The 65,560-nt window shown below is 55.9% G+C and overlaps 1 protein-coding gene across 3 annotated transcripts; it reads left to right on the plus strand.

The window, feature by feature from the left end:
- The first annotated feature begins 9,399 nt into the window (after nucleotides 1-9,399).
- On the plus strand, nucleotides 9,400-45,922 carry FLT4 (fms related receptor tyrosine kinase 4). Of its 3 annotated transcripts, XM_077138188.1 has the most exons (31): nucleotides 9,400-9,488; nucleotides 22,701-22,797; nucleotides 23,281-23,525; nucleotides 26,600-26,712; nucleotides 26,791-26,953; nucleotides 27,025-27,164; nucleotides 27,251-27,419; nucleotides 27,503-27,620; nucleotides 29,591-29,745; nucleotides 29,839-30,001; nucleotides 30,866-30,989; nucleotides 31,745-31,853; nucleotides 32,547-32,909; nucleotides 33,171-33,317; nucleotides 33,411-33,542; nucleotides 33,654-33,760; nucleotides 33,978-34,113; nucleotides 34,494-34,598; nucleotides 34,812-34,925; nucleotides 35,048-35,136; nucleotides 35,250-35,403; nucleotides 35,902-35,996; nucleotides 36,113-36,235; nucleotides 36,764-36,875; nucleotides 37,706-37,805; nucleotides 38,017-38,122; nucleotides 38,486-38,613; nucleotides 39,879-39,999; nucleotides 40,835-40,920; nucleotides 44,199-44,295; nucleotides 44,740-45,921. In XM_077138188.1, the coding sequence occupies exons 1-31, from the start codon at nucleotides 9,431-9,433 to the stop codon at nucleotides 44,842-44,844; spliced, it is 4,074 nt and encodes a 1,357-aa protein (XP_076994303.1). In that variant the 5' UTR covers nucleotides 9,400-9,430; the 3' UTR covers nucleotides 44,845-45,921. The 3 variants fall into 3 exon arrangements, with proteins under 3 accessions (XP_076994303.1, XP_076994301.1, XP_076994302.1); XM_077138186.1 differs by lacking the exon at nucleotides 9,400-9,488 and having other exon boundaries at nucleotides 22,538-22,797; XM_077138187.1 differs by lacking the exon at nucleotides 9,400-9,488 and having other exon boundaries at nucleotides 22,538-22,797; nucleotides 44,199-45,922.
- Nucleotides 45,923-65,560: the final 19,638 nt, after the last annotated feature.

The raw sequence follows: 65,560 nt of genomic DNA on the forward strand, positions 1-65,560 counted from the left end.
GTCTAGTTTAGTAGCATATAGTTGCTCATAGTATCCTCTCATAACCTCCTTTGTTTCTGAAAGATCAATAATTATGTCCTCTCTCCCATTTCTGATTTTATTTGCATCCTCTCTCCTTTTTCTTTGTCAACCTAGTTAAGGGTCCATTGATTGTATTGATTTTCTCAAAGAACCAACTTCTGATTTCATTGATTCTCTCTATTTTTTTCATGTCCTCAATTTCATTTATATCTGCTCTACTCTTCATTATCTCTTTCCTTCTGTTTACTTTGGAGTTAGTTTGCTGTTCTTTCTCTAGTTCTTCCAGGTGAAGAGTTAATTTCTCTATTTTTGCTCATTCTTTTTAAATACAGGTATTTAGGACAATAAATTTAACTCTCTGCACCACCTTTGCTGAAGCCCATAAGTTTTGATATGTTGTGTTTTCAATTTCATTTGCCTTGAGTTATTTTCTGATTTCTCCTGTAATATCTTACTCGACATACTAGTTGTTTAAGAGTGTATTGTTTAGCCTCCATATATTTGTGAATTTTCTGACTTTCTACTTGCTATTGATTTCCAACTTAATTCCATTATGATCTGAGAAAGTGTTTTGTATAATTTCAATATTTTTAAATTTACTGAGACCTGCTTTGTGACCCAACATGTGATCTATCTTGGAAAATGATTCATGAGCATTTGAGAAAAATATGTATCCTGCTGATACCAGGTGTAAATTTCTCTAAATGTTAAGTCTGGCCCACATGATGTTATTCAAGATCTATTTTCTTATTGATCCTCTGTCTAGATGTTTTATCCATTTATGAGAGCAGTGTACTATAATCTCTATTATTGTAGAGTTGTATTCTTCTCCTTCCAGTGTTGTCAAGTGTTTGCCTCATGTATTTAAGAGCAGTGTGACTTTGTGCATAAATATTTATAATTGTTATTTCTTCTTGATGAACTGTTCCTTTTATTAACAAATAATGTTCTTCTTTTTCTCTTTTAATTGTTTTTCACATGGAGTCTAATTTGTCTGATGTTATTGTAGCTCTTTTCTGGTTGTTGTTTGCATGAAAGATCTTTTTACAGCCTTTCACTTTCAATCTGGTTTTTCCCTTAGGTCTACAGTGAGCCTCTTGTAGACAACATATAGATGGATCTTGTTTTTAAATTCTTTCTGCCAGTCTGTGTCTTTTGATTAGAGAATTTAATCTATTAACATTTAATATTATTGCTGTAAAGGCAGTACTTTCTTCTACCATTTTGTTTTTTTGAATTTTATATTGCATATCTTATTTTTTTTCTATTTTTACCCTTACTAGTAGTCTTCATTTTTACACTTCAGACCTCTGACCTGTCTTTTCCTATCTGCCTGTAGTATTCCTTTCAGTATTTCTTATCCAGCCCATCTCTTAGTCACAAACTCTCTCGGTGTCTGTTTGAGACTATTTCAAACTCTCCCTCATTTAGAAGGACAGTTTGGTGGGTATGGAATTCTTGATTGACAGTTTTTCTCTTCCAGCATCTCAAATATATCATATCACTGCTTCTTATCACCATGGTTTCTGCTGAGAAATCCACATGATTTCTGCTTCACTTGTCTGTGATGGCTCACTTTTCACTCACTGTTTTTAGAATTCTCTTTGTCTTTGAAATTTGACAATTTGATTAGTAAGTGTCTTGGAGTCAGTCTATGCAGATTGATTCTGTTTGGGATATGATGCACTTCTTGGGTCTGTACTTTTATGTCTTTCATAAGAAATGAGAAATTTTCAGTGATTAATTCCTCCATTATTCTTTCTGCCCCTTTTCCCTTCTCTTCTCCTTCAGGGACACCAATTACATGTATATTTGTGCACTTCATGTTATCATTTAGTTCCCTTGCACCTTATTCATATTTTTCCATTTATTCCCTGTATATTTTTTTTTTTTTTTTTTGCTATCTATTATTTTGTGCATAGGCTTTCAAATATCCTGCCCTCTTCTAGTTCACTAATCCTTTCTTCTGCCTGTTCAAATCTGCTGTTGTAAGTCACCATTGTGTTTTTCATCTCTTTATTGTGCCTTTCATGCCTGTAAGCTCTGCCATTTGTTTTTTCAAGTTTTTGAGTTCTTCTTCATGGTTGCTCAGTGTCTTCTTTTTATCCTTCATCTGTTTTGCCATATCTTCCCTCAACTTGATTTGATTTTTGACTTGATTTAGCATGTTTGAACATTATTTGTTTCAATTCCTGTGTCTCATTTGAAGTGTTAGTTTGTTCTTTTCGCCTGGTCATACTTTCATTTTTCCTAGTATGACTCATAATTTTTTGTTAGTGTCTTGGCATCTGATTTCCTTGATTAGTTTATCCTGGAGTTCATTTTCCCTCTTTTACCTAGAGTTTTCTTTTACTTGTTGGTTGACTTTGTTCTCTCTCTCTCTCTCTCTCTCTCTCTCTCTCTTTGTGTGTATGTGTGTGTTCATTTCATCTAGAGGACTTATTCTAGATCTCTAGCATAACTTCCTTTTAACTGTTCCGAATTTTTCAGCTCTTGTTTTCCTGGTTCTTATCCTGCCTAAATGCTACCTTTTTTTTAGGATGTTCTCCCCAAATATCATCAACCCCAGTCAGATTTCCCAGCAGGACAGGCCTAGTTCTCTGGAGCAGGGTGTAATAATATTAAGTTTCCCTAGAGATGAAACTGGCAGGTTGTTGGCGGTTCCTGCAAAGCCTCTAAACTCTGATTTTCCTGTCCTTCTTAGCAGTTGGTGTTTGTCACATTGCAACTCTTCACCAGCATAAGACGGTGTGGTGCCTTTAACTCTGAGCTGACCCTACAGCTGTCAGGGGGTGTGGGTGAGACAAAAGCTAAGGTAGAAGGGGGCATAGGGTTCAGCCTCTGGGGTCTGAATTCTTTGATTGAGGGCCATCTGAGCTGGGTGCCACCCCCCCTTCCTGAGGAAGATAAGCTCTTTAGGGAATTATTTTCTTCACTTGACTTGTTACTTTGACTCTCAGACCCATCTAAACTCCACCCTTGCCTGGGTCAATTCTGATAATTGAAAATGCCTGAGGCTTTCTCTAATGAGCTACTGAAAATAATTTTTTTTTATCCCTCTTCAGAGCCGATTCACAGCCCCCAAGATTAACCTGCCAAGAGCCGGAATTAATACCTGGCTCCATGTGTCTTAAGATACAGCTCTTTTCCAGTATTCTGAGCTCAGCTGATTCCAAAAGTCTCTGTTTTTTGTTTGCCTTTTTTTTTTTTTCTGTCAGCCCCACTTCCCGTCTGCCTAGAGAAACCTCAGGAGAAATCTTTGTATTCAGCAGACCAAATTTCTTCATTAAAACTGTAGTAGGAGCTTGCCTGGGCTTCCCTCCTTGCTCTTGGAAGATGTCTGTTCTTTTCCCCACAGGGAAGTATTTCCAATGGAACCTGCAGTCCCAGTGCGGGAGGGCCACCAGCCTCTGGTTTTTGGAGAATTTACTGCAGTTCTGTGGTGTGATCTTGACACTTCCACCCGTTCCAGACTGGGGTGCAATATTATCAGGTCACGGATGTCCCCCAAACAGTTTTTCCAGACTGTTCCTGTCTATTTACTAGCTGCTGTAGAGGATGAACTAAATTCCACACCTCACTATGTCACCATCGGGCCTACAAAGTCCCCTGTGAAGAATGAGTTGGAAAGGCTTCCACTTCCAGATATGAAGTTTTTACAGAACTAAGGTAATTAGTACAGGGTTGTCAGTACACAACTAGACAACTAAGTCCATGGTACACAACACCAAGCCCATAAACATGACCCATGAGTGTAGACTTTAACTTATAACCAAGGTGGATCTCAGAAACAGCATGGAAAGAACAGGTTTTTCATAAAATGGTCACAGGACAATTAGACACTTATATGGGGAGCAATATAGGAAACCTGACCCCACCTATTTCACACTATCTACAAAAAGCAATTTCAGGAGCTTACAGACCTACATGTGAAAGCAAAATGATAAAAATTTGGTCATTAAAAAAAAGAAAGGATCTTCATGATATTAAGATAGGGAAAGATTTATCTAAAAGGATACAAATACTACTAACCATAAGAAAAATAATTCAAAAGGTGCCACATTAAAATTAAGATGCTCTGTTCCCCCAAAAAGATATCATAAAGACAATTATTTTAGTTTGTTAATGCTGCTTTAGTTTGTTAATATATCAGAAATGGAATGGCATTTAAAAAGGGAATTTATTGAGCTACAAGTTTACAGTTCTAAGGCCATAAAAATGCCCAAACTAAGGCATCCAGAGAAAGCTACCTTGACTCAGGGAAGGCAGATGTCTGGCACATGGGAAGGCACATGGTGGCGTCTGCTGGTCCTTGTTCCCAGTTCCGTTGTTTCCAGCTTCTGATGCCAGTGGCTTCCTCTCTAAGCATCTGTGGGCCTCAATCAGCTCCTCAGGATACAGCTCTGGGTTCTGGCTTGTCAGCATCTCATGGGAAGGCACATGGTGACGTTTGCTGGGCTCTGCATCTCCAAACGTCCATGTCCAGGCGTCTGCTCTCTCTGTCGGCTCTCCAAGCACCTCCACACGTCTGTGTCTCTGATGGCTCTGAAGCAACTGTGTTTTCTCCAAAATGTCTCCCCTTTTAAAGGACTCCAGTAAACTAATCAAGACCCATCTTCAATGGTGAAGTCACATCTCCATCTAATCAAAAGGCCACACCCACAATTGGTTTTCTGTCCTATCTCCATGGAATCTAATCAGAGGGTCACATCCAAAATTGAGTAGGTCAATCTCCATGGAAACAATCAATATCAAAGTTTCCTATACTACAATATTGAACCAGGATTAAATGATATGGCTTTTCTGGGGTACATAACACTTTCAACCAGCACAAGAATAAAAAGTAAGCCACCAAATGTGAAAATGGATTTGTAACACATGGTGACCAAGTGTATTTTCCAAAGACGGTCTCAACAGTGTCTCCCATCCCACAAGCTCTTTTGCCATGTGACCCTGTCCTTCCTTATCAGTAGATGGGAATTGTGTCTCCTGGCCAGGTTGGTGACTACTTCTTTGATGAGAAGTATAGTAAAAGCGATAATATGTGACTTTCAAGGCCAATAGCTTTCACCTGGGTCTCATGAAATGCCCTCTCTGGAGAAGACAGTTGCTATTTAAGAGGTTTAACTACACTGAGATTGTCTTGCTGGATAGACAACTAACAAGTTTGTTGGTTGACAACCCCGGCTAAACACCCCAAAGTCACCAGCATCAATTGTCAGTCATCCAATTAAGTCAAGCCTTCAGATAGCTTCCAGCTGCCAATAACTGCATCAAGCCAATCCCTTATCCAAAATCATGAACAAATGAAATAGGTAATGTTTTGCACCACCACATTTTGAAGTCCTGTGTTATACAGCAATAATAACCAGAACTGACAAAGGGCTCGTGTCCAGAATATATAAAGAGCTCCTGCAAATCAATAAGAAAAGGACATTGTAAATCTTGACAAACAAATAAGAAAAGGACAAAGAGTTGGTGGAAATAAAAGAACAAAAGACTTGAAATCCAAATGGCAATTTTAAGAATGGGCTCAACCTCAGTGATAATTAGGGAAAAACTAATTTTAAAAAACGATGAAATAAATGCCTGTGTTAGTTTGCAAACTGTCAGAATCCAATATACCAGAACTGAAATGGCTTTTATAAATGGAATTTAATAAGTTACAAATTTAACAGTTCTGAGCCTATAAAATGGTCCATACTAAGGCATCCAGGGAAAGATGCATTAATTCAAAGAAGGCCAATGGGTCAGGAGCACTCCTATCAGCTGGGAATCACGTGGCTGGCATCTGCTGTTCTCTTGCTCCTGGGCTCTGTTTCTTTCAGCCTCTGTTCCTGTGGGGTTCCTCACTTTGGTTTCCAGGGCTGGCCTCCATCTCTTGGCTTCCCTTGGCTCTCTCCAGGTTCGGGCTTGCTTAACATCTCATGGTGATGTCAGCTCTGGGCTCTGTAGGCTCTGAGGCTCCTGTCATTTCTGACTCTCTCCAAAATGTTTCCCCTTTTAAAGGACTCCAGTTAACTAGTCAAGACCCACCTTGAATGGGCAGAGTCACATCTCCATCTAATCAAAAGGTCACACGAATAATTGGGTGCATCACATCTCCATGGAGATAATCTAATGAAAAGTTTCCAATCTATAGTACTGAATCAAGATTAAAAGAAGCAGATGCTCCCACAAAATTGGACCCGGATTAAAACAAGGTTTTTCTAGGGTACATAATATTTTCAAACCAGCACAATGCCACTGCTGGAAACTGGAGTGCTACATTTAAAAAACCAAAATTTGACACTATTAAGTGTTGGTTAGATGTGAATCACGAGAAGTATCTACACAGGTGAGGGAGTGCAGAATGGCACGGATGACTTGAAAAGTAGTTGGTGCCGGCTAACAAAGTTGAAGATGCACAAATAATGACTTAGCAATTTCACTCCTAGATTCAGACATAAAGAACAGGGCACATGTGCACTAAACAACACCCACAAGAGGGTTCCTAGAGGCAGAAGTTGGAAACTGGTAATAACCCACGCTTCCATCAGCAGTAGGTGGATGCATAAATTGTGGTGTGTCATAGAATGGAATAGTATGAAGCAATGAAAATGAACAAAGTGTGGCTCATCAGAGCAACACAGAAGAATCTCTCAAATGGCAGTGAACAAAATGCTTTGACTCCATTTAAATACGGTAAAAAATAAGCAAAAATCTATATTTGTTGATAAAACTATGAAGAAAAGAAAGAAAGTGATAAAGCCAGGGTAATGGAAGCCTTTGTGGCTGGGGAGGAGTTTGAGATAGGAAAGACAGGGATGTCTAAGTACTAGTGCTATCAGGAGCCCCTGACCTGGGTGCAGAAAGAGACACGTTCACTTTAAAATTCCCATTTATCTTTTATATTTTCCATATGTGTGTTACATTTCAGAAGGAAAATCTGTCATTTAAAAAAAATTTTAACCAAAGAAAAATTGGAAGAAAATCAATAAATTATATGACTGGGAAAAAAATCTAACTTCACTCACTTTTTTTTTTTGTTTACCTGGTGTTCTAGTTTGCTAGCTGTTGGAATGCAATATACCAACACTGGAACAATTTTTAAAAAGGGGAATTTAGTAAGTTGCAAGGTTCATAGTTCTAAAGCTAAGAAAATGTCCCAATTAAGGCAAGTCTATAGAAATGTATAACCTAAGGCATCCAAGGAAAGATACCTTGGTTCAAGAAGGCTGATGATGTTCAGGGTTCCTCTCTCAACTGGAAAGGCACATGGTGAACACGGCAAACTCTGCTAGCTTTCTCTCCTGGCTTCCTGCCTCATGAAGCTCCCCAGGAGGCATTTTCCTTCTTCATCTCCAAAGGTCGCTGGCTGGTGGATTCTCTGCTTCTCGTGGCTATGTGGTTCTGAAGTATTTCAGTTCTCCAAAATACTTCCTCTTTTAAAGGATTCCAGTAAACTAATCAAGACCCACATAGAATGGGTGGAGACACATCTCCATCTAATCAAGTTTAATACCCACAGTTGATTGAGTCAAATCTCCGTGGAGATAACTAATCAAGTTTCCAACCTTGAATAAGGCTGGATTAGAAGAAACTGTTGCTCGCACAACATTGATTAGGATTAACACATGTCTTTCCTAGGGTGCATAAATCCTTTCAAACCGGCACACCTGGCTTCTCCAAGATTATTAAATAATCTAGTCCATCCCCACTGATGTGTGATCCCAGCTTAATAATATACTCAATTCTTCCTCGGTCATCATCAAAAATCCAGTTTTGGGTTTCAGCAAGAATGAATGGAATTCAAGGAAGGGTGTGAGAAAACTACAGATGAAGTAGAATTAAAAGCAGGGCAGGTCCTGGTGCCTGCCCATGTGGGAAAAAAAAGGGGGGGGGGGGGGAGAAGTGGAGATGGTCACTGTCCTGAGATGTATTCTGAAATAGGGAAATTCTAGAGACAGAGTTTGTGCTGGTTTGAAAATATTGTGTACCCCAGAAAAGCAATGTCCTTTAATCAACATTGCAGGGTGGAAACCTTTGATTAGATTGCTTCCAGGGAGACTAACCCCACTCAGTGGTGGGTGCGGCCTTCTGATTAGATAGAGATATGACTCCACCCATTCAAGATGGGTCTTGATTAGTTTACCGGAGTCCTTTAAAAGGGAGGCATTTTGGAGAAAACACAGCTGCTTCAGAGCTGACAGAGATGCAGACATTTGGAGGTGCTTGGAGAGCCGACAGAGAGAGCAGACGCCTAGACACGGACGTCTGGAGATGCAGAGCCCAGCAGACGTCGTCATGTGCCTTCCCATGAGATGCTGACAAGCCAGAACCCAGAGCTGTGTCCTGAGGAGCTGATTGAGGCCCACAGATGCTTAGAGAGGAAGCCACTGGCATCAGAAGCTGGAAGCAACGGAACCAGGAACAAGGACCAGCAGTAATGTCTCCCAATATGACAGACATCAGCCTTCCTCAAGTCAAGGAATCTGTGCTGGTTTGAAAGGATTTATGTACCCTAGAAAAGCCGTGTTTTAACACTCATCAATCTTGCAGGAGGAACGATTTCTTCTAATCCCTATTCTGTACTATAGGTTGGAAACTTGATTAGGTTATCTCCATGGAGATGTGACTCAATTGTGGGTATTAAACTTGATTAGATGGAGATGTGTCACCACTCATTCTACATCAGTCTTGATTAATTTACTGGAATCCTATAAAAGAAGTATTTTGGAGAAAGCTTGGAAATGCCACAGAACCACGAATCAGGGAGTCCTTTTTGAGAGTGACGAGAAAACAGCAGAGCGGAGCAGAGCCACTAGACTAAGAGAGCCCACCAACCAGCAGCCTTGAGAGATGAGGAGAACGACCAGAGAGAAAAAACATTTGGAGCACAGCTAAAGGAGAGGCCAAGCCTGCAGAGTGAGGGCGAGTTGTACTGGGTGCCCGCTGGAGGCACCCAGAACGTAGGAAGAGAAGTTAACAGATCGTTTTCTTAGAGGTCGATTTATCGCTTTTTGGCTTACGCTAAACTGTAGTAAGCGCGGACTGACGGAAATCGAGAAATGAGAGAAAACCGGGAGAGAAAAACGCAGTTGCATCTGTGCCTGCCCGCGAGGCTCCGCTCTCTGGGCAAGGGGTGCGCGCCACCAGTCTCCTCGGCCCGGAGCGGCGAGGGGCAGCAGGGGCCTCGGTAGGGCCGCCGGCCCAGCCTCCACGCGGGCTTGGCGAAGCCGGCGCTCGTCCTTCCCCAGGCTGCACGTCCAGACAGGTGGCCGGGAGGGGCGGAGAGAGGGGCGAGGGGCGGCCACAGCGCCCTTGGCCCCGCCCCCCGCCGCGCCCCGCCCCGCCTCCGCCCGCGCGCTCTCACTGCAAGCCCCGAGCGGCCGCCGCGCAGGTCGGTCCCGCGCCACAGCGGCCGGAGATGCAGCGGGGCGCCGCGCTGTGCCTGCGCCTGGGGCTCTGCCTCGGACTCCTCGACGGTGAGCGCCGCAGGGGGAGATAAGCGACGGCCGGGAGCCCGGGGCACCCGGCAGAAGGGCCGGGATGAGGAAAGGGCGGGCAGCGACCGCAGCCCCGGAGACGGACGGGACGGTCGCGCTGCGCAGCAGCGCAGGGACAGCCCTTGGGTCCCCCGAACTTGCTCCATGTCTGTGGCTCAGCAACCTGGGTAGGCCGTGCCCGTCGCGCCGCATGGTCAGCCGAGATACTTCCTTCCCTTCCTCGCTGCTCCGCGGAGTCCCTGCGCGGTACCGCGAGCACCGGAGACCGTTCCCCGAGCGCAGGCGGCCGCCGGGTCCCGATCTGGGTGCAGCGCGTCCGATCGTGCTGCAGGGCGGTCCTTGGAGGTCCCCAAAGGGCGCTCCGGGAGGGTTGGCCTTCCCCAGGTCAGGGGCTGCTCCAAGCGGGTGCAGGGGGCGCGGGGGGCGCAGGTGCGTAGTGAGACTTGAAGCGCATCCTGACCCGGCTACTCCTGTCGGGAGCCAGGGAGAGGCGGTCAGCGCCGCCGAAGAGGGGCAAGCCAGGGCTCCCCAGATTGGAGGGTCAGGAGGCTCAGAGGCCGGGCTAAAGGGCCTGGACGCAGGCGTGGGTGGCACGAAGGGGTCTGAAGCGCGGGGACGGCAGGCTTGCGTTGGGAGCAGCCAGGCGGAGGCGAAAAAGAAGAACGGGGTGCGGGAGTCAGAGTGTGCGAGAGCCTGATGGGTGGAGATGCAGAGTGTCGACCGGGGGAGCAGGACTCCGCATAGGGTCTTTCGTAAGGTCCCCAGAGACCAGTCATCAGGGAGGCAGGTCTGTTGCATAACAGAGCCCCTGCTCTCTGCTGGCCACCTGGGCCTTCTCGGGTACAACATCCTGGAGGACAGGGAAGGGAGGGGAGGTGGGGCCGCCCAGGCTGGGGGTGGGGGAGGAGGGTATCTGACTCTGATTCCTCCCTCCTCTGCACCCAGCTCAGGTCCAGCTCTCACAGGTGCTCAGTCTGTGTTTGTTGAGTGACTGAATGAGTGAGTGGGGGGGGGGGTGACAGGGGTAAATGGGGCAGTGGTTGGACTGCAGAGGTGAGGAGTGGAAGACCTTGCCTGGAGAAGGTGCCAAGAGGCAGTTGCATCTGAGCCCTGGCAGCTCGGAAGAGAAAATTTGGGACCCTGGAGGGAGGAGGCTGGGGCCTCCAGGGAGACAGGGAAAACCCGGAGAAGCCAGTGTCCTGGTGCCGCTGGGGAGGACAGTCAGACAGCTGAAAGTACCAGGCACGTCAGGTGCCTGAGGGAGTCCCATAAGGATTGGTGCACGTCAGCCTAATTGGAATCCACAGGATTTGATTCAGGGCAGTACCAGAGCTGATGGTGGAGGAGGGAAAGGGGGCAAGACTGGGCACCGTGTGAGGGTGCTAATTCTCCCCAAAGCTGGTTGTGAAGGGGAGGAGAAAGGGTGTTAGCTGGAGGGGACCACGAGGAGAAGAGGACCAGGCTGGGGCAGGCGTGGCTGCGGGGAGGTGCCCGAGGAGACCTTCCCGAACCCTGCCCTTGCCCCACTCACTTGCTGGGCTGAGGGGACCCCGAGGAACTCCCAGACTGGTGTCTGAACATCGAGGTGCAGTGGAGGGGTGGGGCAGCTGGCTGGGAAGTTGTTACTGGTTGTAGACCCCGACTCTTCTCCAGCTCTGCTCTGAAATTCTGTGCTGTGTAGCCCTCCCGTCCCCTCTCTGTGTCTTAGCTTCCCCATTCCCACGACAGGCTGGCAAACACAGAGGGGCCTGTGTGGCTTGGGGTGGGGCTTTGTGGTGAGGGGTCCCGAGTCCAGTCCACAAAGTTGGAGGCTGCAGAGGCCCACCGTGGTATCCAGGAACACGTGAGATGGAAGCTGCAGGCTGGGATGGGTGGGGGGAGAGTGGCACGAGAGGTAACGGGCCAGCAGCATTCCAGGCAGGGGGTTTCTGAGCAAGGGCCACCTGGTCAGATCCCCGAAGCCATGCCCAGGGGGCGAGCCAGGGCAGTCCTAGAGGGGATTGCAAGTGCATGCACCCAAGGAGATGCCAGCTGGGGAAGCTGCAAATAACAGGATGGACTGGACAGGAGAGAGGAGGACTAGGGGGTACTGGCCTCTGCCTAAGTGACAAAGTGGATCATAAGATTGTTTGCCCAGCGGGGGCCTGGGAGGAGATGGGGATGTGGGGGAAGGTTAGGAGCCCTCTCAGAAAGCACTGGAGACCACCGGAGGTGTGGGGGCTGAGCTTGTGGCAGGTGCAGGGGTCCCACAGAACTTCCTGGGAAAGCAGGGGACACCAAGGGTCCCAACTACCCATGCATCCAGGCACCAGGAAAAATGAAGTGGGGTATCAGCCTTACGGGGAAGTTCTTCTCTGTGTCTAGCTTACAGCCCTCCTGCTGTCATTTCCCCCCTCCAGAGCCTAGCCAACTCCCTACAGCCCTCTGAGATGCCCCTGGGATTGTGGGGCAGCCAGAGAGAGGGGTGCAGAGAGCTTCTCGCACCCTCTGAGCGAGTCGCAGCTGACGTGTCCCCAGCTGGTGCCAGGGATTCCTGAGTTTCGATCCTTTTCAGACGCTGGCTTCCTCTGAGATCTCCGTTTTCCTGTCACGCTGAGGGGAAAAGTCTGGGAGCAGGAAGGTGCCGGCACTTGGGGCTGGGGGAGACTGGGGGTGCTGACTGGGCCGCCCCGAATCCCTGCCCCACGCTGGGCTGGGTGTGGGGTCCCCCGCGGGCTGGCGTGGGGTGGGGGGCAGAGGAGCCCCGCCACGTGGCCAGCGAGGTCAGCAGGGGTTCATGGGAAAGGACTTGTCGGCCACGGGAGAGGACATCCTGGCTGCGTTTCCCTCTTCCTGCGCAGGAGCCAGCCGCCCCGATTTAGCAGCGCTGGGGGCCGCCCCCAACCCAGCTGGGCGGCCTGATAACAGGCAGGCAGGGCCGAGCCCTGACCCCAGGGGCCCGGGATGCCTGGCACAGCTGGCTGCAGCTGCAACTGCACCCTGAGGTGGTCGGGCATCTCCAAGGTGGGCAGCCCTCTTCGCACCCCACCCCACCCCACCCCCTCCTCCCACCAGGTCCTGAGGCAGCCAAGCCCGGAGCCGTCCAGTCCCCACTCAAACTCACCCCCACTCTGCTTCCAGTATGTCCCCAAATGTGCCTTCACTCTGACCTGGGGGGGCCGGGGGGCAGTTCTTTACAAGTAGATCTGAGCCTTCAGTTTTGCCCCCCAAAGGCAAAATGGTTGCTTGGGCTGACAGTGCAATTGCTTCCCGCTGGGGTTCAGGGTGCCCTAAGCCTTACGCCCCCCAGCCTGCTCCCACCGTGGCTGTGGACGGCAGGGGGGGCTGCTGCTCCAGCAGAGGGGCTCCGGGGTGGCTCCGCTCTCCAGGAGCACAGAACCCAGGTTTCTGGGACATTCAGACGAGACGTGGGACTAGAGGAAAGTCTTTCCCAAACCACGGTCCTCAAGACTGTACTCTAAATTCTGCCAAATGAAGATTCATTTGTTGTGCCGCACGCCTGCGCACGAGCGTGTGCACACACACTCAGAGGGCCCAGTGGTTAATCCAACTGCTCCACGCCAGGGTGTGTGGGCGCCTTACCCCTGTGAGATGGACCTCGTTCCCTAGTTAGAGATTCAGAGACTTTGGGGAACGGATAGGGGTCTGCGGCTCCGTCCCTTGGCATGAGGCGGTCAGCGGGGAGTGGGCACAGCAAGGGGCAGGCCACGCTCTCCAGTGAAAGCTGTATGGAGGTGGGGAGGTGGGGCCCTGAATTTCTGGCTGCCTCTCGGACGTTTTTACCTTGACCTTTCAAAAGTAGCGTATCCCAAGCAGACGCTTCGTCTACCCCCCAGGGCTGCTGCCTGCCTGATGCGTCTCAGTGCCCAGTACCTCCCTCTGGCCAGCTGCTGCGGGGCCTCTCCACCCCGCCCCCAGGCCGGTGTCCCTGTCGGTGCATTAAGTGCTGTCCTTTCTGTCGCCTGGACTGACCACAGGCCAGACACGAGCCGAGTCGCACAGTGAAGCGACACAGCAGCCCCTGGTCTTTGCGTTACGGAGTTCTCAAACGCGATAAACCCCCGACTATACAGCAGGAAAGTCCAGAGAGCCCCCGGAAACGGGGAGCTTCAGCTTGCAAAGCTGGGGAAGCGGCCCCAGAGCTGATGCGTCAGAACCAGGGAAGAGATTTGCCAGCAGTGGAGGGAGGAGTGTCCCAGACAGATGGCGTGGGAGGGGCGGCCAGGAGGGCTGCAGGTCAGGAGTGGATGGGGGATGCGCCCAAGGCTGACGGCAGAGCTTAGAGGGTCAGCCGAGGAGCTCAGGTCCCACCCACAATTGTGGGGGCCAGGGAAGCAGAGGATGGTTTTCAGCAGGAGAGGGACTTGTGCAGCTCCTCTGACCCCAGCTGAGGAGGCACCGCAGAGGCCAGTGCTGGGTGAGCGGCTGCAGGGTCAGCGGGGGTGGAGAGGACAGCGAAATGGGTCTGGCCAGAAGACACTCATGTTCAGGTTCAGGAGGACGCCGAGGAGAGAGGCCCGGGGCCTGGCACGGAAGGGGGTCGTGACCTGGTGGCTGTGCGGGGGGTGAGTGTGCATTAGGACCACGAGGCGACCGCGAGCCTGGGCGGAGGCAGCGCGGGTTCCTGGGGTCACGGAAGAAAGGTGATGAGATCAGCTGAAAGCTCTTGATGTCCTCAGCTGTGAAACTGCAGACGATGCAGATGTGAAGGACAGACGGGAGCCTCTGCATCCCTGCCCCCAGCGATAGTCTCTCACGAGTGGCCTCTGGCAGGTGACGGGCCTCTGGGGCCCAGCGTCCTTCTCTGTTCACTGGGGATGGTGCCCTTCCTCGGGGCATCCGAGGAGCCAGTCTTCATGCAGGGCGCGGTGCAGAGTGCTAAACACGCGTCCGCAGTTGTTGTTATAACAGGATGCATCGGGTCGCAGAGCTGCCAGGCAAAGCGTATGCTGTGTGCTTCGTTGCCCCGCGAGCGCCTGTTTCCCCACATCCTTGCCAATACTGAGGGTTATCTGTCCTTCCAGTACTCGCTCATCTGGGGCCCTGCGGCTCCGGCTTGTCCTCCCCTAAAGTGGGTGTGGCCTGGGACAGGCCAGGTTTGAGGGCTGGGGACGCCCGGCAGAGAGACATCACGGGAGGAGCGTCCACGGGCCCATGAGCACTGTCAGCGAGAGGCGGGAGGGCCGGTACCCAGAGCTTGAGACTGTTCGTCCCACGCTAAACTCCACCTCTTCAGTCCCCCTCCGGCCTTTGCACATGTGACCTGCAATACCTTTCTCTTGGGTCGATTCCCAGCCAACTCCTACTCCGTCTACAAAGCCCATTCCAGCCCACATGTACCTACACCAAGCTCTTTAAGCCCCAGGCAGGGACACAGCGCAGGGTTACAGTGAGATTCAGCAGCTGTGCAACGACACGCAAATCACTCGTCACAGCAGGACCACTGCAGAGTGCCCAGCGGTGGTCAGCCTGAGGTGACAGCTCTTGCAGTGCTTCTTTCTTTGTTTGTGTTTAGTATTTTTACTGAGATACGTCACACACCGTACAGTCCACTGTGGGGGTTCTTAGTGTGGTTTTGTTTTATTTGTGGCATGGACTTCCCAGTAATCCCGAGGACCACCTTCATTTCACAAGTGGGGAAACCGGGGCTCAGATAGAGGCAGTGGCTCACCTGACGCCACGCTACAGACACGGCAGAGGGTGTAAGAGGCGGGCAGAGGCGGGCAGAAGCAGCAGAGGTGGCAGAGGGTGTCCGAGGCGACAGAGGCAGGCAGCCAGGGTCAGGGCGCTGAGCCTTGCAGGGCAGAAGCTCCTCTGCCAGTGCATGGTCAGCTGCTCCTACCCGGCCATCTCAGTCCTGCCAGGTGGAGGGGCAGGGCACTTCCCGCAGCCTCTTCCCACACACTCTGCCGGTGCAGAGGCGGCTTTGTGGGTGCCGGCCGGTGGGGGTGGCAGGATAGTCCTGTCTTCTCCCCTCCAGGTCTGTGCTCAGGGCCGGGCCCGGCTTGGGAGGGAAAATGACAAGAAAGCAGGGATCGAGCCCATGCAGTTGTCCAGCCAGTGGACAGAGTCCCCGCACCTGGCATCCCCTGGTCCTTGGCCCTGGGCTGCAGCCCCAAGCCTGTTCCCGGGTACCACTGCAAGGGGGCATGTGGGTCGAGCTGACTGGATGGTCACGCTGCCTGCTGTCCTCCAGGGCAGCCCCAGGGAGAGGACAGGAGCCGGACCAGGGCCCATGAGGGGCCACCCCCCGGCTCGCAGGACGGCCTGGGCACGGAGTGATGGGCCGCCGAGAGTCCCTGGGACCGTGGGCAGGGTCAGGGCAGGCTTCGTGGACCTGCACACGAGCTGCGGCCCTGGGGAACCAAGGAAGGAGAGGAGGTTCTGACCTGGGGAGGGTGGGTGCCCGCTGTGCCTGAGCCCAGGGACCGCACAGCTCTTTGCCAGGCCAGAACGCCCCTCTGGGCTGAGGAAGGGCTTGGAGGGGGCACCTGGCAGCCAGGGATGGGGCTGCCGCTGGCGGGAGAAGGGAGAGGAGAGGACCTGGGTGGAGTGTGGCAGCCACACGGATGCTCCAGTGCCTGGAGCTGGCCCCCGCGGGGCTGACCCCTGACTCCTTCATGCTGATCCCTCCCTCTGCATGCGCCGCTCCCCAGCCAGGCTGGCCACTATGCTTCCCCTGTAGTCATTGGAAATGCAGCCCCAAAAAAGCCCCGGCTAACACCCACCTCTGCACAGCAGGGAAGGCTGGGCTGGGTGCTCATGCAGGAGCAGGACCCTCTGCCTAGAGAGGGGCAGAGGGCACAGGGCAGGGAGCACAAAGCAGGGGCACAGAGCAGGGCCACAGGGCAGACAGGGGCACAGGGCAGGGGGCACAGGGCGGGCAGGGGGCACAGGGCGGGCAGGGGCACAGGGCAGGGGGCACAGGGCGGGCAGGGGGCACAGGGCGGGCAGGGGCACAGGGCGGGCAGGGGCACAGGGTGGGCAGGTGTGGGGCTGAGGGAGACCATGGCTTCTTGGAAAGCGTGTCCTAGTGCCACGGTGGGTCATCTGTGGGACAAAAGCGAGACTCGCTCGTTTGCAGCGGTTCTCCCTCTTATGCTTCCTTGGGCTTTCCCTCAGTTTCTCCAGAATGTTCTGTCCTGACAAACATTGTCGGCGACTGAAAGGACGTAGCCTGCCCCTAAAACCCCAGGGTGCGAGGCAGGCTGCAGCTGGGGCCAACAGGGCCTGCATGGGGTGCCCCTCCCAGGGGGGCAGGGGATGCTGAGGCTTCGCTGGGCTGAGGGGTGCAGAGGGCAGGAGCCCCCTGACCCTGGCCTTGGCAGGCACCCTGCTGCGGGGGGCAGAGGAGGCAGTGCCTGCGGGCACCTGCCCAGTGCCAGGCTCACCCTCTACTGCCCTCCCCAAGGGGGGCTGGCACCGCCCCACAGTGGCCGCAGGATCCCACAGTTGGCCGAGGCTGGAGCGCCTGGCCCTGCTGACAGCACAGAGAAGAGGAGGTGTGCGTCCTGACCCTGCTGACCCCAGCCCGGCACCTGCCCCCACTGCCCCGCTGTAGGTTTGGGGGCCAGGGCTGAGCCGGCAGCGGGAAGGAAGAAGTCAGTTCCCGGGCCAGGAACAGGAAGGCAGGGGGAGTGTGGCAGAGGCCAGGGTGACAGTGCTTCCTGCTGCGGGAAGGGAAGGACAGGCAGAGAGACAAACAGCCAGGCAGGAAAGGATGCGTCTTCTTCGGGCACGTGGGAGCTCGGGCAGGGGGAGCCACAGGCCTGACTCTGCTCCAGCTGCCCAAGCCTGGGGACACTCAGCCGCAGGGAGTCTGTTCTTTAAAATCGGAAACATCTCCTCCAAAGAGCAATGGAGTCTGACACAACTGCACCCCCAAGGAAGACTTGGGGTCCCCTTAACCATCCACCCATCATCCATTCATACATCCACCTTCCCTTCCTGTAACCTGGTGGTGCATACATCCACCCTCGTAATTGTCTCCCTGTCCATGTGTCTGTCCATCATCCCTCCATCCTTCTGTCCATCCCTCTGCCTATCCTTCATCCATCTTTCCATCCATCCTTCCATCTACCCTTCCTATTTCCATCCATCCATCCATCCACCCACCCATCCATCCCTACCTCCATCCATCCTTCAACCATCCTTTCATCCAGCCAGGCTTTCATCTGTCCATCCATCCATCCATCCTTCCATCCATCTCTCATCCATCCTTTGTCCATCTTTCCATCCATCCATCCATCCATCCATCCCTCCATCTGTTTATTCATTCAAAAGCATGCATTGAGCATTTCCTCTGTGGCAGGTGCTGTGCTAGGTGTGGGGTGGGGTAGAAAAGGCGACTGTCGTGGTTGCTGCCCCACTGAAAGTTTCTGTCAAATGGAAGAATTGGGAAAATAAATATTAAACAAATAAGTGAATATTTATTTGTGAGTAAGCTAATTACAAATTGTGATATGTGGGATGAAATAGCAACCAGGAGTGAGAGATGGAGCCTGTAGGGGTTAGGGTTTGCAGGGGCGAGGAAAGCACGTCTGAGAGGAAGCCTGAAGGTGAGACGCAGCCGTGCGGGGCACGAGAGGAGGCGCACGGGAGGAGAGGGACGTGCACAGCCCTGGGGTAGGAAGGAGCGTGGCATGCTGGCGGAGTCTGGAGCTCATGGCAAGGGGAGCACGTGGACACCAGCTGACAGTGGAACAAGAGCACGTGGAGAGGTGGTCAGGGGCCGGGGGTGAGGCTAGAGTCTCCTGGAGAGGCAGGCTGGGGTCACTGCTAAGACTGAGGCACCAGAGCGATAAGGCTCCATTTGTGTCCTTAAACTGCCACGCTGACCACTGTACAGAGAAGGACCAGAGGACAGCAGAGTGGACCCCAAAGACCGCTTTGGGGCACGTGCAGTAGTCCAGGCCCACTGGCAGGAGGGAAGGGGCTGGCCGCAGGATGCATCCAGGCCCCACGGGTCTGGGTGGGGAGGGAGAGGCAGGCACCCACAGCGACGCCCGTTTGGGAGGCAGGAGGTGTGAGGGGAGGAGCCGTTTGGCAGGGTTGGGCGTTGGGCGCTCAGCACTGGAAATGCGGAACTCAAGGTGTCCACGTAGCGTCCGAGTCCGGTGGACAGTTGGATACTTAAGGATGGAGTTGAGAGAAGTGGCGTGTGCTGGACATAGAGACTGGGAAGGTGCCCACATGCTGGGGAATGAGGTCAGGGCGCCGAGGAGAGCAGCAGCCTTTAGGGTTGGGTGGAGGTGGGGGGCGATGGGAGAGTGCGGCCCCAGAAGCCAGCGAGATGGACGGACAGCTCAGCCCTCTGCCCTCGAGAGGCCCGGGCAGCAGAGGTAGAGGGCGCCCAGTGCGTCCAGGAAGGTTAAGGTCAGGGGAGCCTTGGCCACTCCTCTGTGAGGGGTGTGTGAGGCTGCAGCCCGAGGCAGAGGGGTGACTGTGAGAAGGGGGCGGGGAGCAGAGGCAGCCCCTCGACACACTCTGCTCTGAAGGGGTTAGGAAAGAGGGGCATGGCTAGAAGGAACGGGGGCCCAGGAATCGTTTTAAGAGGGGAGAGGATTCCGTAGAGCGAGAGCTTGGCGATCCAGAGAGAAAGGAATTATCTTCAGGAGTCAGGCTCAGGGGAGTGGGTTCCGGGCATGATGGGAGCCTGGTCTCGGGAGCAGGAACGGAGGGGCACAGGGCTTCCCGCAGCCCAGGCCGGTGTGGTGCGCTCTGGACAGGGGAGGATTAGGTGTCTCCATCGGTCGGCTTCCTCCACGCCGAGGGAAGGCAGGGGACACACCTGACCATTTAAGACCTGCAAACATGAAAAGAAAGGGAGAGCAGACTACGTAGGGCTCTAACTTTAATTCTGCCACGTTCCGCTGCTCAGGGGGTGGGGGCTGCAGCATGGAGGGGCCTTAAGGGCCAGGGTGCAGGTGAGTCACCACTGTGGATGCTGAAGTCATGGAGAATGGCATGGGCTGGGCGGAGCGGGGCAGTGAGCCAGGAGCTGTGGTCAGCAGAGAATGAGGGGAAATGAGGAGGTGAGCTGCCGATGACAGCTTTGGCAGGGAGAGGTGCCCAGTCACAGAGCAGGAGCCTCAAAGAGGGTTGCTACCAGGAGGGGAATTAGCTACGAGATGGCCAGCCCACCTCCCTCCTGCGGCAGGCAGCATGGGAGAGCATAAGCCACCCAGGGACCGTGGTGTCCTCAGAGGGTCAGGTTTAAGTTAGGAGGCGGAGGGAACATTCAGGGCAGTGAGGCATACAGTGAAGCTCCCTGGTCCCAGAGGGCAAGTGGAAACTTAGAGAGGGCAGCAGCACTAGGCTAAGTCAGGGGAGGTAGCGACAAAGGAGAGGCATGCACAAAAGGTCAGATGGTTGGGAAGCACAACGGATGGTCACCCCATGTCAGCACAGTCATCCAGTTGTTTCCATTGTGGTGGCCTCCATGAAAGAAGCTCTTTCTGGCTCCACCCATCCATCCACCCTCCATCCGTCCTCCATCCCTCACCCTCCATCCGCCCATTCATCTATCCACTCACCCACTCTCCAACCCAGCCAGCCAGCCAGCTGTCCACCCATCCGCCCGTCCACCCACCCATCCATCCATCTGTCCATCTGGTTATCCACCATTCATCTACCCTTCATCATTCCAGCCACCCCTGTGTCCATCCCCTGAATCCTTTTTGTGCATCTCTTCTGTCCTGGGCTTAGAAAGGTGAATAAAATACAGTCTGTTCCTGTGAACAGAAAACCACAGCTCAGTCTGGTGAATGTTCAGGCAGCTGGAGCCAGAGGAGACTGAAGCCAACACTGAGTGACGATGAGTGCTCCATCGAGGAAGGACATGCAAACAGACCTTAAAAGGGGAATTAGGAGGCCAGGGAAGGGGACACGAACGTGCAGTGAAAGGAGGAACAAAGGCAAACACTCAAGATAAGAAATGGCCCGGCACTGTAGGGCAGCGGTGCAAGGGCTGTGCCCTTGGAGGTGTGTCAGGAGTTGGAGCTGGAGGAGGGGAAGGATGGGCGTGCGCTGCTGGCGAACTTGAACTTCATCTTGCAGGCAAAAACCGGCCACCTAAGGAGGCTGAGCGCCGTCCCCACAGCTGGCTATGGCCAGGTGTGTGTCTTGGAGGTGTGCACACCAGGGAAGGGGCACCGCGGGCTCCTGGGACCCAGTGCAGCGCGGCTCACACCGCAGAGGCTTCCTTCCCCGCAGTGGCACAGCCCTGCCCCTCTGGTCGCACAGCCCCGGCACACCTCTGCCCCCTCCTCTCCGGCATCCCTCCCAGTCTCAGGTCCGCCTGCACACAGCGCCCCACGGGCCCCTGTCTCGACCTCCGATGGGGTCCGTCTTCCCCCAAACACGCCCCAGCCTTTCCGTGGACGCACCATCTTCTCAGGCGCCCGCACGTGCCCAGCTGTGGACCGGGCATGGCCCTGTTTGGCTTCCACCACTTGGAAAAATCCTACTGTTCTTCAAAGCCAAACTCAAGGGGCCCTCCCAGGGGTCCCTTCCCGGGCCCTCAGCCCCGCGTGGAGGAGAGCCTGCCCTCCCCTCCCAGCCCCTGGAGCAGCCTGTCTCCCAGCACAGGTCGCTCTTCCCAGCAGACCAGGCGTGGTGCCGAAACAAGGTCTGGGGCGCGTCGTGGCTGCCCTGGGGTGGGGCTGCCTGGGGTAGAGCCAAATGCAGTGGGGGGCCCAGGGCTCTACCCCAGCCCCTTTAGCTGCCAGGCCAGCGCCTTGGGCCCACTGGGGTAGGGGGGCAGCAGAGCCAGCATCCACAGCCTGTGGGCCGGGAAGGGGCCGGTGGGGTGGGGGTGTGGGAGCGGCTGGGCCCCGCCCGGAGGCGAGGGCCTGGGGGAGGGCAGGACGCGGCCCTCCCTTCCTGTTGTCTCAGGATGGTCTGCAGGATGCATCTGCAGAGGCCCAGGCCTCCCAGGGCTGCCCCCACCCCTGGGGTCCCAGCACATTCACGCGCAGCCTCAGGCGCCCCCCCAAGGGCGTGTGCAGGCAGGCACTGGGCGTCAGCGAGGCACACACACACTCACATGCACGCAGCTGGTCACACTAAGCACACACAAATACAGACAGACACACGCAGACCCTGCCTGTTGACGCTACCACACACACATGTACACACAAAACCTCACACACACCTGCAGGTAATGAGCATACTTACACTAGTGTGTCAAAAAGAAACACCAACACACATGCTTGCACAGCCACACACACTACTCAGAGATACCTGCCACACTCAGCAAGACAAAAACACACGCAAAATCCCATGGACACAAAGCACAGTCCACACTCACAGGTACAAACACACAAACACGCAGACGCACACCACAGACGGCCCACCCGGGCCTTCAACTCCACATGTGGATCTAGAAAACCTGGCCAGCTGAGAGGCACTGGCCAGGCCTTGGCTGGTGTCTGCGTGACCGTGGTGTCGAGACAATCTGGTGTGTGGGGTGCCCCTTGGAGCTGCCTCCTTGGGGTCCCCCCTGGGACTGTGGCCGCGGCTGGGCTCTGCACCGGGCGGGCAGGTAGGCTGCAAGTGTGGCCTCGGGGGACCAGGGCCAGCCAGAGGCAGGGAGAGTCCTTGGAGGCCGCGGAAGCAGGGGGCTGGGAGCGGGCGGGTGGATTCAGGGACTAATGGGACACAGAGTCCACAGGTCCCGGGGCAGGCTGGGGAGACCGAGGCTTAGGGGCAGTGGGCTCTGGGACCACGGTGGTGGGGCCAGGGGCCAGCCTGTGGCTCTGGGTGATGCCAGGGCACCCCCTGCACTGGGGCAGGCATGGGGGCAGCACAGGGACAGCACGGGGATAGGTACGGGGACAGCATGGGGACAGCACAGGGGACAGGTACGGGGACAGGTATGGGGACAGCACAGGGGATAGGTACGGGGACAGCATGGGGACAGCACAGGGGACAGGTACGGGGACAGCATGGGGACAGCACAGGGGACAGGTACGGGGACAGGTACAGGGACAGCATGGAGGACAGGTATGGAGAAAGGTATGGGGACAGGTACAGGGACAGCACGGAGGACAGGTATGGAGAAAGGTATGGGGACAACACGGGACAGGTACGGAAACAGGTATGGGGACAGGTACAGGGACAGCACGGAGGACAGGTACGGGGGCAGCACGGGGGCAGGCACAGCCCAGGGACAGTCTGTCCCCACTGCAGGCCTGGTGAGCGGCTACTCCATGACCCCCCCGACCCTGAACCTCACAGAGGAGGTGCACGTCCTCAACGCCAGCGACAGCCTGGCCATCTCCTGCAGGTACCGCTGCACTGGGCACTGAGAGGTGGGGGCGGGCGGCAGGGCACACCCAGGGGGCAGAGGAGCCCGGGGCTCAGGGACACCCCCCCGCCCCGCTCATGCAGCACCTGGCCGCAGGCCCACCGCTGTGCCTCGCATTGCACACTGCACCTGTCCCCGGGCCACGCTGCCCCGACGACGTCACCTGCAGCCACCCCAGGGCCACTGCGCACTGACCCGGGCCACCCTATGGGCCCCGGCCACCCCATACTCAACGCCCCACAATGAACCCAGGTCACCCAGACCCACTCCTGGGTCACCCCACACGGACCGAGGGCCCTGGCCCTACCGCCCGCACCCCGGAGCCCCAGTGTACCCCGAGCCCCCCGCCTGACCCCAATGTGCCCTGAGCCCCCTGGCAGCCTCCTGTGGACTCGGAGGCGGGGGGGGGGGGGGGCCTTGGTGCTTCTCAGGCAGCCCTGGGTCTCCTCTGTGTTCCTCCAGGGGCCAGCACCCCCTCGAATGGGCCTGGCCTGGGGCTCAGGGGGCACCAGCCACAGGGGAGAAAGGGAGTGAAGACGCGGGGGCCGTGCGGGACTGCCCCGGCACAGACACGAGGCCCTACTGCAAGGAGCTGCTTCTGCGTGACGCACGGGCCAATGACACCGGCCGCTACCTCTGCGCCTACAAGTACATCCGCGCCCGCATCGAGGGCACCACAGCCGCCAGCGCCTACGTGTTTGTGAGAGGTGAGCCCCAGGCTGGCGGGGTCCCCCTATGGCTGGTAGGGACCCCCAGGTTCGCAGGGTCCCCCAGGGCTGGTGGGGTCTCCCAGCCTCCTACCAAAGTACCGCCCACTGGGGACTGGCCACCACTAGTCCTCTTCCCGTAAGTCCCGGGAGGGGCAGGAAGTCCCCCTCTGTCCCGGCGACGCGTCTGTTCTCACTGTTGAAGAGTGTGTGCACGGGAACGCGGGTCTTCATTTAATCCTCACCGTGCGTGTGCTGGGCAGGCCGTGCGGGCTTCCTCTGCTCACCCAGGGAACAGGGACTTGAATTCATACACCGACTTCACAGCATGCAGCCCTTACACCCAGTTACATCCTGTCTGCATGTGGCTTCTGTAGACAGGACCCGAATTTAAAAATCAACAGTTTGTATTCAGACTGCATTAAAAATTTATTAGCTTGTGGGCACAAATAGGTGCTAGTCTTGTTTCTGTATTTTTCTCAAATTAAAATGCTCTTATCCGTAGGTAGTGGAGAACCTTAGCCTACCTATGGGCATGCCTAAGAGTTACTTCTGGAGGTCTCTGTTGTTGCTCAGATGTGGCCTCACTCTCTCTAAGCACAACTCTGCAAGTGAAATCATTGCCCTCCCCCTACGTGGGACATGACCTCCAGGGGTGAAAGTCTCCCTGGTGACGTGGGAGATGACTCCCAGGGATGAATCCAGACCTGGCACTGTGGGATCAACAATTCTATCCCAACCAAAAGGGGGAAAAGAAGTATAACTAATAAAGTTATCAGTGGCAGAGAGAGTTCAAATAGAGTCAAGAGGCTACTCTGGAGGTTGCTCTTACCCAAGTTTCAGGTAGACCTTGCTACCTATCATAACCTGCCAACCCCCAACCAGGACCATTCCAGCCAATCCTAAAGAACACCTAGGGCAATATGTAAGATTCCACGAGGATCCCATGCACTAGAGTAACTTTCCAGAAACCTTCAACCTTCAGATGGATCCCTGGACCCAGTAAGTCCTGAAACCCAGAGGGCCCAGCCTCTCCAGAATGTCAGATGATCGTTCCATCTCCCTACCCCATATTAGTGACAGACCCTTCCAACATGAAAAAGTTAGAATGACCATAGCCCAAACACTACTAAAGAGAGGGATAGAAAAGCAAAGGTCATAGTGGAGTTATACAGTGAAGATAGGATTTAAGAAATGAAAATGAATGCTGAATTATTAAATTGATATCTCTTTTAGTTTCCAGTATCTTAGAGCAGTTAGAAGTAAAAACCTAAGATTGTGGAATTGTAGCCTATATCAAACTCTGAAATTATGTTCTACAACTAATTGTGGTGCTGTGCTTTGAAATTTATTGCTTTTTTGTGTGTAGGTTATTTTTCACAAAAAAGAAAGTCAATTGCGGTGCTAAAAAAATATTTCAGCTTCCAGCCTCCTATATTCTGGAGCAGCCAGAAGGAAAAATCTGAGATGATGGTATGGTAGCCCATGACAAACTCTGGGAGCTGTCCTGTAACTACTTGTTGAAGAGTGCTTTGAAAACTATTGCTTTTTTCTTTCTTTGCTTTGTATATGTGTTATATTATACAATACAAAAGTTAAAGAAAATGAAAAAAAAATGATTGAAATGGTAAATTTTGTTACATGTATTTTACCATGATAAAAAATGTTTTTAAAACTTTTTTTAAAATGCTCTTATCTTTTCTCATGTTATAAAAATGGTGTAGGTTTTAGTACAGAAATTCAATAATATGTAACAAAGTCCAAAAAAGAAATAAAAAATAATCACTGAAATCCCATCACCTAGATTGGTCTAACTTTTAAAAAAAAGTTTTTTATTGTAAAATGCAACATATATACAAAGCAAAGAGAAAAAAGCAATAGTTTTCAAAGTGCACTTCAGCAAGCAACCACAGAGCAGGTCCCAGAGTTTGTCGTGGGTGACCGTTCCACCATCCCGGTTTTCCCTCTAGCTGCTGCAGAGCACTGGAGGCTGGAAGGAGTATTAACACTGGTTCAGCAGCCACACCCGCCGGTTAAATCCCATTTTCTCTGTCGTCCCTCCTCCTTCCCCTTCGCTCCTTCTTGCAGGCTGCAGGATCCCGGGGCAATGCCCGTTCTGACGTTTTCATGTTGGGAAGGGGTGTCCGCACTAAAGGGTCGGGGGACGTGACTGATCATCCTGGAGAGGCTGGACCCCTGGGCTTCTGGATTCATCTGACCTGGGAGCCCTCTGGGAATCATAGGTTCCAGGAAGGCAAACTTTTTAATATTGTGAAAGTGAAGGAGTGTTGCCCTCTATTACCTGAGGTTTTGTTTGTATCCATCATGCCTTTACCTCATTAGCAAACAAAGCTCTAGGTGACGTTCATCTCTGACCTGATTTCATGTCTGTGCTGTGGTTATTTGGATGCTAATAATCTTCCGTGAAAAGGCATAATGTAAAATAGCATCCTCACGCTATTGATACTGGTACATGTGCAGAGGCCATGAATTCTGGTGATGAATTCACCAGATGAACAATTCTTTTTTCTACGCACTCGAAATATTTGCTTATGTTTTCAAAGGAAGGTGTAGTGCAGTTCATGCTTGGGGTTTGGAGCCTGCAGGGCTGAGTGCACTGCTTTCTGGTCGCGTGACCCTGTGCATGTTCCTCCGGTACTTTGAGCCCGGTTTTCTCGCTGTGGCGCCGTCAGCTCTGTAAGTGCTAGGGCAGCGGCTGCCCAGTGGCCGCAGTCATGGGCTTGATGGTGGACGCAGCTCGGCTCCACGGAGGGGCAGATCTGACCTTCAGCACTCCTGGGGAATATGACTGCATTTCAGCTGCCTCAGAGTCATTCCACCTGCAAAGACCCTATTTCCAGATACGGTCAGCTTCCCAGGAACGAGGGGCAAGGCCTGTCTTTTCGGGGAGACTCGATTCAACCCAGCGCAGCCGCCCCGTTCCCCGGGGACTGCCAGGGTACCCCGGCCCACTTGAGCCTGCAGGATGTCTGTCACCTGCTCCAGGAAGGCTGGTAGGGGCTGCGCCCCCAGGCCCCGCGCACAGCCCCCCCAGCCCCGCCCTCTTCCCGCAGACCTGGAGCAGCCTTTCATCAACCCGCCCGACACGCTCCTGGTCACCCGCAAAGACTACATGTGGGTGCCGTGCCTGGTGTCCACCCCCGGCCTCAACGTGACGCTGCGCTCGGTACAGCCCCCCTCCCCCCGCCCCGGGCAGGGCAGCGCGGCTCCGGGCTGCGGTCCTGACGGCGTCCGTGTCCCCCAGCAAAGCGCGACGCTGCGGCCCGACGGGGAGGAGGTGCTGTGGGACGAGCGGCGCGGGATGCGCGTGCCGGTGCCCCTGCTGCGGGACGCCCTGTACCTGCAGTGCGCGGCCACCGTGCGCGGCCGGAACTTCCTCTCCAACCCCTTCCTCGTGCACATCACAGGTAGGGCCGCCCGGCCTGGGGTCGCGGGGGCCCGGGGGCTGGGCGCGAGCGTCACCGTGCTGTGCCGGCAGGCAACGAGCTCTACGACATCCAGCTCTTCCCCAAGAAGTCGCTGGAGCTGCTGGTCGGGGAGAAGCTGGTCCTCAACTGCACCGTGTGGGCCGAGTTCAACGCCGGCGTCACCTTCGACTGGGACTATCCCGGGAAGCAGGTGAGTCGCCGGTCCCGCCCCGCACGCCACCCGCCCCGGCGCAGCGCCGTCGGCCCCTCCGCTGACGCTGGCCTCCCCGGGGGCAGGCGGAGCGCGGCAGGTGGGTGCCCGAGCGGCGCTCCCAGCAGACCCACACGGAGCTTTCCAGCATCCTCAGCGTCCACAACGTCAGCCTGCTCGACCTGGGCCCCTACGTGTGCGAGGCCAGCAACGGCGCGCAGCGCTTCCGGGAGAGCACCCAGGTGGTGGTGCACGGTAGGCCGGCAGGGGGCTCTGGCTGCTGGGGCCCGGACCCCAGAAAGCTTGGCCCGGCCTCACCGGGTCTCTCCTGCCGGCAGAAAAGCCCTTCATCAGCGTCGAGTGGCTCAAGGGCCCTGTCCTGGAGGCGACAGCGGGGGACGAGCTAGTGAAGCTGCCCGTGAAGCTGGCCGCCTACCCACCGCCGGAGTTCCAATGGTGAGGGTCTCCCTCGATGCCCTGGGCCCCGGGGGACGCTGGGGGGCCTCAGGGCTCAGTGCAGGAAAGGGGGATTCACTGGTTGCCTCTTAACTGTGACAAGCTCCAAGCCGCGGCTCCGGTGGTGTGTGGCTGGTGAGCAAAGCTGGAGAATTTAGTAGCCCTGACGGTGTCCACTGAGTGTCCACAGGGGCCTCTGCCTTCCCATCCAGACACCCAAGACGTCACGGGGTGCAATCAGTGTTAGGGTGCCCAGCCCGGGCCAGCTCTGAGCAGAGGGCTTCCTGGGGACCGAAGACTGCCGGCCGGGTGCGCGGGGGACCCCCAGCCCAGGAAGGCCCAGCCCTCCCCCCACCCCACCCACATCCCATGGCGGGCACGGAAGGCCACACTTTAACATGAGCTCCGCTGTACAGACAAGGAGACACAAGCAGAGAACAGGGATGGCTTTCCTGCCTGAGTCCCCGTCTCCAGGGACTGGCCCTCTGCCCTGTCTCAGCCGTCAGCCGAGGTCCCTCCCGCCAAGCAGGGCAACCGTTCCGGAAAGGCTGCAGCTGGACTTGGGCGGGGGTGGGGCAGGCATTCTCCACCTGGGGGATGGGCCCTCCCCATGAGGCCGCAGGCTCCGGGACCCCTGGAGGAGACCCCACAGAGCTCCGAGAGCAGGCCCAAGGCTGGCTGTAGCCCCACAGCCTCCTGCTGCAGCTGGGAGCCGGGCTCCTCTACCTGCCGGCAGCACGGCCTCCCAGGTGCAGCTCCCGGCACATCTGGGCCCTTCCCCACCCACAAAGCCAGTACAGCTGACTCAGCATGGGGCTGGCAGCCTCCGGCACAGCACATCCATTCATTCATTCATTTGCACACATGATGGTCAATGAACCCGTGCTGCCTGCTGGGGCCTCGCTACTGAGAAGGCAGTCCTTGCTCTTGGGGGGCTCACAGCTCAGAGATGCACGCCCGACGGGCATGTGCGTAAGAAACTCACATGTCCCAGGTGAGAACAACAGGGCGGGCTGGCTGCTGTGGGGTCTGGGACAGCCATGAGCTGGGTTTTAAGCAGGGACCTGAATGAAGGAGAGCGGGAGGCAGGCAGATATCCAGAAGAAAGCATGCTCCCTGCCAGAGGGACAGCGCCTGCAGAGGCCGGAGGGGAGTCAGCAGGGAAGCAGGGGGCTGGATGGCAGAGCCAGAGCCCAGGGAGGGAGGCAGAGAGGTAGCTGTTGCAGGCCCTGGGAAGGGCTCCAGACCCTGCTCCGTGGGGACGGGCCACAGCTGCTGCCCTGGCACACGCTCTCAGAGGCTGGGAGGAAGAAGGCAGGGCCCACGGAGGGCACTGCAGTTGGTCCCCAAGGCTGAGGCTCAGAGCCCAGGCAAGCCAGCAGGACCCGCTGGGAAGTCGTCATGGCCACGACAGGGCAGAGAGGGCCCAGCAGCTACACCTGGCAGAATGCCATTGTCTCGGTTTGCTAAAGCTGCTGGAGTGCAATAGACCAGAAATGGGCTGGCTTTTACAGTGGGGGTTATGAGGTTACAAATTTACAGTTCTAAGGCCGTGAAAATGTCCAAAGTAAGGCATCAGAAGGAAGGTACCTTCTCTGGGAAAGGTAGCTGGCACCCCGGGCTGCTCTGCCACGTGGGAAGGCACGTGGCCATGTCTGCTGGTGCTTTTCTCCTGGGTTCTGGTTTCCGCAGCTCTCCCCAGACGTTTGGGTGTTTCTCTCGATATTCTCCGGCTTCACTTGCCTGTTTTCCTCTCGTAACGGACCCCAGTGAAGGGTTAAGGCCTACCTTGTATGGGCTGAAAACCAGCGAACCCAGCGGCCCCACCGCAGTGGGCCTGCCCCACAGGGCTGGGTTGAAAGAGCGTGGCTTTTCTGGGGTGCGTCCCAGCTCCAAACTCGCACCGCAGTACCTGGGCCGCAGCAGGGGGTGGCAGCCACTGGGCCACCTGAACTCCCTTCCTGGGCCAGGTACAAGGACGCAAAGGCGGTGCCCGGGCGCCACAGCCCTCATGCCCTGGTGGTCAAGGAGGTGACGGAGGCCAGTGCAGGCATCTACACGCTGGCACTGTGGAACTCGGCCGCCGGCCTGAGACACAACATCAGCCTGGAGCTGGTGGTGAACGGTACGCGTGGGCGGGGGGTGGCGGGGCGGGGAGAGCGCGGGGGCACGACGGTGGCTGGGGGGGGCCGCTGACCAGACCCCTGCTGTGCCCCAGTGCCCCCCCACATCCATGAGAAGGAGGCTTCCTCACCCAGCATCTACTCCCGCCACAGTCGCCAGACCCTCACCTGCACGGCCCACGGGGTGCCCCCACCCGTCAGCATCCAGTGGCACTGGAGGCCCTGGACCCCCTGCAAGGCGCTGGCCCAGCGCAGCCTGTGAGTGCAGCCCCCATCCTTCCCAGAGCCCGCCCCAGACGCCCCGAGCCCAGGCCCTGTTCCCCACTACAGGCCGGACCCTCCTTTGAGCCTGGCAGGCCTGGGCTGGGCACTGGAGCTGGGTCCAACCTCTGCCCGGCCGCCTTGGGGGAGGCCCTGGGATGACCAGGCCAGGTGGTTCTAGGAAGCCCCGCGAGCTCACCCCCGTAACTGGGGAGGACACTGGGATCAGAGAGGGGGTGCGTCTGTCACGGCCCATAGCTGCCCCGCGTTCACCTGCATGGAGGGGGCACAGCAAGCCGCAGTGCTGGCCTGAGGGCACTAGGGAGCCAGTGAGGGTTTCTGAGCAAGGGAGTGCTTATGGGACAGGGGTTGGGGGGAGCGGGACACAAACCCACAGGGGCCGGGGCGTTCCTGGTCAGCAGGGGTGCTGTGAGTCCAAGCTCCCAAGGGACAGGCCTCTCTCTGGCCCACGTGGCTGGCACCACCAGAACGGTCAGGGGGGCGGGTGTTGGACGGGCAAACCCGAGGCGGGCACTGTGGGGGGCCCAGCAGGAGGGAGCCACAGTGGCAGGATGGGGTGCGGGGTGAGGGGGTATGATGGGCTGGACGGGGGCCACAGAGCCCAGCGCCCTGGGCTGCCGTGTGGGCATCATGTGCCCGTCCTGTTGGGGTCGGATGTGTCCACAGGCCGCACGAGGTGGGCAAGGAGGTACAAGATGTCCAGAGCCACAGCTGCACCCCGCACCCTGTCCCCGCCATGCCCCAGGGTTCGCCCCGGGCCTGGCCCACCCCCACGTGTCTTGCGCCCACCCGCGGCTCTCCTGACGCGGCCCTGACCGCCTCTGCCATCCTCGTCCCCAGCCGGCGGCAGCAGCGGGACCGCATGCCCCAGTGCGGGGACTGGAGGGCAGCAACCACGTGGGACGGGCCGAACCCCATCGAGAGCCTGGACACGTCCACGGAGCTGGTGGAGGGCAAGAACAGGGTAGGGCTGCGCTGGCCTGGCCGGGGCTGGCCTCTCCTGGCTCCGACTTGCCTGCGGCGCGTTCCGGGGGTGGCAGCTGAGGGCTGGGGACCTTTCTGCGGGGCCCCTGGGCCTCCGCCCACTCCCCAGACCAGAGGCCGAGACCAGGCAGCTGGGCCAGCCCTGGGCCCCGGGGCCGAACAAAGGCACCCACTTCCTACGGTCACTTCCTGTTTTCCCCGCACACCTCCAGAGCCGCTTCCTGCTTAGGCCTGGCCAGGAAGTGCCCGGCTGGGGAGGGCGGCTGTCCTCGGTGGGTAGGCAGGGCCCAGGGCCCTCTGTCTTCCCCATGGCCCCAGGCTTCCCATTCCCAAGAGGCCAATGTCCTCTGGGTGCCTGGACCAGCCTCTGCCCTGGCCACTATGCTGGGCAGGTGCCCTGGGCAGCCCTTGTGTAGCCCATATGGTGACCGGCTGCTGATCCTCGGGCACAGCTGGACCCCAGTGCCAAGCCGGCTCCTGTTCCATCTGCCACACGGCCACCCACTGAGTGGTCACTGCCTCACACCACCCGTAGTGCTGTCCCTTGGCTTCCCTGGGGAGCCATGTGCCTTTCCTTCCCACCTCCCCACACCTGGTTTCTGTCTCTGGGCTTTAGCCATCTCTAGTGCAGTGCCTCAGTTTCCCCCATCGTTCTGCAAAGCCTCCTTGCAAAAAGGGAGGGTGGTGGTGGTGGCGGGCACAGAGATGAGGCTGGCGCCTGTGCTCTCTGCCTAGACGGTCAGCAGGCTGGTAATCCCCGATGCCAACGTGTCCGCTATGTACAAGTGCGTGGTCTTCAACAAGGCGGGCCGGGACGAGCGGCTCATCTACTTCTACGTGACCAGTGAGTGACCGGGCAGCCTCCTGGGGCTGGCCGCTCCCTATGGGCAGGCCTGAGTGCAGGGTCAGGATGCAGGGAGGGGACACAGGATGAAAGCATCCTAGGAGGCCACAGCAACCCGGGAGTGAGGCCACGTCAGCAGCACAGAACCTGGGCATGCTGTGGCTGGGACAGAGCCTCCCAGCTGCCCTCCGGCTCCACCTGGGCCCTCCCCAGCCTTGGGAACCCCCTGGCTCTTGTGTTCATTTAGCTCCAGGGAGAAGATCTGTAGATTCCTCAGATTTTTCCAATGTGTTGGTGACCTCAGGAAAGCTAAGGAGCCGGGAGGGGACAGTCACTGGGGCAAGGGACAGGACGAAAAGGGAGGGGACCTGGAAGGCACCCCAAGGAAATCCGTGGGGCGGGTGGGGCAGGTGGGGGTGGCCAGGAGGCAGAAGGCGGTCAGGGGAGAGTGGGATTGCACGAAGCTGATGAAGAGGAAAGCGGAGAGGAGGGCACATCCCCAAGAGTCTGGGTTCCAGGGAGAGGCGCCAGTGAGCCATGGGGCCTTCTGGGGGCAGGTGCGCAATGAGGAGACTTCCCGGCTGACTGCGCAGCGCTGGTCCCTTTGTTCAGAGGAGGGGGGCCCGCGAAGCAGCGCCGGGAAAGGCGAGAGCCGGCGGCGCGCAGTGCCACAGCCCTCTCCGCCTCCCGCAGCCATCCCCGACGGCTTCAGCATCGAATCAGAGCCCCCCGAGGACCCCCTGGAGGGCCAGGCCGTGCGCCTAAGCTGTCGCGCCGACAACTACACCTACGAGCAGCTGCGTTGGTACCGCCTCAATCTGTCCGCGCTGCACGACGCGCACGGGAACCCGCTGCTGCTCGACTGTAAGAACCTGCACTTGTTCGCCACGCCGCTGGCAGCCAGCCTGGAAGAGGCGGCGCTCGGGGCGCGCCACGCCACGCTCAGCCTCAGCATCCCCCGCGTGGCGCCCGAGCACGAGGGCGACTACGTGTGTGAAGTGCGGGACCGGAGAAGCCACGACAAGCACTGCCACAAGAAGTACCTGTCCGTGCAGGGTGAGGCGGGCCCTGCTGCCGGCCGGGGCGGGGCGGGGACCGCCGTCTGCGCGCGCCTCGATCCGGGTCGTTCACGAGCTCGGCCCGCGGAACTGCCAAGCCCTCCGCCCCCACGCCCACGAGGCGCCCCGCCTCCTGGTCCTACAATCCTCCCACCCTTGGGTCCCCTTCCCAACCTGGAGGGACCCTTTCGCAGGGTGCCCGCTGCCGTCCCCATCAGCCCCCCTGGAGCATCCCCCTCCCCCGCGTCTCCTCCCCCAGCCCTGGAAGCCCCGCGGCTCGCGCAGAACTTGAGTGACGTCCTGGTGAACGTCAGCGACTCCCTGGAGATGCGCTGCCCGGTGGCCGGCGCCCACGTGCCCAGCATCGTGTGGTACAAAGACGAGAGGCCGCTGGAGGAAGAGTCCGGTAGGCCCTTGGGCCTGGCGCAGCGTGGGCTCCGGGGGCCCTTAAGGCCCAGGCACACCCCCCTCCCCGCCTGAATTCGAACCCCCGCTGCAGGAATCGACCTGGGTGAGCGGAACCAGAGGCTGAGCATCCAGCGCGTGCGCGAGCAGGACGCGGGCCGCTACCTGTGCAGCGTGTGCAACGCCAAGGGCTGTGTCAACTCCTCGGCCAGCGTGGCCGTGCAAGGTCCGCCTCGGCCCGCGCCCCTCGCCCGCCGCCCGCCTCCTTCGGCGCCTCCTCCTGGCCGCCCGCTGCGCGCACCTCCCCTCCCCTACCCGCCCCTCTCTGCCCACTCAGGCTCCGAGGACAAAGGCAGCACGGAGGTCCTAGTTCTGGTGGGCACCGGCCTCATCGCCGTTTTCTTCTGGGTCCTTCTCCTCCTCATCTTCTGCAACATGCGGCGGGTGAGCGCCCCCCGCCCCCTGACCCTGCCCGGCCGGGCCCGCCCTTGAGATAGAGAAAAAGGGGCTTAGCCCTGCCCGCCGTGAGCCTCGTCTGCAGGGAGAGCCTCCGACCTCCTCCAGGCCCTGAGCCTCGCGCGGGCGGCCTTCTGTCTGTCCGCCCTTTAACGGAGCCCAGAGAGAGGGCCAGCGGGCTCCATGAGCTGTCCCCCACCTGCAGCCAGTCCCCGCCGACATCAAGGCGGGCTACCTGTCCATCATCATGGACCCCGGGGAGGTGCCCCTGGAGGAGCAGTGTGAACACTTGCCTTACGACGCCAGCCAGTGGGAGTTCCCCCGCGAGCGGCTGCACCTGGGTGAGGCCCCGCCCCGCCTGCGGAGCCCGCCTTCCTCGGAGCTCCCGCAGGGCGCCCCACCCCCACCCCTGCCTGACCATCCGGGCTGCACCCCCAGAACCACGGCCAGGGCTGCCGGTTCCCAGACCCCTGAGGTCACTTCCTGTGGCCCCCAGCAGCGCGGGCCCCTCACACCTGCCGGGAGAGGATGGGCGCCTTCCTGCCTGGCCTCCCCGCCTCTCTTCCCGCGCCCCTGTGCCTTCCTGTTTGGCAGAGAAGCCCCCGACCTTCCTGCCGCTCCTGAGACCGCCTTCCTGGCCCTCGGGAGGGGTCGCTCCTGCTGCCACCCCCGTGCCGCCCTCAAGGTTCAGCTCACCTGGTACCGGCTCCCACCCCCGCAGGGCGAGTCCTGGGCCACGGGGCCTTCGGGAAGGTGGTGGAAGCCTCCGCTTTCGGCATCAGCAAGGACAGCAGCTGTGACACCGTGGCCGTGAAAATGCTGAAAGGTGCGGGGCTCAGAAGGGCAGGGGATGGCAGGGCTGGTGAGAGGGGCGCAAGGGAAACTGAGGCTCGGAACTAGAGTCTCGCCCGAGATTCTACAGGCCCAGGCAGGAGTCGGAGCCTGGACCCTGCGCCCCAGCCCGGAGCGCGAGCTCGCGGAGGGGGAGGACGGCGGCAGGGGTGGGGTGGCCACCGCCAGGCTCTCGTGTCCCCCACAGAGGGCGCCACGGCTAGCGAGCACCGCGCGCTCATGTCCGAGCTCAAGATCCTCACCCACATCGGAAACCACCTCAACGTGGTCAACCTGCTGGGGGCGTGCACCAAGCCGGCCGGTACCGAGCGCGGCGGGAGAGGGCGCTTAAGCTTGGCCGGGGCGGGAGCGGCACGGGCGGAGCCCAGGTGGGCGGGGAGCCACGGGTTTCCTAGCGGCCAGTCCTACCCTGCCCCGCCCCAGGCCCGCTCATGGTGATCGTGGAGTTCTGTAAATATGGCAACCTTTCCAACTTCTTGCGTGCGAAGCGGGATGCGTTCAGTCCCTACGCGGTGAGTGGGCGCTGCGCCCCGGGGGTGGGAGCTCTGTGGGTGCGCGGTAAGGGAAATGGCCCCTGCGGTGAGCTGCGGGGATTCTCCTCCAAACCCGCTTTGTGCTGCCGCAGGAGAAGTCTCCCGAGCACCGAAGGCGCATCCGCGCCATGGTGGAGGGCGCTAAAGCTGACCGCAGGATGCGGCCCGGGAACAGTGACAGGGCGCTCTTCTCTCTGCTCCTGATGGGCAAGGGTGGGGAGATGCAGGCCCCTCCCCTCCAAGAGGGTAAGAGCCTGGCCTCTCTGTGCTCAAGGTGTCTGGTTAGCACAGTAACAACTCAAGATCAAGGGACTCCAAGATGAGACCACCTAGTGCCACTTGGGAAGGGGCCTTCCCTCAGGCTAGGGCCGGGCAAGGTGCAGGAGCAGAAAGAGTGCACGCATAGCAGGCAGGTGATGGGCTCTGCCTTAGGATGGGAAGATACCTCCATGCAGTTTCAAAGAGACTTTGATTTGAGCATCATGGTCGCATGGGAGGAGGCAATCCAAGCTAAGGTGGCACATGCAGAGGTCTAGTGGTGTGGTTTTCTGGGAGATGGAGTGGAAGTCCCAGAGACAGGAGGCTGCGGGGAACAGGGGTGGTGCACGCCGGTTGCCAGTGCCAGGGGCCTCAGGGCTCAGGCCGGGAGGGATGCCTCAGTCAGGACTGGGTGCACAAAGCTCCTGTGGGAGGTGGGGGTCCTGGAGGGGGCCCCTCCCAAGCCCAGTTCCCTCCCTCGTGCAGCTGAAGACCTGTGGCTGAGCCCACTGACCATGGAAGACCTGGTCTGCTACAGCTTCCAGGTGGCCCGGGGCATGGAGTTCCTGGCCTCCCGCAAGGTGAGCCTCCTGAGAACACCCCAGGCTGGGGGGTGGAGGGTGCATACCTGCCGCAGGCATGGCGGTCGCTGGGAGTGGAGTGGGGGGCTGCTCTGACTGCCCCCTGCCTCTCCCAGTGCATCCACAGAGACCTGGCTGCCCGGAACATCTTGCTGTCAGAGAGCGACGTGGTGAAGATCTGTGACTTCGGCCTTGCCCGGGACATCTACAAAGACCCTGACTATGTCCGCAAGGGCAGTGTGAGTGGCAGCCCCGCCCAGGGGGGACGGGCAGGAGTACCTGTCCAGAGTGGGGGGTGGGGGGTGCCTCACAGCCTCCTCAGGGTGGTGGAGGAAGAGGCAGGTGGGCTGGGAAGATGCATCAGGAGGGAAGGGGGTTAGGGTGACCCCACGCTTCTAGTGTGAGGCCCCAGCGGCTGGAGTTGGTGCACCACAGTGGGGCTGCCGGAGGAAAAGGGGGTGCAGGGGGCAGGCGTGCAGGGACCTCGTCCCCCAGGAGTCTGAGTGGGGGTCTGGAGCTGGAGAGGGGGTGCGAGTGTGCCCCGAGTGTCCAGAGAGGGGCTGGACAGTCAGGAGAGCAGGGGCAGGAGGCAGTGCCTGCACCAGAGCAGCTGGGGGGCGGGACTGGCCTGGGGAGGAAAGGGGACAGGGCAGGGGCCGGAGCGAGAGCTGTCAGAAGCCACAGCTGGGTGTGGCCCGCGGGTCTGCGGCTGAGGGGCTGCCCACGTGCCCGGCCTCATCGGTTCCCCTCACCCCCGGCCCCTGCAGGCCCGGCTGCCCCTGAAGTGGATGGCGCCCGAGAGCATCTTTGACAAGGTGTACACCCCACAGAGCGACGTCTGGTCTTTTGGGGTGCTGCTCTGGGAGATCTTCTCCCTGGGTGAGTGAGGCAGGGGGTACCAGGAGATGGACCTTTGGGCAAGCAGCACGCAGGTGACTCCCAGGGCACTGAGGCCCCCCAACCTCTCCGGCCTGGCCCAGCAAAGGTGGGGCGCCCGGCCCCCCAGGTCCTGGGAAGAAGGGGCCACACCTCACCTGGTTCTCTCTCTGAATCCCCCCCCCCAGCTGAGCCCCTTCCTCGTCTACCACTTGGGGGTCCTGCTCCCGCCCCCTTGGGGTGGGGAGATCCCAGGGTGTGGATGCTCATTCAGCAAGGCCTCCTGTGGACACTTGGGTTGACAGTGAGTCCGCATGTTGGTGTCAGCCAGCTGGGAAGGCAGTGGAAAGTAAAAAAGTAGAAAGTATCATCGGACAGCAACAGGGAGACGTGGCGCTAAGTAGCGAGCCGCAGAGAGCACCACAAGGATGGACTGCTGTGCCCGCTGAGGGCACCGCAGGGCCTCTGAAAAACTGCAGGCTGAATGGGGGGCTGGGGGGTTGAGGGGAGGGGTCGGAGGGCATGGGGTGGGGGCAGGACCACGGGGCTGACATGATCAGGGTGCCGAGCAGTTGGGGGGAGAGAGGGCCAGGGGAGGCTGAACAGGAGGTGGTGGAGATCGCCTGAGCAGCCTGAAAGTCCAGGCCTCGGGACATAAGTGCATTTGGCCAAGGCCTTCCGCGGCCGCTGCTTAGAAAAAGTGTCCTGGGGGGAGGGAAGGGAATCAGGGAGGAGCTGTCCAGCGGTCGGGAGCGACGGGGGAGGGCATCAGGGCCGAGGCAGCTGGAGGCCGGCCCCTGCCCACCCCATGCCATCGTCCCTCCCGCCGTCAGGGGCTTCCCCGTACCCTGGGGTGCAGATCAACGAGGAGTTCTGCCAGCGGCTGAAGCACGGCGCCCGGATGAGAGCCCCAGAGCTGGCTACGCCGGCCATGTGAGTCCCCCCCCAGCCACTTAGGCAGGGGACAGGAGTGGGGGATGATGGTCGCAGAGGGTCATGCAGACACGGCTGCAGGTGTCAACCCTGGGTGCACAGAGGGCACAGGCGAGGGGCGCGGGAGTGTGGAGGAGCATGGGGTGGGGGCGTGGGGTGGGGTGGGGGCTGTGATGGGAACAGCGTCCCTCGACCCGGCTTGCACCTGCAGACGCCGCATCATGCTGAGCTGCTGGTCCGGAGACCCCAAGGCAAGGCCTGCGTTCTCGGAGCTGGTGGAGATCCTGGGAGACCTGCTCGAGGACGGGGCCCAGCAGGTGAGCCCCCCAACCTGTGTCCTGGGGCTCCCCGGGAGCCAGCACAGGGTGGCGCCCAGGCCACCCCGGGGTCCAGTCCTGCGTCCAGAAGCCAGGTGGGAGGTGAGGGCGGAAGGCTGCTGAGGCTGCGGGGGCGGCGCCCCCTCCCCCACCTCCACTCCCCTACCCCGCCCTCCTCACCGGGCAGTCAGCACCTGGGCAGCGCTGTGGGAGTTCCTCACGGGGCATGCAGCAGGCACCCAGCAGCCCCCATGCCCTGCAGCACACGTGAAAGCTGAAGGCTGTGGGGGCCGTTTCCCTGGGAAGGAGCCGGTCGTGCTGGGGGGGTGCCCGGTCTGATGGCAGGCCCCCCACTTCCCGCAGGAGCAGGAGCAGGAGGGCTGCGGGGCCCCTGGTGGCTCGCAGCGCCCGGAGGACGAGGCCGACAGCTTCTCACTCGCATCCACCACAGCGCTGGCTGCCGAGGCCCGCGCCCCCGGCCTGGCTGCCAGGTCAGCCCCCGGGCAGGGCTGGAGCAGGGCAGGGGACAGCGACGTGGGCGGCGCAGAGTTGATCCCCAGCGGCCATCAAGGAAAGGCCAATGGCTTGACCCTCGCAGCCGGCCTGGTCCCCGTGCCCGGTCAAAGAGCTCCCATCTCTCTGCCTGGATCCCAGCGCAGAGAGGGACGGCGAAGCGCTCTGAGTTTGGGGCGAAGCGTCTTCCCTGGTCTAATCCCCCGTTCGGCCCTGGGCGAGTCCCTAGGGCACTGGCCAGAGCTCCGTGGGCAGGGCGGGCACCGGCCTGCATTCCCAGGAGTAGCCTTGTGGGACAACGGTCCCACCCTGAGGGGCGGTTTGTGCTCGGGGGTCTGCGTCCGTCCCAGCTGTCACGGGACATGGGGAAATGTGGGCGCAGAGAGCTGGTTCTCTCCAGGCTCCTCCCTGCATGCGCTCCCTTACACACTCAGGCACACTGTTCACACTTGCCTGTGCACACACAGGCAGCTGGCGGGGGGCTGGGTCCCCGGCATCACCTGGCCTTGTTCACGGAGACCCCCTGGGATGAAGGACCCCGGTCCCTCAGCTCCCTACCCCGCCCGGCACTGCTGGCCACTCTCCCCGGCGTGGACGTGGGAGGTCCTGCCCCGTCGGGCTACGGAGGAGGTGGCGGCCAGGGCGGGCTGCCTGGGGTCGGCGGCTGGGTGCCTGGTGCAGTGTCGGGGGCTGGGCGGCCAGGGGCCTGGGGACTGGGAGCTGGGGGGGCCGGGGGCTGGGTGCCTGGTGCAGTGTCAGGGGCTGGGTGCCTGGTGCATTGTTGGGGGCTGGGGGACTGGGGGCTGGGTGCCTGGTGCAGTGTCAGGGGCCAGGGGGCCGGGGGCTGGGTGCCTGGTGCAGTGTCGGGGGCTGGGGGACTGGGGGCTGGGCGGCCAGGGGCCTGGGGACTGGGAGCTGGGGGGGGCCGGGGGCTGGGTGCCTGGTGCAGTGTCAGGGGCTGGGTGCCTGGTGCATTGTCGGGGGCTGGGGGACTGGGGGCTGGGTGCCTGGTGCAGTGTCAGGGGCCAGGGGGCCGGGGGCTGGGTGCCTGGTGCAGTGTCGGGGGCTGGGGGACTGGGGGCTGGGCGGCCAGGGGCCTGGGGACTGAGGGACCCTGGGGGCCGGCGCTGCGGCCCAGGCTCAGACACGGAGTCCTGCGGGGAGCAGGGGCAAAGGCAGGGACACAGCAAGCTTTTGGGAGGGGTCTAGATGCTTTTCCAGCCCTGCCCGCTTCCCCCCGCAGGTATTACAATTGCGTGTCCTTCCCTGGGTGCCTGTCCAGGGGGACTCAAGTCCAGGGCTGCTCCAGGACGAACGCATTTGAGGAATTCCCCATGACCCCGACGAGCTACAAAGCCTTGGGGGTAAGCTCGCAGGGAGTGCGGGAGGAGGGGCCGTGGGGCTGCTGGGGACAGAAGCAGCTCGGAGGCCCCTCCACACGAGGGGCCCGCGGCCCTGGACAGTATTCCGGCCGGTCTGAGGCAGGGGGCCGGGGTGCCCGCGTCAAGGCGCGTCCAGCGACACTTTCCCCCAAGCCTCAGCCTCCGGACTGGCTGCCATTCTGGGTCCCAGGCGCGTCTGCCCACGCTGGCCCCTCTCCGTCCCGCTGCCCCGGGCGCGGCTCTCCCTCCCTCTGCATGTCCCTCTCTCACGAGCACTTCCAGCCGCAGGGCTGCGCCCCACAGGGCGAGGTGGCAGAGGCAGCAGAGGGGCCTGAGTTCCCATCCGTAGGGCCAGACGCGCCATCGCTGTCCCTCTGGGGCCGTTCAGAAGAAAAGGCAACCCAGCCCACCGCCCAGCGGCAGCAGAGCCCACTAAAGCGGGGGTGTTTCTCGGTGATAGTCACTGCGTTTCAGCCAGGAACTATCTGATTCTTTCGAATCTTTTCCTCCTTTCTCTTAGGGCTCCTACTTACCCTGAGCCCAGCGTGGCCAGTGTGTGTGTCCCCCAGCATGGAGCGGCTCAGCTTTGCCACCTCCTCCCACCCCCAGGCACTGCCCCCACCTCCTCCCACCCCCCAAGGACCTCGTTTGTCCTCTCACCTGCTGGCCCAGGGAGGATGGACCCGATGCCCAGTTTACAGCTCTGTCCTGAGGGGAAGGGGGTTTTCAGACAGCAGTGTTGAGAGGGGCGGCAGTGCACACTCCTGGGGGGTCAGCCAGTGGGACCCTGAGCCCTGGGCTCACTCTCTGTGCACAGGACAGCCAGACAGACAGCGGCATGGTGCTGGCCTCAGAGGAGTTGGAGCGGATAGAAAACAGGCAGAGAGAAGCAGGCGGGTTCAGGTAAGGGCTTCAGGAGCCGGGCACGGGGTGCTGAGCCAGGGCATGCCATCTCTCTCCTACTTGAACCCTTTCATGGCTCTTTGTTATTGTGATTGGTCAGGTTCTTTAAGGAAACAGAACTAGAGATGTCTGTGAGATTTTCTGGAAGTGTCTTGCAACTATGGGATGCATGAGTCCAAATCTCGTAGGGCAGGCGGTGGGCTGGTCAGCAGGTGCCCCAGGGAAGCTAGCCACCTGGAACAGAGGTGAAAATTCTCTCTTCTGCTGAAACCATCACTTCTGCTCTTAAAGCCTTCAACTGATGGCATGAAGCGTCTCTCCTTGCTGAAGGCAATCTGCTCAATTGATTGTAGATCTAGTCACCTGTAGATGCCGTCAACTTACTGATGATGCAAGGCCATGAAATGGCCTCGCAATAACCGGCCAGTGCTTGGTTGACCAGCTGACTGGACACCATCACCTGGCCAGGTTGATGCATGAGCCGAACCATCATACACCTTTCTCTGTGTTTCAAGGGAAACTGCGCTGAGACTCAGAGGTCCCGTCCTGACCTGGCAGCTCCTGTGCATGCTGGTCCCCAACCCCCCCCCCTTTACAGGCTCAGGCGCTCACCCCTATCTGTTGTCGGACCTTCAGACTCCCCATCTTTGCAATCCGCCACACACACACCCCCACCAGCCGGGAAAGCCACCCACCCCTTGAGTCCCAGCACCAGTTCCAAAGGCTTTAGGAGCCAGGCCATCTCCTGGAGCTGACTGAATCGTGTTTTAATAGCACATGACAGATGAGTCAGTGTGGGCACCTGTCGAAAGAGCGACCTCCATTTGTCCAAGGAGAAGATGCCAAAAAATAAAAAGTGTGGGCCAACTTGAAAATGTATATGCACACAGTAATTAGTTATGCACCTGACAGAGCCACTCTATTAATTCCCTTGTACACACCTGTGCAGACGATGTGTGCGGCAGCAGTGCATGAAACCACGCTCTTTTCCACTTTCTTCAAGAAGCAATTCTATTCAGACCCTTCACTGGCACCTTTCACCTCAGGGTCTCGGTGAGGAGCCACGTCTGGAGTCACCGGGAAATACATTGCCAGAGCAGATCGGCACATCTGTTCAGTTTTGAAACCATATCGGACGTTGTCACTGAAATTTTTGCCCAAACGGCAGGTATTTTACTTGCTTGACTTGAGGACAGTTGCTGTCTCACCACCTCTTGTGGGGCGAGTTCCGGGGCTTTCCAGATGAACCAGTTACCCAAGTCCTTTCCACACCCTCCTCCGAAGCCACAGCCTTAGCTTGGCGGTCAAGGGCGCGTGCAGAGAAGAGAGAAGCCACAGCCTCTGCACCGTGCACCTTGGTCTCCTTTTATTAATCGCTTCCATCAGGTCGCCTGTATTAGTAACTTGGTTTCAGAGACATTGATGCTAGTTGTACCGACAGCGCAAAAGATCCTGGTTCCTTTACTGAACTCTATTTAACTTCTCAAAAAAAGTAATTGAGCAGAAGGGAGGGACCCACTTAGATTCGCATCTCCCCACGATAAGCCAGACCCGCAGGGGGAGCAGACCCAGCGGAGACCCTCATCCCCCCGCCCCTGCCGCAGCACGCTCCAGCATGCCTGACTGCTGCCTGCACACACGGCAGGCGGTGGCCCTGGACGGGGCAGGCTGCGGGGGCCTGGGGAAGGTCAGGGCGCCGGGCAGGCCTGTGAAGGCTCCTGAGCGTGCCGCAAGCAGCAAGGAGTTGCTTGCAGTTGAGAAAGAAGCTGCCCAACTGGTTAGTTGCTAAAGATGAACGCTTCGAAGCAAGATTGCATCAAGAATTCAGAGGACAGATGCTCACGTACATGCGGGAATTGCACTTGCCTTGCAAGGAGCCGCGAAGTGGGCGCAGGTCCCGGCACATGTGGAAAGCTCTGCACGTGGGCCCAGGGTGTGGGAGCCTGTGGAGGGGTTTGCAGGGGAGAGGCGGAAGGAGTGGACCCTCCGTGCGCGGTCCTGTCTCCTGCTGTCCGTTGCTGTGCATTCACGCCACCAGGAACTAACATTCCCACTCCTGGGCTGCACTGACCAGCCCTTTGGAAGTTAAGGGAGCTGGCAGTGACCTCAGACGTGTGAGTCTGGTACAGCCCACTTGAAGAGAGAAAGCCGGGATGCCGCCCAGACCCTGCCCCTCGGTAGATGACCTGCCCTCCTGGCCCGGGAAATGGCCACTAGCCACATAAAGGTTTACAAAAAGAAAACTAAAAATTAGAGTAAAAACTTTTCAGAAGATTTAAACACTCTTAAAAGAAAGCAGAGGAAAACAGTATTAAACACTCCAAAATGGATTAGATAAGTAATTAAACAAACAACTGCCCCATGAGCTACAAATTTAGAAATCTGAAACTTCAGTATAGAAATGGACAAACACTAGTTAGATACAAAATGGGAACTGACCAAATTGAGGAAAGAAATCGAAGTGAAAGACAAATCTGAAAAATGGAGATCAGCGTATCTGATTGGCAATAGATGTGGCCTCGCTCAGAAGGAGAAGCAGACAGCAGAGATGAAGAGACTTGAGAAAAAGGACGGGAAATAAATAAAGAGGTAAAGAGAGGAAGAAACTGACAGACACAGAAGATGAGCTCAAAGGTCCAACATGTGTAAGCGTGGAGTCTCTAAAGAGAAAATCCAAACAGTAGTTAGAACTAATTTTAAACTCAGACTCCAAGATAATTCTCCTAAATAAAAGAGGGCTGAGTCTACAAATTGGAAGGACCCACCAGGCACCTGGGAAAATGGCCCAGAACAGTAAATTCTGAGACACTCCATAGTGGAAGGTCAGACTTTAAGGATAATCACTTCGGGAATCCAAGCGAAAATTCACCAAGTCACCTATAGAGAAAATAAAGAGTTTGAATGGCATCCTGCGTTTCGATAGCATATACAAGAGGAAAGCAGTGTTTTCAGAGAAACTCCGAGTAAGCGAGAGCCCAGGAAAGGGTCTGTCATTAGGAGACTCATGATCTATGGAAGGGTCTCTCTGAAGACTGGACTCTGGAGAGGCAAGAGCGAGGGAGAGGTGGACTTGGGGTGGAGAGGGCAGCGCTGGGGGTGGGGGCATCTGCCGGACCCAGGAGCCCCTTCCGCGATGTTCTTTGGAGCCGAGCCAGGAGTGTTACCCCTGGCGTGAGTGCTGGGGCATCTGCTCAGGTTCTGTCTGGTGACCAGGCAGACACTGCCGGGGGCCGGGCGCCCCTCTCCTCCCTCTAACACCTTCTCCCCTGTCTTGGCAGCTGTAAAGGGCCTGGGTGGAGTGCAGATGCAGCCGGGATGCAGCCCGACCCCCAAGGAGTGCAGCGGAGGCCAGACCAGGGGACCCGAGGAGGCCAGGTGTTTTACAACAGCGAGTATGGGGAGCTCCTGGGGCCGTGCAGGGAGGGCTGCCGCGCCCCCCCTGCCTCCTCACCCTTCCTCGCAGACGGCGGCCACTAAGCTGGCGGCGGTGACCCCCCCCCGCGGAGCCTGTGGCTGGGGATGGGGGGGCACGTGGAGGGTGAGCTGGGGCTGGAGGAGTGGCCTCTCCTCTCACTACAGCCCCCCAGCTGGGAAGAGCTGGTGACTTGCTCAGGGGCCCCCCGAACTCCTCCCAGCCAGGCCCTTGTCCCCTTCTGCCCCCAAGATTCCCACTCCATTTAGCTCAGCTGCCCAGGGCTCCATGGCCATTCACCCAGGGGGGCCAGGCCAGGGCGGCGGCAGGGCCCCCCGTCCCCGCGAGGTCACACGGCGGTTGAGTAAAGACCCTTGACTTTAGTCTTGGCCTCGCCCCCCTCAAAGCCGCCTCCCAAAAGCTGGAGAGTGGGTGTCGCTTCCCATCTCAGCGGTGCTCAGGAGTTGGGGGCTCCCCTCAGAACCCAGCAGCTGTCGTCGGGGCTGAACTGAGCCACGTGCGCACGACGAACTCTGGAAAGAGGAAAACGGCGTCCTTTATCCCGAGCGCTGAGAATATTCAACCCACCCAGAGATGTTTTTATCATTAGAAGTTCAGAGACTATTTTCACTGCTGTGAAGATTTTACTTTTGAAATGTTGATGTGAAGGAAGCTGTCGGAGCAGAGAGGACCCCCCACCCGGGCCCCGAATCCAACCAGCCGAGAGGTGCCGGCTGCCCTGTGAGGGGACGGGGGCGGGGCGGGGGGCGGCCTGGGGCTGCCGCCGGGTCAGTCTGAGGCCTGGGGGTCCTAGAGGGGATGCCAGGGGTCGGCCGAGAAGGTGCTGCCCACGCCTGCGCCCTGCCCTGGCCCTGGCTCGGGCTTTCCCTTGTCTGCGTCAAGGCACCCCACTTTCCAGTGTCACCCCCACCCCCCACCACACCCCCTGGTTCAGATTCCCCACCCTCACCCCCACCCCTGGCCCGGGACCCCCATCCCACCCACCAGCGCTTGCAGATTGCCCCTCCTCTGGGAGTGCAGCGTGCCTTAGGAGGGGTCGAGCGCCTGGCGATGGGGACGCGCGTCCCAGGGGTCTCCCTCCCCTCCCGCTGGTCGGGCCTGCAGGCCTTGGGCCACCCCTGGACGGCAGAGACTGTCCACTCCCACCCGCTCCTCCTGGCAGCAGCCGCACTGGAGAGCAGCAGCAGCACGCCCTGTAAACACATGTTCCCTGGAAAGACCCAAACCGTATTTAACAGAAAATAATAATAAATGTGATGCCAGTCCTTGAGTTACAGTGGGCGCTGCTGAGCTGGCCGTGGAAGCTGGGCTGTGTGCTCATTGCCCCCGGGCCTCCCACCCCCAAGGGCCCCGACTTCTTCTCCAGGAAGGCGAGGGTCTCTCCGTGTGGCTGAGCCCCTTGGCGGGGGGGGGGGGGGCGGCTGTAGGGTGCACCCGGGCTGCTGGCTTTTGTTTCCACGTGGGGACTTAGGGCCCCGGCTGCCTACAGACCACTCTCAGGACACCTGTGTTAGCCACAAAGTCTCCAGGCACCTGCTGCCCTTCCCAGAGCCGGACGCGCCCCTGCCCCCCGCCCCCCGTGTGGCCTGGACCGCTGGAGGGGGCGCCTGCCGCCGCCCCATCTACAGACCAGGGAACAGAGGCCAGAGAGGCGCCGCGAAGATCTGCAGGAACTCAGGCCATGCCCTTGCTCAGTGCTGGCCCCCTGGACCCAGCACACATGCCCCTCCCCCGGGGGTCAGCAGCTGGAGGCCACCGTCCTGCTGGCAGGCTGGGTCCCCAAAGCACAGGCTGAAATGACCCCTGGAGGGACGTATTAGCTTTACAATAGCCGATGGTTTTGACCAGCGGCCTGGCTGTACAGCAGGGCCGGCTTCTCAGGTCCTAGCCCCGCCCCCAGGCCCCAGCCCCACCCCCAGGCCCCAGACCCGCCCCCAGACCCCAGCCCCACCCCCAGGCCCCAGACCCCAGCCCCACCCCCAGGCCCCAGCCCCGCCCCCAGGCCCCAGCCCAGCCCCCAGGCCCTAGCCCAGCTCTGGAGCAGCACTGAGTCCAGGGGGTGTCCAGCCCACAGGAGCCCTGCGGCCCCTCCTGCCTCTCCCGTCTCCTCTGAGGCTCTCTCCCGGCTTCCTGGCTCCACATTCCTATTTGGTCCTGCCAGAGAGGCGTGTCATCACCCCCTTTTGGGTCAAGGGCACACCACGCATCCCCTGAGGCCGTTGGTGGTGTCTTGCCCCTCGCACCCCCCATCCACCCACGGCTCTGAGCCCACGAAGGTTTCTTCCCCGACGCCCACAGGCAGGAGACCCTGCTCCATGGGGGAGCGGAGCCCATAGGCTCTCAAAGACCGTGCAAAGGCCCTGAGGCTGGGCGGTCACCCAGGAATCGGGCGGGTGAGGGGAAGTTCAGCTCGAGGCAGGTCAATCAGGCAGGGCCTGGCAGGCCATAGTAGGAGCTCATTTTTTATTTATAAGGCTAGAGGGGTTCAGGAGGTTGGAGCAGGGGTGATGTGGTCTGACTTACATTTTTAGGAAGGTTTCTCTGCTCTGAGAAGAATGGATTGTGGGGGAACAAGAGCGGGGCCAGGAAAGCGGGGTGGGGGGAGGTGTCTCGGGACCAGATCAGTGCTGGTCCCCACAAATGTGTGGAGAGACGCTGGACGGACGCCCGGACATGCCCGGGCCAGGGGCTGAGCCGGAGGAAGGAGGAAGTGGGTGTGCCGTGGGCTCTCTGGAGGGACATTGCCCCACCGGGAAGCCTTGAGAGCCCGCCTGCCTCCTGCTCTGGCCGCATCCCCATGGCCTGGCCTCCCTGAACTCATCCATTTCTCTTCAAAACCCGTGAGGTCAAGGGAGAGCCCCACACCCTGTCACAGCGCCCTCATCTCGAGCAGAGCCCACTGGGGCCTTGGAGACAGGGGGAAGAGGCCCGGCCCGTGGCCATCGTGGAGGTGCTGGACAGGGCCCTGCTGGCCGGAGCCCCCGTGGGCACAGGAGGTGGGAAGGAGCAGGGTGCTGACTGACCGCCCCCCAGTCTGGGCTGTCCCTCCACCCCACCTGGCCGTCGGGCAGGCCCGCGGGAGCCTGGGCAGTAAGGAAGGTGCCCCCCACCCCCGTCCCAGCATTAGAGGCAGAGCCATGGGCCCGGGCACTCAAACAAAGGTCAGCACCCCCAGAGCACCAGCGTAGCGTGCACCCCAAACTCACGACGTGGTGACCCAGCGCAGTGTTCCGGGCACTGAAAGCTAGGAGGCGTCATAGATAAAGAGGACGGTGGGCGTGAGGGTCACCCGGGGGCAGCTCTGACGGCAGTGGCTGCCCCCACAGCCAGCCCCGTACCGAGCCACGGTGTCCACAGTCAGCTCCGGTTTGCTGAGTTGTTTATTAGTTAGTTAGGGTATCCGTGAGGGCTCCTGGGTTGAAGTCTCAGAAAGGGAGACTCTGGTGTGAGCAGGCGGGAGGGAGAAGAGGTGTAAGGACCGCCTCCGCAGTAAGCTCCATCCACACCACACCCAGCTCACCGTGGACCTGGGATGCATTGGCCACAGCGGTGGGACCTGAGAGGAGCAGGCAGGCCCAGGAGGTGGCCAGGGATGGGGAGATCCCCACAGACCAGGAGAAGGAACAAAATGCGGCCCCAGGCAGCCCCAGCAGGCCAACGCTGGGCCTACGCTGATCTCTGCAGACCCAGAGGGGAGGCAGGGCTGGGACACCTCGAAGAGGCCAGTGCACGGAGTCCGGCTGGTCCAGGTGACCAACACCTTGATGGGAAGGGCCCACTGTCCTTGCAGCCCCAGGACACTGCCTGGGGCGTGATCCAGGGATGGATGTGGAACTAAAGGGCCGTGATGGACGCCCTGGCGGCCGGCCCTGGCTGAGCGCCAACACGAGGTCTGCATGGGGCCAGGGGCCCTTCCAGGGGCCCACACTCGGTGTCTGGCCCCTCCTTGGGGTCATCAAGGGCCTATTTTCCCTCCTGCACTTCCCGCCCATGGAGGAGTGGCTGAGGTGTGAGCATTTGTGTTGGCTCTAAGGCCTGCCCTGCAAACACTGCCACTGACCATGCCCTCTACAGAGGGTGCCAGGCAGCGAGAGGCGGAGCTTGGAGGGTGTTGTGGGCCGAGTAACGACACCAACGCCCCCCGCCCTCCACGTCTGTGCTGGACGCTGAGTGCTAGTTCACCGGGCCAAAGGGACTCTGCAGATGTGATGGAGTTACAGATGTCCGGGTGAGGAGGTGGTCCTGGACTGTCCAGGGACCCCGAACGCAGTCACAGGAGGAGGAGGGAGACACAGAAGAGAAAAGAAGGCCGTGCGATGACGGAAGGAGACTGGAGGGATGCGGCCATGAGCCACGGAACACCGGCAGCCCCTGGAAGCGGAAGAGGCAGGAACAGATTGTCCCCTGGAGCCCCTAGAGGGCATGTGGGCTGCCCTCACCTGGAGTTCAGCCCGGTGGAGCCAAGGCCAGCCCTAACCCCAGTTCAGAAAGGAGACACTGCCCTGCATCCGCTGGGACAGTGGCGTCGTAGCTGGGACCATGTCTTCTGTGACAATGCGCTAGGGCGCCCCGTTTCTCTCAGGGCTTCTCTGCACGGCCTGTGGCCGCGTGACAGGCTCAGGTGCCAGCGTGGCCAGGTGGTGGTGCCCAGTTGTCGGGTCAACCAAGCACTGGCCTGGGACTGCCAGGACATTTTATGGACTTAAATCAGCAGTCAGTTGATTACATCTACAGCTGATTTCATCTACAGTCAACTAAAAGGACTGTCCTCAGCAGTGAGACATTTAATCCAATCAGTTGAAGACTTTTAAGGGAGAACTTCAGCAGTCAGGAGAGAGAACTTTTGTCTCTGCTTCAGTCAGCTGGCCTCTCCTGGGGAATTTATCACAGCCCATCGGGATTTGGGCTCGTGCATCCCCATCTCTAAAAATCTCATATTTTATAGACCTCTCCTGTCGGTTCTGCTGCCCTAAAAGCCCTGACTGACATGTTTAGGGCACACAGCAAGGTTTCATTCAAATTTCTCCCCAGCCAGAAGAAAAAAATGGTAGAATTGTAATGAACATATAACATTGAGCCCAGCCTGGATTTTATTTGTCTTTATGCTGACGCAGTCATAAGGTGTAATTTTTGCTACTTTTTATAGAGGAAAATGCCCACAAAAGCAAGATTGGGCCCCACAAAAGTAGCAGTGCAGGTCTGCTCAGTGAGCAGAAAACCAGGTGGTAAGAAAGCGGAGCCCTTTTCTCCTTTGAATCTTGTGACTTCCTGTTGAGTGTGGCAGATTTGGCGTGCGCCTTTCCCTTACCCTCCTGCTAAGAATGGAGTTAATTTAATACTAAGTCCTTCAATGTTCTAAACCCACAAGGACAAAGGAACTGGGAGCAGACGATGACCGAGTATGTCAACTAAAGTTTTGAAAGACGTGAAGTGGAGGGAGGGGGGTTTGGTCATGAAAGAGCTCCCCAGGGCAGGGGCTCCCCAGGGCAGGGGTCCCCCAGGGTCACAAGTTTGAGGGGCTTCTTCCAGCCCCAACACCCGAAGAAAAGGAGCTGAGGGTCAAAGAAGACCAGCTGGACGGAAGACGTGAGAAGGTGGGCCTGCCCCGTGTGGGAGCTGCCTGCTGACAGGGCCGTGGAGCTGGCCTTGAGCTGGGAAGGGAGCGGGCAGGGGAGATGCAGAGAGGCTTAGTGCCCCACCCCTGCCGGGGGCTCAGTCTACCTTTTCCTCCCTCTGGAAACGCTGTGTAACGGCCAGGGGTGGGGCTGGGCAACTCAGACAGGACGCGATGGCGGTTCTTTGCGCCGTGGAGACCCCGCGCAATGGCCTAGAACCGAGTCGGCTCCGCGGCCGTGCACCTGTGGCCCTGTCCCCCAGCCAGGGCCGAGCGGGAGGCACCCCGTGGCCATGCGGTCGGGAGCCTGGCCGCCAGCGCCTGGCTTGGCCGCTACACCCAGCCCTCGGGGTGGCCTTGTTCAGAGCAGGCCCTGCAGAGCTCGGCCGCCTCGGGCGGGGAGACCTGTGCCATACCAGCCCTCAGCGGCCCGGCGGCCTGCCCCGCCCGCGGCTTCCGACGTCCAGCCTGCATGGCGAGGCCAGATGCAATTTCTGCTCTTTCCAGCACCCAGTCTGCAGCCCTTTGTTACGCAGCCCCCCAAGTGGACACCGTCAAAAACCTGCAGTGTCCAAACAATGCAAATTCAGTCCTGCCAGCAAATTCCTGTGACCAAATTGTTTTAATGCAATTCTACTGAGATGTATTCATATACCACATAATCACCCAAAGCACACAATCAGTGGCTCACAGGATCATCACACAGCTGTACATTCAACACCACAACCAATTTTATGACATTTTCATTATTCCAAAAAAAATAGAAATAAAAAACAACACCCAAAACATCCCAAACCACTCTGTCCCCTATTATTAGTTTTTTTGGCCTTACATTTTTACTCATCTGTCCATACCCTGGATAAAAGGAGCATCAGACACAAGGTTTTCACACTCACAGTCACACTGAAAAGGCTCTATCATTATACAGTCGTCTTCAGGAATCCAGGCTACTGAACACAGCTCAGCCGTTCAGGTGCTTCCCTCCAGCCTCTCCAATACACCATAAATTAAAAAGGATATCTATGTAATGTGTAAGAATAACCTCCAGGATAACCTCTCGACTCTGTTTGAAATCTCTCAGTCACTGAAACTTTATTTTCCCTCATTTCTCTCTCCCCCTTTTGGTCTAGAAGGTTTTCTCAGTCCCATCATGCCGGGTCCCAGCTCATCCCAGGATTTCTGTCCCACATTGCCAGGGAAATTCACACCCCTGGGTGTCATGTCCACGTAGCAGGGGGTGGGGGGCAGTGGGTTTGTTCCTGCAACCAAATTTTTATTAAAAAAACAAAATAAAACAAAGCATTGAGTCCCCACTCCGTTCATTCCTCAGCCCTCTTCTGGCTTCCTGTTTGGCTCAGCTTCGACGAGCAGATCCCCTGTGCCCAGAAACTGAGCGGTCCCGAGTGGAGTCAGGTCCTCCAGCAGGTAGGTGAGCTCTAGCCACCAGGCATGGCGTCAGCTCCTCCCCCCCCCAGGCCTAGAATGAGCCCGCTGTCCTGAGACTCCCGGCCCCCAAGTCTCAAAGGGACAACAAGACTCCGGCACCAGCACCCTCCCCAGCCCACCCCACCCCACACCTCTAGAAAACACTACGCAATTCCCAGTTGCCACTTCTCGGCCAAGAGCTTCCTCTCCAGGCAGAGGCAGTCCTCCCAGGAGGTGCTCCCTGCTGAGACCCCCGTCGGGGCTCAGCCCTAGAAAACCTGAGAGGGGAGGAGGGTCCACCGCGGGGAAGGGGAGAGAAAGGAGAACTGCTCCTTGGTTTAAAAGTGGGAGCAGCAGGCCTTGCTGAGCTGTCACAGTGGAAGATGTGTTGTCTCCTGAAACAACTTCTGCCGCACCGGCAGCACACTAAAACTTTCTCAGTGTTTAGAAAGCAAAACCCCCTGAACAAAATAGGAAAGAAAAAGTACAGGACTTGACAAAAAGCCATGCGGATGTGCTCGTTATCCGTCAGGACCACGAGCAGGTGGTGGGGGAGGCACACGGCACACATGGCTGAACACCCGCGGTGACAGCTACCGCCCGGGCGGCCCCTGGAGGCCGGAGCCCGAAGGTTGAGACGGGCTTCCACACCGAGGAAGGTCAACCCAGGGGACTCCTCGGGGGCACTGGCTGGCATCTGGGGTGCACCCCAGGAAAGCCTTGATCTTCTAACCCAGTCTCAGGGGCAGACCTGCCAGGAGGGACCTTTCGCTCAGGTGGTTTCCATGGAGATGTGACCCACCCAATTTGAGATGGGTGATAATCCACTTACTGAAGTCCTTTAAAAGAGAGACATTTTGGAGAAAAGACAGAAGATTGAAGAAAGAAGCCAGAAGGGTCCACGGGCACGGAGGGAGCGGGTCTGAAGCAGCCCGGGACAGCAGGGCCAGCCGGCAGCACCCCGCGCCCCCCCCCAGGGGCCAGGAGCCCAGACGCCACTGGTCCTTCCTCACCCCTCTTGTGGACATTTCCATGGCCTCAGAAGTGTGGCTTGTGACCTAAAGCATCCCCTTAGTGAAAGCCAGCGTACGCTGGGATGCTGCCTTCCAGCAGCTTCACCCTGCCAGGCCCTGGGTAGCGCGAAGGCTCAGAGACGCTCTGGGCATCCCAGGACCTTCCACCGGCATCCAGAGTGGTTTAAAGATGCCACCATCTCCCAGGCCAGGGCCAAGGGTGGGAGGCACTGCCAGCGGCCCCGGTGCCGCGAGCGGGAAGCCCTGGCAGGTGGGCTTGGGACCTCCTGGGACCTGCCAAGAGGAAGAGGGAGAGACCCGAGACCCGGGTGGGGTCGGGCACAGGCTTCCCAGGCCCGGCAAGGAGGAAGTTGGCCGGGGCTCCACACTCAGCAGAGCAAACAGTGCACTGCTCAGGGAGAGACGCTGCAGCCCGGGGGCCAGGACGGGTATATAGGAAGCCCGCCGCCCTCAGGAGCTTTCGGGATACCCAGGCGCCCTGAATCCCTCCTGGCCATGAACCTCGCTGCTGCCCTCCTGCTGCTCGGTGCCGCCCTCCCCAGGGGGCCAGGTGAGCACCGACTGCGGCCAGGGGGCTGCCCCTGCGGGCCTCTCCCCTCCCCATCCTTCTGTGCACACCATCCTCCCCTTGCACGACAGCTTCCCCTTGCACACCAGCCTACCCCACATGCCAGCCTCCCCTTGCACGCCGGCCTCCCCTTGCACAGCAGCCTGCCCCTGCACACCTGTCTCTCTTCTCGCCAGAGCTCTGTCCATCCTGGACCTGCTTGCCCTCCAACCCCTCCCCTGCAGCCTGGTGACTCTCCCCTGCCTGTGTTTGCAGCCTCCGCCTTCTTCGTGAACTCGGCACCCAAGCCCCCGGCTGCCCTCGCCCCTGTGCCCCACGCCGTGGCGGGGCCCGTGGAGGCCATGGACTCCGTGGCGGGGGCTGCGGCCAACCCCATCCTCCGCCCCTGCAGCCCCCTGAAGTTCCTTCTGGCCAGCCTGGGCGTCCCGGTGAACCAGCTGGCGGAGGGGTCCAGGAAGTGTGTGGCTGAGCTGGGCCCCGAGGCCATGGGCATCTTGAAGACCCTACTGGTAACACGCCCCACCCCATGGGCACTGCCCCCCATCCCCCACCATCCTCCTGCAGGGAGGGGCCCGGTAACACAGCAGGCTTGACCCAGCTGAGCTTGGGGCTGGCCATGGAGGGCAAAGGGGGATGAAGTGTGGGCTACCCCTCACAGCGGGGGCTGCCCACTGGCCAGCCTAGGTGCCCCCCACGTCTTGTCCTGGCTTCGTCTCATCCCAACCCGAGGGGGCATCGGGGCCTCCCTTGGGCGCCCAGGTCCTCACCTCAGCTCTCCCCAGGGCTGCAGTGGCGCCGCACTCAGCTTGGCATCTCTTTCCAGGGGGCTCTGACATTCTTTGGTTGAGGTCAGGCTGGAGGACGAGGTGCTGCCGACTGTGGGCATCCCCACCCCTTCCCTCCCTGCCCCAGTTCGATAAACCTGGTGGAAAAGCAGCTTTGGAACTGGTGTTCTTTCAACCTCCACCCAGTTTCTGAAGAGGCCTGGGGGCCAGGGGGTTGGGGCGCGGGCCTGGTGTGGAGGTGTCCCGGGGGCCGGGGGCCTGGTGTGGAGTTGTCCCGGGGGCCGGGGGCCTGGTGTGGAGTTGTCCCGGGGGCCGGGGCCTGGTGTCTTGGCAACTGGGCTGGAACCAGAGTGAGGCTAAATTTGAAAGCTAAGTTGGGAAGTTGTCTTTTTCTTTGCTTTTTTTCCTGCTGTGCTCTGGGAGTTTTCTAACCCTTGAAACTGGCAAGAAACTCTCCAAACAGCCATTAGCTGCTAACATTTGAAAGTCTTTGTTTTTCACTCCTGGACTTAGATTTCTTCTCCAGATTGTGGCAGGATTGAGGGTCACAGGGGCACCAGTGAGGTTGCTGCTTTCTTGATGGTTTCGTTTTCAGGACTCAGTGGCCACTTGGGCTTGCGAAGCTGCCGGAATGCAGCTCAGCAGTCCGGGTGGCTTTGTCAGTGCGGATTTATCAAGCTACAGATTTGCAGTTCAAAGACCATGGAAGTGTCCAAATTAAGGCAGCAAGAGGAAGAGACCTTCTCTTAGGGAAGGCTCCTGGCATCCAGGGTTCCTCTGTCACAGGGAAAGACACGTGGTGATGTCTGCGGGTCCTTCTCTCCAAAACATCTCTGAGCTTCTGTGGGTGTTTCTCGCCTCGATTCTGGTTTTAGTGGCTCCCTACAAAAGTCTCTGCCTTTTATTCACTCACAGAGAATCCCAGTGAAGGGTTAAGACCCACCTTGAATGGGTGGGTCACGTTTCCATGGAAACCACCTAATCTAGAGTCCTACCTAGGTCTGGCCCCCAGGATTGGATTCGGGTTACAAGCACATGGCTCTCCTGGGGGGCGTGGCAGACTTAAACCAGCACAGTGGGGCCTTCACACCTTCTGTTTAGAGGGGCTCACGGGAAGGACCTTTAGAGCCCTGGCATCGCTGTCCTTTTCAGGGAAGACTTCCCTGAAAACCCCTAAGCGACTGATAAGTTACAACTCAAGGAAGAGCAGAGCTCTGCTCTGTTTCCCGGGAAGAGCTTCTCCCTGTCATGTTGAGCCACAGGCTGTGCTTCAACCGAGTCTATTTTCACCTGTTTCACATAAATCATGGGTCTGGCCTTTCTGTTCCAATTTTGACAAGGATATTCAGGGATTTTTTTTTAATCAGGGCAATTTTGATGAGTTTGTGGGCAAACTGGAACAGGGAGAGGCCACCCAAATCCAGATAATTCCTATTGCATTTCAGCCCTTCCACCCGCTCCTCCGGACCCCTCCCCTCACTTAAATAAGATATCAGGGAGCTCTGTGCCCGGCAAGCAGGAAGCAGCTGCAGAAGGCAGACCCTCATCGCTCATCACCCTTTAAGAATAAGGGGCGAGAACTCTGAGGGGGTATTTGAAGCTGGCTGGAACAGGGAGAGGGGAGAGGGGAAACCTTGAACAAGGATGGTGAGTCAAGGTCAGCAGGCCTGTGTCTAGCACAGACACCTTGCTCAGGGGCTGCCCACTTATGGGCAATGCCCAGCAGTAGCTGACCCATCAAAATCCAAACAACCCCCAACTGACTGAGTCATCCACAGAAGAGACTGAAACCAACAGACCAGCCCAAATGGACTGTCTACCATCAGGCACCGCCCTGGGTGTGCAAGCTGCCCGAAATGCAGTATACCAGAAATGGAACAGCTTTTAAAAAGGGAACTTAATAAGTTATAGGTTTACAGTTCTAAGGAGGTGAAAGTGCCCAAATTAAGGCACCAACAAGAGGTTACCTTAATTTAAGGAAGGCTGATGGGTCAGGAGCCCCTCTGTCAGCAGGACAGTCACATGGCTGGCATCTGCTGGTCCCTTCCTCCTGGGCTCTGTTGCTTTCAGCCTCTGCTCCTGTGGGGGTTCCTCACTTTACTTCTCCAGGGCTGGCTTCCATCTCTTCACTTCCCTTGACTCGCTCCAGGTTCTGGCTTAACATCTCATGGCAATGGCTGTTGTGCTCCAAGCACCTCCAAACATCTGTGTCTCTGTTCTCTGAAGTTTTTGTTCTCCAAGCATCTACATCTTCTCTCTCTGGGGGCTCTGAAGCTTCTGTTGTTTCACACATCTCCTCAGGGGCATTTTCTTTCTTCGTCTCCAAAGATCTCTGGCTGTGTGGGCTCTACTGGCTCTAAAATTTTCTCCGAAATGATTCCCTCTTAAAGAGCTCCAGTAAGCAACTTCCATGAATGGGTGGGGACACATCTCCATGGAAACCATGTAATCAAAAAGACCCACCCACAATTGGAAACAATAAAAAAGATCCAACCCAGCAATATTGAATGAGGATTAAAAGACATGACATTCCTGGGGGTACATAATAGATTCAAACCAGCACAGGAGGGTAGAAAAAAGAGCCCAAAACAAGGAAGGGGGGCGTTAAGTAAAGCTAATCTATAAAAACAAATGATGCCACATTACCTACGCCTCTTGCCCTGCATCTTTCTTTACTCGTGAGAGTGTTCATATGCTCATTTTCTCTGCATGTGTACTTAATTTCTTATCTACTTGTCCTAAAAATAAATAAATAAATGACATTTAAATCCCGTGGTCAGCAGGTTGGCCCAGGATGCTTGAGGGTTATGAATCTCTGTGGAAGACTCTGGGGCTGGACATTAGAAACAATAAAGCGACGAGTCACTAAGTGTGGTGAAGAAAGTAGCAGGGACACGGATCCTGACTAACCTCACCCCACAACCCTGGGCCAACATCCCCCAACGTTAGACATCCAGGGACTTCGCAGCATCTGGTAACAGTCCCCCAATTAATGCACAAAGATTAAAATGCTTTAGTGAATCACTCAGGTGACTTACACGATGGAGGAGACTATGGGATTGGTGGTGCTCATGGTGCTACTGAGCTGGTGCCTCACTGGAAGAGAGAGACCACAAGGTCTTCGAAAGCCCATGGTTGGGCGAATCTTCATTCACATCCTTGTGTGTGCGGACCCATTGTACACAGGACCTCTTGAGGACTTATTTTAGTTAAGGTGTGGCTCAAATGAGTAAGGGTGAGCCTTAATCTGGATTATGGGAGACTTTTGTAAGCAGAAGAAATTCAGACATAGGAAATGCCACAAGGAGGAGCCAGAAGTTAGAAGTCAATGGAGCCCAGAGGAGAAGGAAGAGGCCATCGCCCTGTGAGGGGAGGCAGGGACCCAAGCCAGGGAACCTCAAGGACCACTGCGGCCCAGCACCAGAGTGTCACGGGCTGGGGGGAGGAAGCATTGCCTTGTGGATGCCTCAGTTTTGGACTTCTCCTAGCCTCAAAACCGTGAACCAATATAAATTTCCATTGCTGAAGCCCACCCTCTGATTGGGGTTTGTCACAGTAGTCTGGCAAACCAAGACCAAGCCTAAGGCTAGCTGCAACGGCTCACCGTCCGCCTGTGGACTTCTCCAGAAGAGAAGCTGACCAGAATCCTGGAGGAGTTTTTGTATGAAGGGAATGGAACCAAGCGGTGTGAGGGCTGGACTGTACTGGGATTGGAGCTTCTGCCCGGATTGTCCCTTCAGGGTGAGGCACTCATTCCCAAGTTCTTGGGAGTGTTGGCAGCTGACAGCATTCAGCTGAGCTATTTACTGGACATTTCCATCAGCCTAAGAAATCCACCTTGCCCAAGGTCACACTCCTAGTCCAGGGGCAGGCCCCATCTTCATGGTCAGTTGATGAAGATATAAAGGCCTGGCTTCCTTGCCTCAAAGGGGCACAGATCTGAAGAGTCAACCACACTACAGCCCCCCAGCGATTATCGGAAGCCTTTAATGATTGCATCACAGTTCAGTTCCTCCCTCTGACCAATCCTGGCTCCTTAATCGCCCCAAAGCACTATATAATGGTTGCTGATTGAAGACAGATGCTGTCTGGGAGGGTGGCTCCCCAACATCTCCATGTTAGTGCCTCAGTTACACATTTAATGGGTTGTTCTGTGATCCCCAATAAAATTTCTGTGCCCAAATCTCTGTCTCAGAATCTGTCCCCAAGGAGCCCATTTGAAGGCCGTGTGTGTGTATTTGTGTGTAAGAAACGATAGGGTTAACTTTCAAAATGGCTCCCTATGGGAGACAGAGTGAACAGAGTGGAGGAAAAGGTAGGCTTCTTCAAATATATCTTATTTTGTCAGTTTAACTTTGTAAACATGTAAATATTTTACATTATTATAAAAGACCAATAAATTTAAAAAGCAATTTGAACATTTACATTAAAATTAATAAAACAAACCTATTTCTTTCCAGCAGATGGCATAACTAGCAGAGAGGAACTACTCCAAAGGACTTGGAAATATGACAATTTAACTCTGTATCTCTGTGGTGGAGGGTAATCTCAAAGAACATAATTGCAAAAATAATCTTAAACTTTCTTGTTGGTCACCCTGCGGTACTGAGGCTATTTGCTGTGTTTTCTGTGACAAGTTAAATAGGTGATTATGTCAGTGTCTTTGAGATCTGAGATTTCTGACAAAATGGAAGGGAAAGCCTGATGTAAAATCATTAAGGTTAAGCAAAAACCTACAGCCCAGAAGTTGATTTGTAAGTATAATGATAAGTGGCTGATGTATTTTATCTTTGGGGAAAAAATAAAAGACCCAGAAACTGACTAATGCAGTAGCAGTGAGAACCCCAGTATTCGTATCGTGGGTCTCAAGGCACCACTGCCCGGTAAAAGTGATTTATTCTCTAAAATTTTTATTAATAAAACCAATCAACGTACAATATGAACACTCTTTTTTCTTCAACACATAGTTGTATATTCATCATCATGATCATTTCTTAGAATATTTGCATCAATTCAGAAAAAGAAATAAAAACAGAAAAAAAATTCATACATACCATACCCCCTACCCCTCCCTTTCATTGATCACTAGCATTTCAATCTACTAAATTTATTTTAACATTTGTTCCCCCTATTATTTATTTATTTTTAAACCATATGTTTTACTCATCTGTTCATAAGATAGATAAAAGGAGCATCAGACACAAGGTTTCACAATCACACAGTCACATTGCAAACGCTATATCATTATACAATCATCTTCACGAAGCATGGCTACTGGAACACAGCTCCACATTTTCAGGCAGTTCCCTCCAGCCTTTCTGTTATGCCTTAACTAAAAAGGTGATATCTATTTAATGCATAAGAATAACCTCCAGGATAACAAATCCCTCAGCCATTGACACTTTATTTTGTCTCATTTCACTCTTCCCCCTTTCAGTCAAGAACGTTTTCTCAATCCCTTGGTGCTGTCTCAGCTCATTCTAGGATTTCTGTCCCACGTTGCCAGGAAGGTCCACACCCCTGGGAGTCATGTCCCACGTAGACAGCTGGAGGGTGGTGAGTTTGCTTGTCGTGTTGGCTGAGAGAGAGGCCACACCTGAGCAACAAAAGAGGTTCTCTTGGGGGTGACGCGTAGGCCTAATTTTAAGTAGGCTTAGCCTATCCTTTGCGGGGTTAAGTTTTACATGTACTAACCCCAAGATTGGGGGCTCAGCTTATTGCTTTAGTTGTCCCCACTGCTTGTGAGAGGTGAGAGTATCAGGAATTCTCCACATGGGGAAGTTGAATTTTCCCCCTTTCTCACCTTTCCCCCAAGGGGACTTTGCAAATACTTTTTTATTCACTGTTCAAATCGCTCTGGGATTTATCGAGGCATCACTCTGGACAAACCTACAAAATCTCATGCCCTACTCAAGGTTCCATGTACTTATGGTGTTCAATTAAGCTGTCCACATAAGTTGTATTAGGAAATGCACTAGTCAAAATATAAATTTTGTACCAAATATTTTTTGGAAAGTGCTCTTTAAGAGAAATGGTTGATTGCAGGTCTGGAGCAGGAAGTGTAGCAGATGAACCTGGAACATCTTGTCATGTCAGAACGCAAGGAAGCAAGCAAAAACTACCAAGTTTGTGTCAAAAATACATAGGAGCCAATTTGAATAAAGCTCCCCTGGCCAAAGCTGGGGCAGTTTGAATATCAATAATAGTAACAGCTGCAGTGGGTGGAAACTCACTAAATACATTTAACTTTATAAGTTCTTGAAACAGGTTGTGCTGGTTTGAAACTGTTATGTACCCCAGAAAAGATATGTTCTTTTAATCCAATCCTGTCGGGGGCAGACCTACTGTGGGGTGGGACTTTTTTATTAGGTTGTTTCCATGAAGATATGAACCCATTCATTCAAGGTGGGTTTAATCTGCTTACTGGAGTCCTTTAAGACAGCATACAGAAAGCCAAGAGTTCAGAGAAGCTAAGAAAGAAAATATCCCGGGAGATGGTAAGCTAAGAGAAGACCCAGAGATGGTTGAAGAAAGAAAACGCCCTGGCAGAAGCCAAAAGGAACCACAGGAGCTGAGAGAGCCATTTTTGAAGCCAACCCAGAAGAGAAGGGCTAGCAGGTGTCACTATGTGCCTTCTCCTATGACAGAGAAACCCTTGATGTCATCAGCCCTTCTTGAATGAATGTATCCTCTTATTGATGCCTTAATTTGGGGATTTCCATGGCTTTAGAACAATAAATTCGTAACCTAATAAATCCGCTTTGTAAAAGTCAGTCCATTTCTGATATATTGCATTCCAGCAGCACTGGCAAATTGAAACAAAGATAAACCTTTTTTTTTTAACTTTTGGAGGACACAAGGAAACCAACTCATTATTTTGAAAACTAATATAGAAAATAACTAAAAATAAGCCTTTCCTATATAATCTATAACTCAAGGTAATCAATAGTTGGTGAGGGGAAATATGTTTTTACAAAAGGTAGGTGAAGAAGGAACGATGATAAAAAAGTGCCATGATTTTGCAACTTGTAATGATGAATGGATGTAGGAATGATGATCATTGGCTTCTGTAACCACAAAGAGGGACAACCGAACAATCAGATGACATACATCTCTTGGAGGAAACCTATTACTCCAATTTTAAAGAAGTCTTGTTTCAAACTTGAATGTTATCAAGCTTCTAAATCCATCCCTCAAAGGATAAGAAGGACAGAAGAGCATGTTAAATGTCACAATGGGATGCAACTAGCAAAATCCTGACTTTGGGAGACAATAGGATAAGCAACTCAATTTCTTAAACACACCCCACCCCCACAAACACACCAAAGGCAAGAAAAGAAAAAAATGACTCTACAGATCACAAAAAAGACTTAAGAAACATTTCAATGAATTGCAATATATGGACCTCAGTTGGATCTTGATTTAAACAAAATGTAAATTTTTTAAAGAACAACTGGGGAAATGTGAACCTTGTCTGGGTATTAAATGATGTTAATATTTTAGGTGAGATAATAGTATTATGTTCTTATTTTTAAAAAACCAATGTTTGTTTTGAAGTATAAACTATTTATAGATGAAATGATATGATGTCTTTGTTTTGCTTCAAAATGACCGAGGGTGTGGGTGATAGATGGGGGATCTAGTTGAGACAACACTGACCAAGCACTGTTAACTGAAACTGGGTGATGAGTACATTGGGTTCATTAGATTGTTCTCTGCACTTCAGAATATGTTAGAAACATTTCAAAATACAGAGTTGAATTAAGAGATTAAAAGACAACTGAGAGGGTGGTGGAATGGTGGCTCAGTGGAAGAGTTTCTGCCTCCCATGGCAGAGACCTGGGTTCGAGTCTCAGGGCCTGCCCATGCAAAAAAAAAAAAAAAAGACAACTGAGAGAATATATATAAGGCATAAAACTGAAAAAGGTTAAGTCCCCAGAATATGTAAAGAACTTCCATGAATCAATAAGAAAAATGACAAACTCTGCAATTGATAGACATAATCTCAGAAGTGGGATCTGAAATAGAAGAAACATGAAAAATGTCCATTATTAATCAAGGAAATATCAGTTGAAATCACAATGAAATGCTACTTCATACCCACCACATTGCCACAGTTTAAAGAGTCTGACAAAAGCAAGCAGCGGCAAAGTTGTCATGCAATGGAAAAATCTCATAAACTGCTGGTGGCAGCATAAACTGGAACAAACACGCTTTGGAAAGGGTGAAGCATATCTTCTAAAGTTGAACATGTGCATGCCCTACCACCAGCAATTCTCGCTTAAGGTTTATACTCCAGAGATACTCTCACAAACCTAGTACGAATACACACCTATCAGAATGTTCAGAGTAGAAGTGTTTATAAAAGGAAAAAAGAAATAAACCAGAAACAACTTAAAGATATTTTCAGAGAAGAATGGATAATGTATTTTGGAATGTTCATATGATGCAATATCACAACACTACAAGGAGTATGTAAAAACTACAGTTACTACAGCTGCAAGGATTAATATGAATGAATCTCACAAGCATATTATTTGGTCCCAGAGGAAAGCATGCTATTGTACTGTAGGTATTTAAATTGTATTTTTTATTGAGGTAATTTGTATACCATACAATCCACCTGTTTAAATATAACCCAGGGTGGGATGGAGGGTTCCTCAGATGTGTTAGGTCTGGCTGCTTTTCTGCTGATCTCCTGCCTAGTTCTAACCAGTTTTGAAAGTGGGTTATCAAGGTCTCCATCTACTACTGTTGATTTTTCCCCTCAAGTCTTGTCAATGTTTGCTTCATGTATTTTGGGACTTGTTGTTTGGTGCTATCATTATAAAATGCCTCTCTTTATCTCTAGTAACAAGTTTTCTTTTGAAGTCTATTTCATTTACTATCATAGCCACTCCAGCTCTCTTCTGGTTTTTCTTTGCCTATGTTTTTTCCAACCCTTACTTTCAACCTGTTTGTATCTTTGCACCTAAAGCACATGGACTGTGGACAGTATAATAGTTGGATCTCTATTTTTACCAAGTCTGACAACCTCTGCCTTTTGGTTGGCTTAGTACATTCACAACTAATGTTAATATAGTTGGATTTGTGTCTGCCATTTTACTTCTTATTTTCTGTCTCAATTTTTTGTTGTAACTCTTCTATTCCTCCTTTACTCCTTTCTTTTGCATTAAGGGAATGTTTTACAGCATAATATTTAAATTCCAATGATATTTTTACTAGACTTTTATAAAACATATGGATGGAAAGTAGATTCCACAGCTAATTCGGTCCAAAGATACTTAAAAATGTTCAAATTACCGAATCAAATTTCCCAAAATTATTTTTAAAAGGTTTTAGAAGTACTTGTTATTTTCTTTTCAGAAGAACCGAATTAATTTTCTAACAAAACCTTAACAGTTTCTGTCCAAGTTTAGTAAACGCACTAACTCTTTTATCAAGACTACCACCACCAAATTCAAAGGGATAGTCTGGGGAGGCGGAATAGGATGGGTCAAGTCCAGGCCTGTTCCAAGGAGCAGCTGGCGGGGCACAGGAGATGGCAATTCCGGGGTGTGGGTGGCCTGGGCAGGTTTCTGCACCACAGGGCGGCCCTGGCTGCAAAGGCTGAGGAACTGCCCCGCAGGGAACCGAGACCGATGGGTCATGTTGACAGCCTAAGGCGGGGGAGTCCGCAGGACGCATGGACGGGAGACTGGACTAGGAGGGAAGCCAGGTCCCTGTCTTGAAAGCGCTACCCGTGTCAGCGCCCGACCCACGACCCTCCCCCATGCACCTGAACCCCGTCACCCACCCCCAAGCACCCACACTCCACTACCCCTCCCATGGTGCCTACCCGCCCCCACACCACACCCCACCCCAAGCACGCGCACACCTGCCCCAGCCCAACCCACCTCTCCTGCGTGGACGCAGTCTCCGGAGGCCCCGCGTCCCACCCCTGCAGGCCGTTGCCAGCACACAAAGGCTGCGGGCGCCCACCTCCATGCCCAGGCCACACCTGCCCCCAGCCCACCCAGTCGCGCAGCCTTACCCCGTCCCCTCTGAGCTCTGCACACCTGCACATCAGTTTACAGACCTCCCAGATCTGCGCATGCACACAGGCCCCAGTCTTACACACACACACACACACACACACACCCAGGGCTGGGCTAGCACTGACCTGTGCAGCCAGGCCACATCCGCCGCCAGCCCATGTGGGTGCAATGCCGATCCACTGCCCTGAGTCCCGCACGTGCACATAAATGGCCCCCCACCCTAGACCAGCATGTACCAGGGCCCCGCCCCTGAGACTCATGCATCTGCACAGCCACATCCTCCCCTGCCGCTGGGCACCCACACTCACAGGCACCAGTGTAGCATCCCCAAGCTGCGCCTCTGCCTGCACTGCAATATATCACCACACTGTCGTGCCCCACCCTGCAACCTGCCACACACCCATCCCAAAGCCTTAGACTAGGAAGGAGATCAACTCCCAAAGTAAACCAACCAGGATATCTACATGCCACGCAGACAGCAGAAGATGACAAGCATGCCACAACGCAGACAGAGACAGCCCAGCCTAATGACCAAATTAAAACACCAGAGGAGAGGCAGACGTTGGAACAACTAATCAAAGATGTACATACAACTCTACTAAAAATAAATGGGATGGCTAATGACATAAAGGAGATCAACATAAAGAGGAATTTGAAAGAAGAAAGGGAAAAATAGCAGATGTCACAGAGATTAAAGATGCTGTAGACCAAATAAAATGCATATTAGGGACACAAAACAGCAGATTTGAAGATGCAGAGGAAATAATAAGTGAACTAGAGGACAGGACAACTGATTTCGAACACTCAAAACAGCAAATGGCAAAAAAGATGGGCAAAACAAAGTGCACAAATATAAGAATCACTGGTGTCCCAGAAGGAGAAGAGAAGAGGAAAAGGCTAGGAAGAGTAGTTGACAATATAATGGGGAAAAACTTCCCAACTCTTAAGAACATAAATATACAAGTCAAAGAAGCCCAAAGAACTCCAAATAGAAGGCCAGATAGGCCTTCTCCAAGACACATACTAATCATTCTATCAAATGTTAAAGAGAAGCAGATAATTCTGAACTTGGCAAGAGAAAAATAATCTGCTACATACAGGGGAAACCACATAAGACTGACTTCAGACTACTCAACTGGCACTATGGAGGTGAGAAGGCAGTGGTATGATATATTTAAGATCCTGAAAGAGAAAGATTTCCAACCAAGAATTTCGTTCTGAGCCAAACTGGCTTTCAAAACTGAAGGAGAAATTAAACATTTCACAGACAAATAAATCCTGAAAGAATTAGTCAACAAGATACCAGCCCTGCAAGATACACTAAAGGGAGCTCTGCCAGTTGAAAAAAAAAAAGGGAGAGGTAGGTCTGAAGGAGGGCACAGAATTGAAGAGTACCAGTAAGGATAATTTAAAGGGTAAATAGAGAAAGAGGAAAGTGAATATATAGATCTGACAAATAAAATCCAAAAGATGGTGGATTTAAAGAAATGCCTATTCAGTAATTAATAACTTTGAATGTTAATGGACTAAACCTACCAATTAAAAGATACAGATTGTCAGAATGGATTAAGAATATAATCCAGCTATATCCTCATCTTAGACACAAGGATACAAATGGATTGAAAGTGAAAGGATGGAAAAAGATATTCCATGCAAGTTATAACCAAAAAAGAGCAGGAGTAGTTATACTAATATTGGAGAAAATAGATTTTAAATGTAAAGACATCATAAGAGACAAAGAAGG

This window comes from Tamandua tetradactyla, chromosome 20 (genome assembly GCF_023851605.1).
Source record: "Tamandua tetradactyla isolate mTamTet1 chromosome 20, mTamTet1.pri, whole genome shotgun sequence".
In the NCBI taxonomy this organism is placed as follows: domain Eukaryota; kingdom Metazoa; phylum Chordata; class Mammalia; order Pilosa; family Myrmecophagidae; genus Tamandua; species Tamandua tetradactyla.

Coding starts and splice junctions, on each gene's coding strand:
- FLT4 (XM_077138186.1), top strand. CDS start 22,565: ATGGAGAAAGGTATGGGGACAACACGGGACAGGTACGGAAACAGGTAT. Junction 33,761..33,977: donor TCTTCTGCAACATGCGGCGG/GTGAGCGCCCCC, acceptor CCCCACCTGCAG/CCAGTCCCCGCCGACATCAA. Junction 36,876..37,705: donor CTGGGAGATCTTCTCCCTGG/GTGAGTGAGGCA, acceptor TCCCGCCGTCAG/GGGCTTCCCCGTACCCTGGG.